The following is a 72089-nucleotide window of genomic DNA, read 5'->3' as shown; positions in this document are numbered from 1 at the left end:
CCAAGTCAAAACAATGTATCCGAAGCAATCATAAAAATCAGCAGAAGTATAAAATCATAAGTCATCATCAATGCATATGTGATACAGTCACAACGGGACCTTTCCACTATCATAAGAACAACTTGAAAAACATTTAACTTAACAATGTAAACCCAAAGTTTAGTGAGTTCTCTTAAATATAACATATATCATCGTGACAACTATATATATCATAACGGGCATGTGGGCTTTCATCGTCATCCCTTTTACATGTAGGCTCACGACACAACACCGATATTGTCATCACCCAAATGAACCGGTAGACTCATGGCACAACACCAATATTGGCATCATCTAGACGGACGTGTAGACTCATGTCACAACACTGGTATTCACATCATCTAAACTGGCATGTAGACTCACAACATGACACTGGTATTGTCATCATCCCAAACATAACATGTAAACATACATGCAACAATCAAAATCCTACTATTCTAGCATACAATCATATCATAGTATCACACGTACAACGTACACACAATGGATCCAATAAAGATATAAGTAATATAGTGATGAAACTCACCCGAATCTGAAGATCTGAAACACACACTTGCACGGGAGTACTCAAAGAATTAGCTAATCATGAAATGCCTAAAATCAAATAGAAGTCATATCTCAAACTATAGCTCGTCTTTAAAGTTTGACCAAAAGTCAAACTTGGTTAAAAGTCAGTTGTCAACTTGGTAAAAGTCAACAGTCAATTTCACCTTGGTCAAAGTCAATGGCCAACGTGACGCGGCCCACTCCTTGGTCGTGTTGTAAACCCTAGAAGACAAAACAATCGTGACTTACGACGTGGCACCTTCATTGTCACGTCGCGCCAAACGAAAAATCAGTTAACTTTCCCTTAATGTCTTAATCCTTTAAGATTAATGTTTATATTTAAAAAAAATACAAAATATAAATATAAACTTAATGGATAAAGTTTATAGCTCTATCCATTTCCATGCATCAAACCCACCTTATCCCAACCCTATATCTATATTAGTATAAAAATATATCCAAGGTCTTGTGTGGAAATAAATGGAGGACAAAAAATGAAGTTTAACATCTAAACTTTAGACTTGGAGTTTACTAACCCCCTCCCACCCCATTCATAGATCTCATGAATGGTCCATCATAATGCATAAAATCCAAGATCTAATCATATAAGCACATAAAGCTCCAAGCTTAAAGACTTACAGAGGTCTGGGAGATGCTCAAATGGTTGGATCTTTCTTGAATCAAGCTTTTATGCACACCAAGGCTCACTCTTCTCCTTCAAAATACACAAACAAAGGCACTAAGCTCAAATATGCTAGATAAGGAGGCTAGGGTTTGCTATGGGAGTTCGATGAAGGTAAAGACTAAGAATGGAGCAAACCTTAAACATTGCATTCCTTAAATAGGGTTCAAGGCTCGAGACCTAGGTTTCTAGATTGTGACGATCTCATGTCGTAACCAACATAAGTTTGTGTTGCTACTTAATGATGTGAATTGTGTCGCGCACATCAATGAGCCGAGCCACGGCCTAGCCAAAACCCCAAATTAAAATTAGCTTAAAGAAGATCAAGAGATAAACCACATACCAGAATCCAATTGTTATAACTCCATCCCCCCACCCCCACTTTAATCAAATTTCATCGTCAAATTTTTCATCAACACACAACTCAGGATAGTACTCATGCATCTTCATCTCAGGCATCCAAGTCCACTATGAACCCTTCTGGTTCTGTCACTTTATCTTGTAAGGATGCGATAAAAGTCAATTGTTACTTAGTATTATTAAATACTAAGTCATAGCATCTTGTATACGGTCCATATCAGCTCTTAACGTACTACTCAAACTGTATACTACATTGTAAAGATAGCCAAACACTTGACCTATTGAGTTTGGGAACTCTGCCAGCCTTAATCTTGTTGTCTTCCTCGAATTCTCTAAATTCTTCATAGCATATCACATAACTTCAACTGCGATATCGTTGGGTTATTTATCACTATCTTTAATACTTCTAAATCCATAAGCACTCATTTTTTCAATATGGTCGGCGGTGGGACGATTTCATAGATTACGCTAAAGTTCTATGATCTCACCAATCAAAAATAAACTTTACACGTACGATACTCCTTCGACGATACTATTATTTTACCAAACATACTCTAAAGGTACGATACCACTCTATAGGTATTAATACAATATTTGCAAAGTTACCTACGTTAACTATCATAAGTCTCTTATCTCCTTGAAAAGTTACATGCCAGTTCTACTACATTAATTATACGTTTAGGATCCTGCACACATAAAATTTCCTTTTCCTAATAAAGGTTAGCAATAGACCTCAAATATTCTCAATTATTAGCATTCTTGGTAGGAAACCTAAAACATGTTATAACATATAACATTTAACACATATTAGCATTTAAGGCATTACTCCTAAAATATGCCAGCGCACTTAATAGCAAGTAAGGTATAAAACCTAAGGCATGCTATAAAATAACTTTATTTGCATATAATATTATTTAAGGCATACCCTAAAATATTAGAATGCTTGTGTCTTTATAATATTAATTTAGGTAGACAACCTAAAATATACTAGACACATCTCTCACCATCATTGCTTAAAATCTAAGTTTAAGTATATAAATAATTACTATTCTTAGTTTATTTAAACTAATGCTCTGATACCAACTGTGACATCCCTTAGTTTTTCATACCTAAAAAAAAACTTTTCTTTACGCTTTAAAATTGTAATATCTTGCTTGCGGAAAATCCCAGTACAACAAAACATTTTTGTGGAACTGTCTCGTTTTATTAAAATATATTTGAGTAAAGACGTTATTTCAAAATATAAAACTTCTAAGGACGTCTTATCAATACATAACATTGTTACAATGTAAAGACCTAAGGGTCCTAAACACTATTGCAAATTAATCACTCGACATCCTAATCAAGTTCCAGTAGCTTTAACCCTATTACTTGTGATTCATATAAATTAAGTGGGTCAGGTTGTGAAACCTGGTGAGACACATAGGGTTTTCAACCCCACAATATTATTATGATAATAATTTATAATTATCAAACCTACAAACCAACTGTTAGCAATATATATATATATATATATATATATATATATATATATATCACTTAACTTAGATATATATAAAACATTACACCCATACATACCCATCCCAAACGATTCTCACAAATCCTAGTCCACAAATATCAACTCACCTGATGAATCGTTTAGAGCAATGGTTTAACTACATAGCTAGGGTCTTCCTTGTCCAGTATAAGTCATAAAGGCACTTGAGCCATGAGAGTATTTGATGAATTATGGTATCCCATATTATCTACATTTGTGGGTTATGAGACCACACTAGCAACACAATTCACAAGACCGTATAGCATGATCAAGTGTTGTCATCTTACTATGGGAGTGTGACATCCCCCCTTTTTCAGAACAAATTAAAACATTTTTCTTTATGCTTTAATACAGAAATTCCCAGTAAAACAAAACATTTTTGAGATAACAAAATTTATTTCATTTATTTAAAACCTTGAGGATGGAATCATTCACATTAAAACATATATCACAATGTAAGTATTAAAAAGTCTTGAAACTACTTATTACAGACACATCTCTTTATTCTACTCAACATATTTACTAGACTTCGACAACCTTACATCCGCTACCTGCGATGTGTAAAATGAGTGGGTCAGGTTTGGGAAAACCTGGTGAGATGCATAAGGTTTTCAAGCCCATAGTAATTTAATGATAATAAATAATATCATTCCTGCAAAAAAAACTTTATCAAATAATATAAAATCTAACCTAAGACCAACTACCCAACCCAACCAATCCTCATAGATCCTAAAGCAATGATTATTTGGAGGAATCAACCAACCTGATGAATCGTTTTAGCAACTATTTGACTACACAACTAAGGGAGTCCATGGCTGGTGTAAGTCATATATAAGGCAACCAATGTTCAAAGATTCGATAAATATGGTATCCCATTTTATCTACGTCTATGGGTTATAAATCCACGCTAGCAATGTAATTCACTAGACCGCATAGTAAAGTGTTGTCATCTACTCTAGTCAATGAACCAGACATACTTGCTAGTTGTCTGATCTAGACCTACCATTTCTGGTCATCCAAGAAAGAGTAGAAACACTCCGCGCTGGTCTCACACGCTCTACCCCAGTCATGAGACTTGTTCGATCTCAAGCTTAATTTGAACTAAGCAACATATACAAACCTTATTCTTAAACCTAAGGCAAGTCTTGTATTTAAGGAAATTGATTTCCAATACGGTTTCTAATCCAATAGTATTATCCTAATTATACAAATAACATATATCATAGATAATACAGGCAATCATTTAATGTCTTATATAAATAGTTATTTTATTTTAGATTATGATCTTGATAATAACTACGCACTCACTTGACAAAAGTGTCTACTAATTGGAGAATCGGGCAGAGCTTCGCCTTACACCTTTTTCCAAAAGACCTAGATGTATATAACGCTAAGTCTTAGTCTAATTTCATGATTATGAACTATTATCCTGAGGGTTTAGATTCCTCAATAGTCCTAAAGTCTACTTCAAGATCTAAATAAGGAATAACTAGGTAGGATCATATTGAAGGTAGGATCCATTTCGTATAAGATCCAAATAAGGAATAACCAGGTAGGATCATATTGAAGGTAGGGTCCATTTGGTATACAGAGTACACTGTTTGGAAATCCCATTTTATACACCTCACAAAATCAAGCCTAGACATCACTCCCGTAAGTAGATCAATTAGTATAACGACTTGGAATCACTGATAAATTTTAATTATAGATTCATAATAACGTCTATGACTATAATTAAAAGTTACATGAAACGTCCCAAAAATTAAGACCAAAAATTTTGATTTTTATATTAATAAAACCATTATCCAAAACAATATCATAAAAACCATAGTCAACTCAGAGTATATCAATAAACATCAAAATACATCATAGTTATATTAAATGCGGAACAATGTGGTGTGTGCAATGCAGTCATCCCGAGCTATTCCCTTTTGAAATCGAGGTACCTGAAACATAAATTGAAAACCGTAAGCACAAAGTTTAGTGAGTTCCACAAGATACCACATATCAAACATACAATGGGCCCTGCCCAGCATCGAGCCCCGCTCAGTATACAGACTTGTCAGTCATCAGGCCCCATCCGGTATACATATAAACATACAAACATATAAACACATAACAAATGCAATAATCACAAGGATAAATAGCATACAGAATGGTCATCGCCCCCCCCCCCTCGACAAACATATAAACACATAACATATGCAAGAGTTACACATACATCTAACATCCTAAACATAACAAACCATAGGTCAGCAGTGGTGTCTTCGACCCACTAACACAATAAGGAAACTCACCTCTAGCTGCTGAAACACTCAAATGAATCTCGGTCTGCTGGTACGGAAATTCCCCGCACTAACATCACTAAATTATATCCAATTAATAATTGGATACCGACCCATAATCAAGAATCTAATCTACTTGACCCATATCCAGGGTAAAAGACCATTTTACCCTTTTTCTTACATGGCCCAAAACCAAACCCCAACCAACTAGTCAAAAGGCCCAAATTCCTAAATAACAACCCGAAGCCCAATATGGCCCAATTGTTAGGGGTGTCAAACCCAACAAATGATAGGGGTATAATAGACTCCAAATACACTGCTTTAATGCACTAAAAAAGTAGTACAAGGCAAGTAGGGTCGAACCACAGAGACACGGGACAAAAGTCTATACCTCTTTGCACAAGGTACTTTGGTCACAAAGGGGGGTTTGTTTGCAAAAGTAAATAACTAAATAACAATCTACTTTAAAAGCATGCACAAAATAAAATAGATTTTTAAACAAATTGTAAAAGTGCTTCTATTTCTAGTTCTCAATGTTGTTGTTCAACTTGATTATGACTTGATGTAATTCATGATTGCTATTCTAAGTTGGTACTGAAAGATATTAACACGCTCTAATACCTCTCGCTTACCAAATTATCTAACCAAAACACGCTCTTTGACTAGACCTAGCTTTACTAATTCAACCTAAACACGCTCTTAGATTGCATTGAAAAACTGCATTAAGTTTTGTACAAGCTTCCCAACAATGTTCATTTCTTCTCATATGCTCGGAAGTGTGAAAACATGTGATATATGTTTTACAATATGAAAACTTATTGCTTGTTACCAATTATTAACTCAATAGAACGATTAGGTGCCCTAAAAGTTAATTAACTGCACAAAAATTCAATTCATGAAAGTGACCAATCAAACACAAATTAAATTCAAGGATTCTAGTTTAAACAAAAACATAATCACTAGAATAGAATCACAAATCGAACATCAAATCATATGCTTCAAGTCAAGCAATCAACATGTTTTGAACAAGAACTAGAAACTAGAGTTTCGTAGCCACACCTGGCTAAGAACAAATCAAACAAGAAAAATGATGGAATTGAAATGTTTAATGCTTACAAAAATGAAATCAAGTGTTTGCAATGATTAAGTCTTCTCAAAAGCTCCAAGAATTCTCCCAAAATTGCCCTAGATCGCCAGAAACTGCTCCAAAAACCGTTCTCCTCTTCAAATGACGTCTTTCTCCTGTTTTAATTAAAGTTCACGTGACTTGCCATAAGGCCATGCGTTTTTAGCATGGCCATGCCTTTTGCCCATGTGTTTTTGGCATGACCATGTGTTTTTGGCAAGACCCATGCTTTTTGCTAAAAATCAAATATGTCTTCATTGTGGCTCCCTCTTCAGTCTAGCTTCACCACGTGTCATGTTGCTCAAATATGAGATGATAAAGGACAAACACGACCCGTGTCAATGTGACAAGAACCGCGTTTCAAACGTAATCCTTTGCTATGATGACAATGCAACAATGACTCGGGTTAATGCTTTCATGTATTCTGCCATGGAATGACCGGTTCATCTTCTCTTCATGTTCCAAAGCTCCATGCTCCAAGCATCCAAGCATCCATGCATCCAAGCTCCACGTTCCATGCTCCATAATGCCTGCAAAATAAATCAAAAATAGTGAAGTACCAGGCATTCTTAATGAAATATGCAATTACCCTAATAATCAACTAAATGCAAGAATTATGAAGTAGAATGTTATAAAAAGACGGAAATAAACATGCAAAACAGGTGCATAAAATGCACCTATCACCAATCTTCTAAATTAGGCCCAAAACTCATCATGGGCCTAAATCCAAGAGAGCCCAATACAATAGAAAAAGCCCAAAATCCGAAGTCTGGTTTCCCAACAAGGACTAACCTTAAAAGTCTAAAGCATGGCCCATTTCCATGAACGTCAAACCCAATAGTCCATCTGTTTAGTACGTGGGGCGTACCCAACTCGTATGCTTAATGTACTGACTGTACTCCTTCCAGGGCAAGTACGTGTAGCATACCAGCTGGGTACGCCCAACGTACTCCCCAAACTACCAATCTACTCCATTAAGTACTTAATCGGTTAAGACAAGATGCTAATGTCACACCCCCAAACCGGAACGGCGGAAACGTTCGGGGGCGGATGACTTCATGTGGTAACGTAACAAATGAATACATAGTAAAGAAAGCAATACAACCATCATATATATAATTGAAAGTTTACATTGTTAATAGGTACATGTTCAAAACCAATTACAATATGATGCCAAAATATGAATTTAAACTGGCGCCGCAGCGTCCCTTCTTCAAAAGCTGTTTGTTACCTGTAATTACTGAATCCATGGGACATACAAGTAGTTTTGAAAGAGTAGATCAGCATTTAAGCTGGTGAGTTTCATAAGTATTAAATGACAACGGTTGTATGGAATGAAATGTTTCGTTTTTGTTTGTTTGTTCCTAGAAAATCCCATATTTTCTACTAGCATAAATGTAGCCTTCTATCAAGACCAATGTTTGTTTCTAGAAAATGTATGTACGTATAAAATTTCCAATACGTCTGCAAAACCCCGTAAATCAATGTGTTTTTAATACTCCATGTGAGTTTTATAACCATGCTATTGACTAGAAATGCCTATACACAACGTTCTTCAGGCGTTGGAATGTTCTGACGTTTGTCACCCCAAATGGTGGACTGTAGCTAACAGTCAAGGCGCGGGTTGTCAAGCCCGTATAGATCTATACACAAACACCATGCTCCCCCTCCAAGGGATTCTGGTATATAATATAGGACTTGAAATGCGTACTCAAACGTACGTGAAGTTGATGTCTCACAAAACTTAGTATAAAACAGATTTACGTGAAAAAAAATGTTCGTTTGTTCTTGTATATGAAAGTAAACTTCTTGAAATAGTGTTTCTAGTATGTAAAAGTTTGTAATGCTCTCGTAAAACTATACCTATTATAGTTTTCTAAAAATGTGTTTCGTTTGCATAGTAATCCCTAGTAAAATGTTCACTTGTTATGAAAAGTGTAATTTTTGATGTAGAAGACAAGTTTGTAAACAAAACATATATATGTATATTTTCGATGTAGAAGACAAGTTTGTAAACAAAACATATATATGTATATTTTCGATGTAGAAGACAAGTTTGTAAACAAAACATATATATGTATATTTTCGATGTAGAAGACAAGTTTGTAAACAAAACATATATATGTATATGGTTATATATATGTATAAATTTTAAAAGATGATTTGGTATGTTTCGTAATTGTTGTTCATATCTTACGTTTTTATTAGAAACTTTGCATGAAATAATCCTTAAGTTTGATACTAAAGACCTTTTTGTACTTATCACTTTTGTAAAAATGGTAATTAAACATATTTAAATGATTGTGTTTTAACTTCCTTAATGTATAAACATTGCTCAAAAATGTTAGAAGGTGTTAATAAATCTATAAACCACTTTTGACAGTTTTACCCTTTACTGTCCCTGTTTTTAGAAAACTCATAGAAAAATCATCGTAAGTCAAAAACTGAATCCGTCACCTCTGAGAGTTTATAAAATGAGTCTACTTTGTTCCCAATTTTTATTATGATTTTTAGTGGTCTCAAACTAGTGTGAAAATGAACATCTTCACATACTGGTCCGAAATCACTTCTGAAATGACAGGCAGTTTTATAAAAATCGCCATAAATTGTAGAAAAATCGTATGAATGCGTGCGAGTAGTCCTTAGAAAGGTATAAACTTGAACTATTTGCATATTGTACAGTTTTGAAAGATATTAAGTTTAAGATGGTCAAAACAGTCCGTGAACAGGACTCAACTTTTCTGTAAATAGCTGTTATTTAAATTTAAGTTATGTTTAGTGTTCTAACTTGTCCCCCCCCCCCTCTTAAAACTTGAAGAAAACATGAAAATATAGGGTTATGAACTCACCTTATGTGAATACTTGAAGAATGGAAGGTTGAAGATGAACTTTTGGTTGTTGGTTTGATGCTTCAAAACAACCACTCTTTTGGCTATGTTGCTGTCACGAAAATTTCACAGCAAAAGAGCAAGAAAAAGGGTAGTTTACTCACTGTTTTGAATCAATAATTTTGAGTATCATAACAAGTAACTTCCAGGGGTATTTGGTGGTAAAAATATCAAGCAAAAGGAAGGTGTAGATGGGTGAAATGGTGGCTGAAACACAAAAGGGACAGCAACCCTTTAGTTCATGGTTTTGATGGCTTTGGAAGGAAGTTCTTGTGCTTGAAAATGAGATGAAGGTTGAGAGTAATTCCCTGGAGTATTGGCTGGTCAAATGAGGGTAAAATGAAGAGTAAATTTCGTGGATATGAAGGAGAAAAGAGTGGAAGAGGATAAGGGGACAAAACCTAGAGTAGCTTGTGATGGGATGTAAGTTTAAGTGATGTGATCTTGTCTAGCCACTTGCTTGGGTGGTTGCTTAGAGATAGGGTTAGTTAACTAACTAACTACTAGTTATTTAGTTAGTTAGGAGTTCTAGTTAAGGAGAGGGAATGTATTAATCTCGAAAACTAGAAAATGGATTAAGAAGCATTCTTAGTAAAATGTCTTAAGTGATTAAGCACTTATTAATTAAGTTGGCACTTATCTCCACCAATTCTCTTATCTTAATTGATTTAGACATCATAAAACTTACATGAAATCACTTTAAGTCATGACCCATAACTAGTCATTCACTAGATAATAATACATATATACAAATACATACATGTATACTTAGTATAAAATAACAATGTAGTTTTTGTGTATTTGAACTTTAATGTTTATGTTTTATTCTTTTTATTCAAAAACACTTAAATACATTTTAATTATACCTTATAATAATTCATTTTATATTTTAATTTATTTAAATATAAAATTTATTGACCAATGTATAATTTCGTGACATTTAACCGGTTAACCATATCGTTAAACACGTTTGTCACTTTGGTTCGTATATTTGTCAAATTTAGATCCTCCACAACTATTAAGCACACGTTTTACATAGAACCTAACTTAACTATCAACTAGATACATGTTGATACAAAAATTAAGTTTGTTGCGTTCAAATGATGTTATATGCTAATTTTCACAAACCGGTGATGGTTTGAAGTCATACATCATAACGAAATTATCATTAGTTACTTTTTTTATATTTCACAAGAACTTATTTAAATAAAAGAGGTTAAATTCCTTCAACAATTCTTGATAAAATACTCATATTGCTTAATAATCAAAACATAGCATCGTACGATCGTTCCTATTTTTACCAATTGTTACAGCTAAACTCTCAGATCTGATTCTAGAAGGTAACTTATTACGTAAAGTGGGCAAATTTACACCCATGTATGGCTTAATGGGACTCAAAGCTCAAAAAGAAGCATAATAAAGATCTTAATACTTTCATGGACCAATATCATCCATAAAGTTTGCATTTTTATGAACAAGGGACCTCAAAGGAGCTAAGATCTAACATCTATGGCTTCTAGAGTAGATCAAAAGCTCAACTTTACCTCAAAAGACTCAAAAATGCATAAATAACACCATAAAATGGATCTAGCACAAAGGATCATCAAGGTGAGAGCTTTTTACCTCAAAAGGGTTGCTAAGGTGAAGATAACACTGGATCTTCAAACACAAGCTATTCCCAAGCACCTTCCAAGTGCTCATCTTCTTCTTCTTTACCATAAAACACCAACAAACTCACTTTCAAAGTCAAATCTCACCAAATACACTTAGGGTTTCGATATTATAGGTTGAGAGAGATGGAGGCTACAAATGGGGAGGGTTTCAAGAGTTAATGAGGCTTAGATAGGTTCAAAACCCTAAAATTTAGGGTTTGCATCTGACCTATGTACACCCAACGTACACGGGTGATGCTTCGCGATCATTTGAGCCTAGTACGCTCAGCGTAATCCCTGTACACCCAATGTACTCGGCTTTGCCCCAATTCCTTGCTAACTTCAAATGACCATAACTCCTTTTGCTTTAATTCTGATTTCGACGACCCTTATATCCACAGAAAGGTAATGAGAAGCTCTACACTTCTATTAACTCCCTCTTGCCATAAAATTTTCCAAACTAAAATCCAAAATTCATAAAAGGCCTGAACTGCCACTTTACCGATATACCCTTGGACTCCAAACACAGATTGAACTCCCTGATTATCTAATCCACATTACCCACACTCAAAGGGGACTAAGTCTCTTTCCCAAATGCCCTAAGCCTTATGATAACCGGTCTCCAGGTCACGACCATGAATTATGAAATGATTCATAATAGGGTGTTACAACTCTTTCTACTTAAATTAGACTTCGTCCTCGAAATCATTCCTTACTACTTCCTCCGCCGATAGACGATCCTGCCCAAACATCCTTATTTCCGATTAAGACCGAAGAATCATCCCATACCGATGACCGACTCCTAAACCTGCCATCCAAACCCCGTCGTGGTAGAAATTGCTTATACCTCCGAAAGGATGAACCTTAACACTCTGCCCTCATCCCAAAAGAAGGAATCCCAGAAGCCCTGCCTGAGAACTGAAATAACTACATTACTCTTGTCAACTGGAAGACCTCATAAAACTACGATAACCACTCAAAGCAGGAACTTCTCGACAACATGTACCCTTCAATATAAACCCCAGTAGATTATTCCCTAGAATTACTGACCATTCATTCATCGCACCCACCCCTAGTCCGTGACTAGGAATACCATTCTACTATGCAGAAGAAAAGCTCAAAATATACCGATAACGAATTACACTGTAACGACCCAAAAATTTCAACCAATTTAAAATTTTCAAAAACAACCCAATACCATTAAAGTTATTACAAAAAGGTTTTCAATACATTTCATTTTAAGTATTCCCAGAATCTCATCACAATATAAACACGAGGAGCGGTACGATCACGCCTTCGCCTTGCCACGGTCTCCTGAAGAACCTGAAAAACATAAAACCACAACTGTAAGCCCGAAAGCTTAGTGAGATATCCCCAAAATACCAACCACATATACCATACACGCATAACATGCCATAACATATCCGATCACAGAACAGCCATGCACTTCGGGTCTACTGTGTGACTGGTCCGCCGCACCGGCCTACAGTCCACCTGGTCCACCATCTAAGTCTAGCCATAAACCTCGAGTCTACAGTGTGATTGGTCCGCCCGCACCGAGCCTTCAATCCACCTGGTCCACTCTCCGAATCTAACCATATACATCGAGTCTGCAGTGTGATTGGTCCGACCACACCGGGCCTTCAATCCACCTGGTCCACTCTCTGAGTCTACAGTATGACTGGTCCACCCGCACCGGGCCTTCAGTCGGCCTGGTCCACTCTCCGAGCCTCGGCACGTCTGGTCCGCCCTCTTGGGGCCTACAGCCTATCCGGACCACTCGTTGGGCCTTCGGAACAACCGGTCCGCCCTGGGTATCTTGGCCTACAGCACAAAGCAGGACCCGCCTCAACCCAACTCCAGTCCAAACAACCATGTGCACATATACATACAATCATATAGCAATTCACAGTCAACAAGCAGATCAAACAGATCACATAACATATCATCATCCTAACCAGGATACCGACCTAGCAGGTCACTAGCATAGCATCACCCTATCTCTCAGGATACCGATCTCAACCAGATCTCTAACATATACCATCCTAGCTCTCAGGATGCAAACATATCAAAGCAATAACATAACAACAACTACTCGGATCTTAATCCGATACGGGCCGGCCTTGGTGCCTTAGACCCTGTTGATATAGTGAGGATAACTCACCTCGATACTGCCGACTAAACAGATAACCCAAGCAGCTCCGACCACTGATACGATCTCCACCACTGGACAACCACCAAGGCACTGAACTCAAAACAATAATCAACAATTACCAAAATGCCCCTAGAAACCACTGGTCAACCCTTGGTCAAAGACAAGGTCAAAGTCAACCCCTGACCGACTCTACTCGCCGAGTCAACCCGATGACTCGCCGAGTCCCCATACTCAGAACTTCCCTCAATCCGCGACCTAACTCGCCGAGTCACCCCGAGACTCGTCGAGTCCAACAACTATGAGTCCACTCGCCCACAACTCACAGAGTCATCCCTTGACTCACCGATTCTCGAATCAACCAGAAAATATTGGGACTCTTCGACAAGACTCGCCGAGTCCAAGAACAGACTCGCCGAGTATAAGGCTATCTTCAACCTACTCGCCGAGTTGTTCATTCAACTCGCCGAGTTCCAGGCCATCTTCATCCAACTCGCCGAGTTGTTCTTCCAACTCGTCGAGTTCCATCCTATCTTCAAGCAACTCGTCGAGTTCACCCATGTGACTCGCCGAGTACCACCGGTCTGAATCCATACAGAAGCATTCCAGGCCATGCAATTGATCCAAAACATAGATCTAGCCTCCTACAACCCATCCATCACGTAAAGTGGCAAACTTTACGTGAATCCAAAGAGATCTAGGCCTTATACACTTTAGGGCTAGGGTTTGGGACATGATAGCTTCACTACACACTCAAACACAGGGACTTTCAGCCATTCCAACCCTTCTCCATTCCAGATCTGAGGTAGCAACCTCAGATCTAACCTCTAAACTCCAAAACACCAAAAGATAAGCTCCCCACAAACCCCATAATGATGAATCCAAAGAGTAACAGCCCAAGGACGAGATATTACCTCAAAAGAACGCCCCAACTGCAATGGAACTCGAATCCAAGCAAAGCCCCTTGCTCCAAGCCTCCTACCCTTCAAGATTTCCTCAACAATTGCTTCTCCAAGCTCCCAAATGCAACTTGATCCACTCACATACGAAGGTTAGGGTTTCTGGACTTGAGGATGAGTAAAGAGGCTGGGGGAATGGATGTTATGTTCTTTATATAGGGCTCAACCCCGAGAATTAGGGTTTTCTCCACTCAGCGCCTACTCGCCGAGTCCATCTTACTGACTCGCCGAGTCGGCCACTTGACACGCGACCAAGTCGCGAATCTACTCGCCGAGCCACTCTTTCCCAATTTACGCTTTTAGCCCTTCAACTCTACTCTTGATATTCCGAGATGTTATAATTCTCCCCCACTTACATTAGGCTTCGTCCTCGAAGCCTACGACAACTCAATTCCAAAATACTCCCACGACGCGCCACCTGGCCCTAACCGGACCAGGTTCCTCAAGGCATAACCATCGAAACTCGAACTCATTTCCTCGTTCCTTGCGGTGTCCTGACCACCATCTCAAACCGGGCACCGGCTGTACCCTCTTATAATCACACTCAACAATCGAGAATTACCCAAGATGCATCACTGCACCAAATCAGAACCATCACTCGACCCATATGAGCTAGAAAACCATGAACCATCGGATCCCCGATCCGAATCCCACTCTACCCATTCCATGCTGAAGGAAAGACCCATTCTTCAATCTCAGAGCGACTCCCACTAGTTCTCTTCTTGCAATCACATACACCTGCTGAACTAGCTCTAGCACCCTCAGGTTGGGAAAACCCGATACACTGATGATATCCTCAAACATCCCCCAGGATGAACCACTAATACATACCCAATTCCCTGATCAAAATCACACTGAGAGCCCAAGACTCTCTCTCTGCATCCCTTCCGAGCCTCTTGGCTCTACACCTGCGGAATTCCCTCCGCGACCTCAGCAGACATCCCAAACTGGATGTGCTTCTATTCCACTGCCGCAAACACGCTGCTCAATAACCATACTCGAATTACTCTAATCATAACTTTGCTCTGCCGCTTTCACTTCCGTGAACTTGCACTCCCTATCGGAGTTACACACCTCTCTCTTTTCCTTTACCAAGGAATCCACTTGGCCACACTGCCACTCCGACAAGTGCCACGGTGCTTGCCCAACGCTACACCACCCTTTTATAGCGTATCCGCTATCCATCCAACACACATACTCTGACTCTAATCGCAGGGACTCTCAAGCCCGTGCACTATCTCAACTACTCAAGATCAATACCCGGGGCCAGACCTTCTAATGATAACACATCGCAACAAACTCAATCCATATCCTCGAACCGATCCAACAATACCTGCAGAGTCTTCAGCATGACTGGACCGCCTCTCCAGGCCTTCAGCCAATCTGGACCACTCTCAGAACCTTCAGCCAATCTGGACCGCTCTCAGTGCCTTCAGTTTGGCTGGACCGTTCTCCGAGCCTTCGGCCTGACTGGTACGCCTACCGGCCTTCAGTCTATCCGGACCGCTCAACTAACATCCATCATTCCGAGCTATCTTTCTTGTAACAGCTCGGAATTTCAAATGTTGATATAATTATGATTTGGGGGTGTTTTAAGAGGGGACTCGGCGAGTTGGATCCTAGACTCGCCGAGTAGGATCGCAGACCGGGTCGCGGGTTCGCGACTGGACTCGACGAGTCCAGATATGGACTCGGCGAGTCTGCGCTGTTTGGCAAAAACCCTAACCGTTCAGGTTTGGGACGTATAAGAGGCACTTATTGGCCGTCATTGTTCTTTTTAGCCTTCTGAGAAGAACCCTAAATCGATTGGGTGCATCTGGAGCAAAGTTTAAGGGCTATTGTTGATCTTGGAAGGGTTGTGGTGCAAGGAAGAGAAGGGCTTGGCTAAAGGAACAGCAAGGGAGTCACGTTCTGAGGATTTGGGGACACAGAGGGCACATTATTCAGGTAAGAATTCGAATTATGCTCTGCTATGTTGATGTGTCATGGAATTAGGGTTTATGGAACCCCATTGTGATTAGATTAAGTGTTACCCTAGTCCCCCAAACGACTATAACCCTGTATTAGGACCTTAGAGGTCCAGAAGGTCCCATGCTTGTGTATTTCGGGACAACACTTATCTCAGGAACCAGTTTGATCGACTGCATGGCATGGACTCGACGAGTCTGATGAACAGACTCGGCGAGTAGTTTGAAGAATAACTGGGACTCGTCGAGTTGTTCTTCAGACTCGGCGAGTTGAGTCGGGGTGGCCCCGCGATTCTTCCAGGAGGAACTCGTCGAGAAAAAGGGGATACTCGACGTGTAGAAAAGGAATCTTAAGGAATCGGTGAGTCAAGGGCGAGTGGACTCAGAGTCGTTGAACTCGGCGAGTCTTGGGGTGACTCGGCGAGTTAGGTCGCGGGTTAAGTGAAGTTCTAAGTATGGGGACTCGGCGAGTCATAGGATTGACTCGGCGAGTAGGGTCAGTCAGGGGTTGACTTTGACTTTGTCTTTGACCAAGGATTGACCAGTGGTTCCAGGGGTATTTTGGTAATTGTTGTTATTGTTTGAGTTCAGTGCATTGGTGAATATCCAGAGGTGGAGATCGTATCAGTGATCGGAGCAGCTTGAGCTATCTGTTCAGTCGGCAGTTTCGAGGTGAGTTATCCTCACTATATCGCTAGGGTTTATGGCACCAATGCCAACCCTTTTATCGGATGGAAATCCGGGTAGTTGTCAGTTGTTATATGTTATGGGCCGGAAGGCAATATATGTTATGGGCAGGAAGGCATTACTATGTGGACCGGAAGGTCATGGCCTGGAAAGGCGTATGTATGCATTTAGTATGTTGACTGATTCATAGAGTAATATTATGATAGTGACCGGCTAGACCAGTATCTTGTTAGAGTAATGCTATGATATGTGATCTGTGATCGATTGTTGTCTATGAACTGTTATATGATTGTTTGTTATGTTATATGTGCATTTTATGCTTATGGGCCGGAAGGCAATATGTTATGGGCCGGAAGGCGATATGTTATGGGCCGGAAGGCGATTATGTTGTGTGACGGACCGGAAGGTCGGCGTGGGTAGGACCGGAAGGTTTACCCAGCAGGGACGGAAGTCCCCTGAGACATATGGACCGGAAGGTCAGGGCCTGGAAAGGCGTATATGTGGTTGGTATTCTGGGGGTATCTCACTAAGCTTTCGGGCTTACAGTTGTGGTTTTATGTTTCAGGTTCTCAAGAGTCTGTGGCAAGGCAAAGGCATGATCGTACCGTTCCTCGCGTTGATGTTTTATGAATTGAACCTGGGAAATTACTCTGTTTAATAATGTATTGAAAACCTTTTTGCAACAATGTTAATAAAATGGGTGATTTTGAAAAGTTTTAATTGTTTTGAAATTTTGGATGTTACAAGTTGGTATCAGAGCCTTGGTTTGAGTGAATTGGGGAAACATTCGTGTGACTCCAGTCTCAAATCGAGGAGGATTTTAAAAAAGAAAAAAAAATTATTAAAACGAGAAATTAAAATGGTTTTCAAAGTTAGTAAAAGGAGGACGCGGAGGTACGATCAGCCGGAGTCAGTAAGTAACCCCAAGATACCATACATGATATTTGTTTATTTGAGCTTGATAGAACAGCATGCTAGAGTTAGGCTAGGGATCTTCAGGAATTCATGATAATGTTGCCTGATATGTGATGCCTGTAGCCTAGGGTCCCTTATGGGATGTTCTCAGTGTTCCTCTAGTGGTGAGGGTTGATAGTTGTTATGCATGTTCCCTAGGGTATTGTGGTAGTACTTCATACAAATATGGGTAGGTGTGGAAGGTAGTATGGGCCCGTACTACTGAAAGCACAGGACCCATACGCGTATCTGGGAAACCATGGTCTCTAGGGTAGGGTTGCGAGAGTTGGATCCCAGGATTTTGGGAAGTGTCTGAGATTGGTAGGGTGTCTTCATTATGGAGATCTCGAGGCATGACGATAGTGGATCCGGATCAGGATCGGGAGCTGGAGAGCGAGTTCCGGGTGGATCGGTGCCGTCGGAGGTTATCGATCGGACGAGCACGAGCGAGCGGGATGCGAGGATTCGCGAGATCCTGCGTGATGAGGTTGCTGTATTGTTGCGGGTTGAGTCGCCAGAATTGTTTGGGTCGATCAAGACCGCCATGATTGGGTATTTCGATGAGCGATATGCGGCTCTCGCAGAGACAGCTGCCACGGCGACTACAACGGCTGTAGCAGCGGCAAGGGGAGGAGCCAGTCGGGGTCTTTAGTATCGAGACTTTTATTATGCGAAGCCTTCCACCTTCGATAGGGTTCAGGACCCGATTGTTGTTATGAGATGGTTATCAGACGTGGAGGGGTATTTCTCCACGAGTTTATGCCCTGCTGATCAGAGGGTGAGGTGTGCTCTGAACCTGTTGAGGCTAGGAGCGAAGGATTGATGGAGATTGACTACGAGGTCAATTTTTCGACGCGCAGAGGGCGGCGGTTTCAGGGGATCAGTTCAGAGGGATGTTTAGTACTCGCTATGTTCCGCGAGATGAGAGAGAGAGATTTGCTCGGGAGTTCCTTGAGCTGAAGCAGAATTCGGAGTCGGTGACTGAGATCACCAGGATGTTTATTGAGAGGGCGATGTTTTGCCCTGCGTTCGCTTCGAAGCAGGCTCAAATGTCCTGATATCTGAGTATGCTCAAGGGGGAAATCAGCCAGTTCGTGTCTGCGCAGAGGTGCGAGACCTTGTTGGTGTTACAGGAGGCCGCCATGCGGCGTGAGTTAAGGGTTGAGTTACAGTTGCGTGAGCGGAGGCAGGCCCCGATGCAGTTGCAGTTGGCGCCGAAACGGTCCAGGACCGTAGATGTTGGAATGGGGGGATCGGAGCGGCCACACTTGTGGGAAGTGTGGGAGGAATGGCACCGGAGCTTGTTGGTCCGGTGGTGCATGCCGCAAGTGCGGAAAGGAGGGGCACGGTGCACGGGATTGTCGGCAGTCAGTGCCAATTCGGGATTTGAGAATTTGTTATCAGTGTCGGCAGATTGGCCATTTGAGGGTCAACTGTCCACAGCTTTCTGCAGGACCGGTGCAGGCTCTAGCACCGGCCACCTCGAGGAGTTCAGGAGGAGGACAGAATGGAGCGGAGCCCCAAGGGCTCAGGGTCGTGCTTATCGACTTGCGGCAGAGGGAGACGGAGCAGTACCGGAGGCAGCTGCGGGTATGAGGCTATCTTGATGTCTTGATTGCCTTGCGTTGATCGTGGCGTATTGTTCGTGCTGGTATCTTGTGTGGATTTCGATGCTGTATTCGTTGTTTCGCGGGTTGGGCATGGTTATGGATTGGTGCTTCAGGTTTCGCTTTGGCATTCGTTGTTCCCTGATGGGTTGGTATGGTTATAGTTTGGTGTTTTGGTGCCGGTAGTCTTGTGCAGTTTTTGATGTGGTATTCATCCTTTGGCAGGTTGTGGGTTTGGTTACGGGTTATTGTTGGGGATTCCGTTGGTTATCGTTCGTGAGGGTCGTTAGTGGAGATGCGGCACTGGGCTGAATGTCGGGTAGCATCTGCAGTCGTAGAGTGGATAATTGAAAGACCGGATTCTTTTGAGTGGATTGATCAGGGAGGAGATGTGTTTTGCTGAGGGTCGCTTATGCTGGTGGGAAGCAGTCAATGTGTAAATGTTCTGTTTGTGCAGGATTGTTCTGAAAGGTCATTAATGACGATCGGTGGCAGTTAGTCAGTGCTTTAGTGGGGGAGAATTGGAGAATTCTCCGGGAGATCGATGAGTATGTGAGGGTGCTTAGCTGTTGGGATTCAGCAGTGTTTGTCAGCTCAGAGTATAGGCCGACGAGAGCGAGTGTCGGGTATGCGGGGCGGGATGCAGACCTAGGGCATTTAATTGTGGAGGCCTGAGAGAAGGCCGGGATCAAGCTTGAGTAAGTAATCGGGGTTATGCGATCAGAGTATCGGTATGTTTAAGGTACGTGATGAGTTGTACTGCATTAATCCCACGGGATTATGTTGTGCATGCTTCTAGAGCTGGAACCGGAAGGTTCCCAGAGTTAGAACCTGAGGGTTCGCAGAGTTTGGGTGTACAGACCCACAGAGATATAGCCTCGAGTGGCTAGTATGTGTTATGAGAGAGTCGGTCCAGTCATGCTGGAGACTCTGTTGGTATTGATGGATCAGTTTGAGATTGCGGATCGTGTATGTTGCAGTGTGATTTCATTGGAAGGTCTGGCCCCGGGTTAGTGATCTTGTTTAGCTGAGGCAGTGATTTTGATAAGTGGAGAGAGTGCATGGGATTGAGAGCCCTGCACTGAGAACCAGAGTATGTGAATAGCGGTTACGCAAAAAGGGTGGTGTCGCTTGGGGCAAGCACCGTGGCGCCGATTGGAGTGGCATTATGGCCAAGAGGGTCCCTTGGAAGGAAAAGGGAAAGGCGTGTAACTCCGAAGGGGAGTGCAAGTTCACAAGAATGAAAGCTGCAGAGCAGAGTTATGGTTAGAGTATTTCGAGTATGGCTTTGAGCATCGTGTTCGCGGCAGCGAAGTAGGAACCCATCCGAGTTGGAGATGTCTGTTGAGGCTCAGAAGGGATGCAGGGGGAGAGAGAATCTTAAATTCTCCGTGTGATTCTGATCAGAGTGTAGGATGGATGTAATGGTTCATCTTGGGAGATGTTCGAGGATATCATCAGTGTATCGGGTCTTCCAACCTGCGAGTGTTGGGACTAGTTCAGTAGGTGTATGTGATGGCAAGAGGAGAACTTGTGAGAGTTGCTCTGAGAGTGAGAATGGATCTCTTAGTCGGTCCGGGATGGACAAAGTGGGCTTTGGATCGGGGATCCGGTGGTTCATGGTTTCCTAACCCTTATGGGTCGAGTGATCGTGGAGATTGAGAGCAGAGTTGCATCTTGGGTAATTCTCGGTTACAGAGAGCGATGGACAGTACAGAGATTGGACTTCAGTCGACAGAGCAGATTCAGCAGATGAGACAGAGGTTATTGACCGCCCAGAGCCGACAGGAAAAGTTATGCAGACAGCCACCGATCCGAGCTGGAGTTTCAGGTCGGCGACTTCGTACTCCTGAAGGCCTCTCTGTGGAGAGGAGTGATTCGATTCAAGAAGAGGGGCAAGTTGGGCCCCGGTACAGTGGGCCATTTCGGGTGATTGCAAGGATAGGCCGGGTAGCCTGTCGATTTGAGTTGCCAGCGGAGTGGGGGCAAATCCACGACACTTTTCATGTGTCGCAACTGAGGAAGTGTATAGCCGATGAGTCGGCAGTGGTTCCATTAGAGGGTATTCAGGTGGATGCGAGCCTGAATTATGCGGAGAGACCAGTGGTCATCAGAAATCGGAAGATCGAGGCTATGAGGTATAAGGAGGTACCTCTAGTGTTAGTTCGGTGGCAGCACCGGAGGGGATCGGAAATGAACGGTGAGCTGGAACGTGAGATGCGGGAGCAGCATCCGGAGCTATTTTCAGAGTGAGACTTCGAAGGCGAAGTCTAGTTCTAGTGGGGGAGAGTTGTAACAGCCCGGAATTTCAAATGTTGATATAATTATGATTTGGGGGTGTTTTAAGAGGGGAATCGGCGAGTTGGAGCCTAGACTCGCCGAGTAGGATCGCAGACCGGGTCGCGGGTTCGCGACTGGACTCAACGAGTCCAGATATGGACTCGGCGAGTCTGCGCTGTTTGGCAAAAACCCTAACCGTTCAGGTTTGGGACGTATAAGAGGCACTTATTGGCCGTCATTGTTCTTTTTAGCCTTCTGAGAAGAACCCTAAATCGATTGGGTGCATCTGGAGCAAAGTTTAAGGGCTACTGTTGATCTTGGAAGGGTTGTGGTGCAAGGAAGAGAAGGGCTTGGCTAAAGGAACAGCAAGGGAGTCACGTTCTGAGGATTTGGGGACACAGAGGGCACATTATTCAGGTAAGAATTCGAATTATGCTCTGCTATGTTGATGTGTCATGGAATTAGGGTTTATGGAACCCCATTGTGATTAGATTAAGTGTTACCCTAGTCCCCCAAACGACTATAACCCTGTATTAGGACCTTAGAGGTCCAGAAGGTCCCATGCTTGTGTATTTCGGGACAACACTTATCTCAGGAACCAGTTTGATCGACTGCATGGCATGGACTCGACGAGTCTGATGAACAGACTCGGCGAGTAGTTTGAAGAATAACTGGGACTCGTCGAGTTGTTCTTCAGACTCGGCGAGTTGAGTCGGGGTGGCCCCGCGATTCTTCCAGGAGGAACTCGTCGAGAAAAAGGGGATACTCGACGTGTAGAAAAGGAATCTTAAGGAATCGGTGAGTCAAGGGCGAGTGGACTCAGAGTCGTTGAACTCGGCGAGTCTTGGGGTGACTCGGCGAGTTAGGTCGCGGGTTAAGTGAAGTTCTAAGTATGGGGACTCGGCGAGTCATAGGATTGACTCGGCGAGTAGGGTCAGTCAGGGGTTGACTTTGACTTTGTCTTTGACCAAGGATTGACCAGTGGTTCCAGGGGTATTTTGGTAATTGTTGTTATTGTTTGAGTTCAGTGCATTGGTGAATATCCAGAGGTGGAGATCGTATCAGTGATCGGAGCAGCTTGAGCTATCTGTTCAGTCGGCAGTTTCGAGGTGAGTTATCCTCACTATATCGTTAGGGTTTATGGAACCAATGCCAACCCTTTTATCGGATGGAAATCCGGGTAGTTGTCAGTTGTTATATGTTATGGGCCGGAAGGCAATATATGTTATGGGCAGGAAGGCATTACTATGTGGACCGGAAGGTCATGGCCTGGAAAGGCGTATGTATGCATTTAGTATGTTGACTGATTCATAGAGTAATGTTATGATAGTGACCGGCTAGACCAGTATCTTGTTAGAGTAATGCTATGATATGTGATCTGTGATCGATTGTTGTCTATGAACTGTTATATTATTGTTTGTTATGTTATATGTGCATTTTATGCTTATGGGCTGGAAGGCAATATGTTATGGGCCGGAAGGCGATATGTTATGGGCCGGAAGGCGATTATGTTGTGTGACGGACCGGAAGGTCGGCGTGGGTAGGACCGGAAGGTTTACCCAGCAGGGACGGAAGTCCCCTGAGACATATGGACCGGAAGGTCAGGGCCTGGAAAGGCGTATATGTGGTTGGTATTCTGGGGGTATCTCACTAAGCTTTCGGGCTTACAGTTGTGGTTTTATGTTTCAGGTTCTCAAGAGTCTGTGGCAAGGCAAAGGCGTGATCGTACCGTTCCTCGCGTTGATGTTTTATGAATTGAACCTGGGAAATTACTCTGTTTAATAATGTATTGAAAACCTTTTTGCAACAATGTTAATAAAATGGGTGATTTTGAAAAGTTTTAATTGTTTTGAAATTTTGGATGTTACATTTCTGGGACATCCTCCCATGCATACCGTTCTAGCCCTCTAGGGGTTCCGAACTTTATCTCCATCACACATAATCGATCCCGGCCTGATCCCCAGGCCCTCCACAATCAAATGCCCTAGGTCTGTATTCTGCCCCGCATGCCCGACACTTGCTCCTACCAGCCTACACTCTAGACTGACGGAATACTGCTGAATCCCAACAGCTAAGCACCCTCAAATACTCATCGATCTCCCGGAGAATTTTCCAATTCTCCCCCACTTGCAGCACTGATTAACAACCACCGGTCGCCATCACCGACCTCCCAGAACAACTCTGCACAAAACCAACACTTACACGCGGACTGATTTAGACAGGCATAACAACCTTAACAAGATCCCACATCAACACTGATTAACCCGCTCGAAAGAAATTCAACCTGTATCTAACCACTCCTCAGAAAGCAGATGCTACCCGGCCTTCAAACCAATGCCAGGTTTCCACTAATAACCCTCATGGATGATAACCAACGAAATTCCCAAAACAATAACCCATAACTAACCCAAAACCCTCAAAAACGACGAATACCGCATCGAAAACCACACAAAGATACCAACACATAAACAATATACCACAATAATCACAAGATAACAAGATATCAAGGAAGAAACATACCCGCAGCTGCATCCGGCACTGCTCTGACCTCCTCTGCTGAAAGCTGGAAAGCACGAACCTGAGCCCTTGGGGGCTCCGCTCCACCCTGACCTCCACCTGTGATCCTCAAAGTGGCCGGTGTTGGAGCCTGCACCGGTCCTGCAGCAAGCTGTGGATAGTTGACCCTCAAATGTCTAACCTGATGACAATGATAACAAATCCTCAAATCCCGAATCGGCGCTGGCTGCCGACAATCCCTCGCATAGTGCCCCTCCTTTCTGCACTTGCGACATGCACCACCGGACCTACAAACTCCGGTGTGACCCCTCCCACACTTCCCATAAGTGTGGCTACTCAGATCCCCTACTCTAACATCAACGGTCTTGGACCGTTTCGGCGCCGGCTGCGACTGCACCGGAGCCTGCCTCAGCTCACGCAACTGCAACTCAATCTCTAACTCATGCCGCCTAGCGGCCTCCTGCAACTCCAACAAGGTCTCGCACCTCTGCGTAGACACAAACTGTCTGATGTCCCTCTTGAGCATGCTCATATATCGAGACATCTGAGCCTGCTCAGAAGCGAACTCTGGGCAGAACATCGCCCTCTCAGTGAACATCCTGGTGATCTCAGTCACCGACTCCGAATCCTGCTTCAGCTCAAGGAACTCCTGAGCCAATCTCTCCCTCTCAACTTGCGGAACATAACGAGTGCTGAACATCTCCCTGAACTGATCCCATGAAACCGCAGCCCTCTGCGCATCCGAATATGACCCCGTGGTCAATCTCCACCAATCCTTCACCCCGAGCCTCAACAGGTTCAGAGCACACCTCACCCTCTGATCAGCAGGGCATGAACACGTGAAGAAACTGATGGGTTTTAAGTAAAACAAATAAACTAGAAAAACAATTCCTAAGTTCACATGCAACCTACTTTGGATCTATGTTTTATCTATTGAACATACAACTTTGAATTGCATAACAAGAACCCTAGAGGAGAGAGGCTATAATCGAAATTTACAACCTAGGGTTTAGTAATTACATACCTTTCAATTGTTATAGTAAACAATTGATAATTCCCTTCATCTTGATCTTGATCTTCTTGGAAGCTTAGCACCACAAGTGTAATGCCTCTAATGGAATCACACCCAAACTAGCAAGAAGGAAAGTAGAGGAGAGAGGGGAGAGGGAGTATGCAAAATTTCGGCCCTTAGGGTTTCTTCAAAAGAAAGAGTGACCAAAACATGAACCAGGAGGCTCCTTATATAGCTGAGGGATCTAGGGTTTAGGGGAAACCCTAGTTATCCTTTGCTTAGGGCCTAAGCAAACCCAAGGGCCTTATCCAAGCCCCTATGGACGAAATTATTAGGGTTTCCCCTAAAGATTTCGTCCACCCTTATTCAAGGGGGTTCTAGAGCCTTCCACTCAACTATTAGATAATTGCAAACTAGTCCCTGCACCTTATAATCAATTCTTTTAACCCCAAAATTAATTCTAATTAATTTCTGGCTAACAATTAATTAAACAAAATGATTTCTTATTAATATATTAATCTTTTAACATATTAATAAATTCATTTATATTAATTTATTAATCTTATAATAAATTAATATCTCTCCTTTCATAATTTCCTTGTCTGGTTGCTAGGTTTGAGGGCAACCCAAAAGGACTGTGCTGCTATCAATTCAAGTACATACCAATTATAGTTATGGGCTTAGACACCTAATCCAACAGTCTCCCACTTGGATAAGTTTGTAACTATAATTGCTAGTATGCCTTCTAAATTTGACCAGCAAATTGTAGCTTCCAAAAAGCTGTTGCCGAACTCTGACCCAATCAGTTACGTGTCCTAAGATAAGTGATCATATAATCCTTCGTTCTGCTAGATATCCCTAGACAAAAGACATGGAATGCAATCAACCTCTTTGTCCAGAATTTATGTTTCCCGATTCCTGATTTGTGATGATGTAGGACTTCTAATTGAACACATCAATTTAGTCCTGGCTGGGCCCAGCACACAAGTCAACACCAAATCATCGAGGGGCCCATAGATATCGCTTTTCCCGTTAGGGCAAAAGGAACGAATAAACATTGACTCATATGCTTGTATCTTTTACTCATCAAACAATACATGATAATACGTTTTATAACACCAAGTTACTGATGCGTTTTCGTATCACCAATGCATAGCCGACTTGCAAATCACAACTCATATATCTCTGTTTCAAGATTATAAGATATTATCGTCTCAGTATTACTCGTGATGAATTCCATGAAGTAATACTCTGAGCGAGGGTTTATCCAATACTCAAATCTCAATTTCTGAGTACTCATGAACGTTGCAGCAAATACATTGCCATGTCTATCCTTAGACAATCTACAATCCAGTTCATGACAGTCTTGATTCACTACTTACTTCCAAAAGTACGAGCGACTGTGGAGTTTGAATAATCTTATTATTCGGGAAGTAAAACATGCAAAAATGAAAAACAATAATAAACAATTGACAAAAGGTAGAACCCAAACTTATAAATAATACTTTATTATTTAATCACCAAAAGTCAATTACATTTACTTTGTTACAAGTTTCAGAAAATTAATCTAACTACTAAAACTAATATCATCTTTCAATCCTATGCTCCGAGCATGCTGAATATGCTAAGCCCTACTCAGACCCTTTGTGAGGGGATCTGTTGGGTTATCTTCAGATGACACCCTCTTCACTGTAAGATGGCCTTCTTCTACTCTATGTCTGATGAAATGGTACTTTCTGTCGATATGTCTAGTTTTACCATGATCTCTCGGTTCCTTTGTCAAGGCAACCGCTCCTTCATTATCGCAGAACAGTTCCATAGGCTCCTGGATGGTTGGAACAACTCCGAGATCCCCGATGAAGTTCCTCAACCAAGCTGCTTCTTTCAATGCTTCACTTGTTGCTATGTACTCTGATTCACAAGTAGAATCAGCCACCGTATCTTGCTTGGAACTCTTCCAAGTAACTGCTCCTCCATTTAATAAGAATACCCAGCCTGACTGAGAATGGAAGTTATCTCTATCCGTCTGAAAGCTGGCATCACTGTAACCATCTACTCTCAAAGTATCATTGCCACCAAGTACAAGGACCCAGTCCTTTGTTCTTCGCAAATACTTGAGTATATTCTTCACGGCTATCCAATGAGCTCTACCTGGGTTTCCCTGATAGCGACTGACCATGCTCAAAGCAAATGCCACATCAGGGCGAGTACTGTCATAGCGTACATGATCGATCCGACAGCGGAAGCATAAGGTACACGACTCATGTCATCTATTTCCTCATCTGTACTCGGGCATTGAGTCTTACTCAATTTGGTATTGCTCTGGATAGGTAGCTCTCCCTTCTTGGAATTTTCCATACTAAACCTCTTTAGTACCTTATCCAAGTACGTGCTCTGACTAAGTCCAATTAGTCTCTTCTTTCTATCTCTCAATATTCTAATCCCAAGAATATAGGCGGCTTCTCCTAGGTCTTTCATGGCAAAACACTTTCCAAGCCAAGACTTAACTTCATTCAAGGTTGGAACGTCGTTGCCAATGAGTAATATGTCATCGATATATAACACCAGAAAAGTTACTATACTCCCACTAGCCTTGATATACACACAAAACTCATCTTCACTTCTAGAGAAACCAAACTCTTTGACTTTCTCATGGAAGCAAAGATTCCAGCTGCGAGATGCTTGTTTCAATCCATAAATGGATTTCTCAAGCTTGCATACTCTATTGGGAAACTTTGCGTCAACAAAACCCTCTGGCTGACTCATGTAAACATCCTCAGCCAACTTCCCGTTAAGGAAGGCAATCTTGACATCCATCTGCCAGATTTCATAGTCATGAAAGGCAGCTATGACGAGCAATATCCTAATAGATTTAATCTTAGCCACCGGCGAAAAAGTCTCATCATAGTCAATCCCTGGGGTTTGAGTGAAACCTTTTGCAACCAGTCGAGCCTTTAACGTATGCACATTCCCATCCATGTCTGTCTTCTTCTTGAAGATCCATTTGCACCCAACTGTCTTCCGACCTGGTGCACTATCAACCAAATTCCAAACTTGGTTGTCATACATGGACTTAATCTCGCTTTCCATTGCCTCTTTCCACTTGGAAGCCTCTGGGCCTGCCATTGCTTCCTTATAAGTGACTGGTTCATCTAAGTTTACCAGTGTCTAGTCACTTATGAATGTGTCACCATCTGAAGTAATATGAAAACCATACAACTCAGGTGGCACACTCACCCTAGTGGATCTTCGAAGAGGTAATGATTTATCAACCGGTTCAACAGGAACTGTTTCCTCTGGTTGAGTGCTAGTGTCATATAAGGTTCCTTCATTGGTTGACTCTTGAATCTCTTCAAGGTCAATGGTACTCCTACTGTCCTCTTTGAATATGAGCTCTCTTTCCAGAAAGACTCCTCTTCGAGCTACAAACACCACGTTTTCACTAGGTCTGTAGAACAAATATCCAAAAGACTGCTTTGGGTAACCAATGAAAACACATTTCTCACTTCTAGCTGCTAGCTTGTCGTGAGTCTCTCGTCTTACGAAAGCTTCACAACCCCAGACTTTAATATGTGCCAACGAGGGAACTTTCCCTGTCCACATTTCGTGAGGTGTTTTGGCAACCTTCTTTGTAGGGACAACATTGAGGATGTGGGCGGTTGTCTCTAAGGTATACCCCCAGAAGTGAATAGGAAGCGAGGCACGACTCATCATAGAACGAACCATGTCTAAAAAGGTTCGATTACGCCTCTCAGCTACACTATTTAACTGTGGTGTCCTAGGAGGAGTCAATTGTGAGACTATCCCACATTCTTTCAGATAGTCGTTGAACTCGGTACTAAGATACTCCCCGCCTCTATCGGATCTAAGTATTTTGATCTTTCTGCCCAATTGATTTTCGACTTCATGCTTAAACTCTTTGAACTTTTCAAAGGTTTCTGACTTATGTTTGATCAAGTAGATGTAACCATATCTGCTATAATCGTCAGTGAAAGTCACATAGAATCGATTAGCATCCCTTGTGGTTGATCTGAAGGGCCCACACACATCTGTGTGTATGAGATCCAACAGACCTTCACCTCTTTCACAAGACCCTGTGAATGGTGATTTTGTCATCTTTCCCAAAAGACAAGATTCACACATATCATCTGATTTTAGGTCAAATGATTCCAACACTCCATCCTTTTGGAGTTGGGCTATGCGTTTCTTGTTAATGTTTCCAAGACGACAATGCCACAAGCATGCCTTGTCTACACTATTAGACAAGTCAATATTAAGTACACTATTTCCTAAGTTATCAACACAAGTCACTGTTTCATACACACCATCACAAGGTAAAGCTTCAAACACAAAAATACCATTCTTATAAACAGAAATTGAACCATTCAAATCATTAAAAGAATATTTAAAACCTTGTCTGAACAATGCATGAAATGAAATAATGTTTCTCGTCATCTCAGACGAATAACAACAATTTATTAAATCTAATCTAACATCATTACTGAGCAAAAGTTGATAAACTCCGATCTTGGTAACTGGTGAAGACTTTCTGTTCCCCATGATCAAGTTTATTCTCCCATGCTCTATCTCTTCACTTTCCCTTAGCCCCTGCAAATCAGAACAGATATGAAATCCACATCCTGTATCAAGGACCCATGAACGAGAAGATAATGAGTTATTAGCAGAAATAGTGTAAATACCTGCCGAGGATGGCTTCACTTTGCCATCCTTGATATCTTGCAGATATTGTGGGCAAGATCTCTTCCAATGCCCCTTTTGATTGCAGTAAAAGCAAATGGCCTCTTTTGGATCAGAAACATGGGGAGTGGAACCATTGGGCTTAGCCTTCGGCCCATTACTAGATGACACAACTTGAGCCTTGCTCTTCCAGTTTTGCTTGGGAGGACCTTTCCTCTTCTTCCCCTTTCCCTGTCCAATGGCCAAGACAGGGGCACTTGCAGGTGTGGAGGGTATACTTTTACCCTTCATCCCTGCCCCAGCTGTCTGCAACAAGTTGTGCAATTGGGCCAAAGTCTGCTCAGTGTTGTTCAAATGGTAAGTTAAGATAAACTGACCATAACAATCAGGCAACGAGTTCAAGACCATGTCAATGGCCAATTCCTCATCGAAGTGAATGTTGAGCTTGACCAAACGCTCTATGTAGCGTTGCATTCTTTGCACATGAGATACAACCGATTCCCCTTCTTTCATCTTGCAAGCCATGAGTGACTTGACTACCTCAAACTTTTCTTGACGAGCTCGCTTATGGTACTTTTCCATAAGGTCCTTGTTCATCTCAAAAGTCCAGTAGTCCTCATAGTACCTCTGCAATTATGGGGACATGGTTGCAACCATGATGCATGCCACTTTGGTAGCATCATCATAGTGTTTCTTGTAGGCAACATACTCTTCGGGAGTGGCTTTTGACTCATCAAGTTCTTTGAGCTCCTTTTCAAGAACATACTCTTTGTCCTCGAATCTAAGCGCCATCTTGATGTTACGCATCCAATCGTTTAGTTGGAGCCATCCATAACGACTTTGGAGCAGATGTTTAGTAGAGAGAAGTTGTGGCTGGAAGATGATGAAGCAAAAGTGTTTCCAGGAGTAGACATCTGAAAAGAAAGATAGTTTTAGTTAGATTCCAAGACACCTCAATATAATAACCCAAAGATATCATATTAAGGTTAGGATCCAACTATGACGATATACAACTTAGAAATGGGATTCCGAGATCCAAGTTCAAATCTCATAAAGGTAGGTGAATGATGATTCACCAATTCCACCATTAGACAAAATAAACGAAGTGAAATTCCTAATTCTTTTGAGATACATTAAAACTATTTAATGGCATGTTTTAATCTCGGATTATGCTCTACTATTTGTGACTGGGATACCGAGGATCACAAACTAGATGTGAATAACCATGCAAATGTGCTTGGTAGCCTTATTGTCTTTATCATTAACTATTGATGTGCCGGTAAACCACACACGATCCATCAAAATGATAATTATAAGATACCCATTACTACTCTTTATTAGTGTCTTTTAGTGTGCCGGTTAACCACACACGCTCCACTAACGACCAATAAAGCATAATGTGCAATTTCATGGATTAGCATACTTTTCACATTTTTCCTAAAGTAACTAGAGTTGGGATTTTGAAAAATAGTGTTCTAGTACTTTCTTTAATAGCATTATACTTTTAATGGGAAGTAGTTGTCCTATCAAATCCGTTCTGCTAACGACCCTCCACTAGTCAAGGAAGCGGTGGGTGAGAGTGGACACCCATTCAACTACCATTTTATAGGCAGTTTCCTTATACCCCCCTTATAGACTAGCTTCGTGAATGAGGCATACTAGCGATTTGACTGACCATATTCTTATACATATATAATATTTAACTTTTAATTATAATATATATATAAGGTGTGTTTTAAAAACATTTTAAAACTTTAAGGGTTTATATAAATTTTTTCGAAATTTAAACTATTAAATTTTAAATTTAAATAAACCAATTAATTAGATTTAATATTTCTCTATTAATTAACTTTTAATTAATTTATTAAATCTTGTAAGGATTATCTAATTAAATTAAACAATTAATTTAATCCTAATCCATATCCCTTCTAGATTTCGAAAATATGGGGATAGGATAATTTCCTTATTTTTCTCAATTATCCAATAAGGCAACTATTATCCAAAACAAAGAAACCCTAATCTTTATAGCATATTTCGAAATTTTCAAGGGAGGAGGCTAGGGTTTTCAAAACCGTAACCCTAATTTCGATTAGGGTTCTTTGGAGGCTAGGGTTTTCAAAAACCCTTTGATCCACAACCCTAAAAATCGAAAAAAATGGCCTTTAGGGTTTAATAGCTATAAACCCTAATTTGCAATTCAACCATTATAACAATTCAATTTAAAACAAACAATGGCTCTGATACCACTGATGGGTTTTAAGTAAAACAAATAAACTAGAAAAACAATTCCTAAGTTCACATGCAACCTACTTTGGATCTATGTTTTATCTATTGAACATACAACTTTGAATTGCATAACAAGAACCCTAGAGGAGAGAGGCTATAATCGAAATTTACAACCTAGGGTTTAGTAATTACATACATTTCAATTGTTATAGTAAACAATTGATAATTCCCTTGATCTTGATCTTGATCTTCTTGGAAGCTTAGCACCACAAGTGTAATGCCTCTAATGGAATCACACCCAAACTAGCAAGAAGGAAAGTAGAGGAGAGAGGGGAGAGGGAGTATGCAAAATTTCGGCCCTTAGGGTTTCTTCAAAAGAAAGAGTGACCAAAACATGAACCAGGAGGCTCCTTATATAGCTGAGGGATTTAGGGTTTAGGGGAAACCCTAGTTATCCTTTGCTTAGGGCCTAAGCAAACCCAAGGGCCTTATCCAAGCCCCTATGGACGAAATTATTAGGGTTTCCCCTAAAGATTTCGTCCACCCTTATCCAAGGGGGTTCTAGAGCCTTCCACTCAACTATTAGATAATTGCAAACTAGTCCCTGCACCTTATAATCAATTCTTTTAACCCCAAAATTAATTCTAATTAATTTATGGCTAACAATTAATTAAACAAAATGATTTCTTATTAATATATTAATCTTTTAACATATTAATAAATTCATTTATATTAATTTATTAATCTTATAGTAAATTAATATCTCTCCTTTTATAATTTCCTTGTCTGGTTGCTAGGTTTGAGGGCAACCCAAAAGGACTGTGCTGCTATCAATTCAAGTACATACCAATTATAGTTATGGGCTTAGACACCTAATCCAACAGAAACACCCCTCCACATCAGATAACCATCTCATAGCAACAATCGGGTCCTGAACTCCATCAAAGGTGGGAGGCTTCGTATTATCAAAGTCCTGATACTGAAAGCCCCGACTAACTCCTCCCCCTGCCGCTGCTACAGCCGTTGTAGCCGCCGCGGAAGCCGTCTCTGTGAGAGCTGCATAGCGCTCATCAAAATACTCAATCATGGCGGTCTTGATCGACCCAAACAGCTCCGGCAACTCAGCCCGGAACAACTCAGCAATCTCATCACGCAGGATCTCACGAATCCTCGCATCCAAGTCGCACGTGCTCATCTGACCGATAACCTCGGGTGGTACCGACCCGCTCGGAACTCCCTCTCCTTCTCCCGATCCTGATCCGGATCCACTCTCATCATGCCTCAGAATCTCCATACTGAAAAACACCACACAAAATCTCAGACTCTTCCCACTATCCTGGGATCCAACTCTCTCAACCCAACCCTAGAGGTCATGGTTTCCCTGATACGCGTATGGGTCCTGTGCTTTCAGTAGTACAGGCCCACACTACCTTCCACACCTACCCATATTTGTATGAAGTACTACCACCACACCCTAGAGAAACATGCATAACAACTCTCAACCCTCACCACTAGAGGAACACTGAAAATCTCTCATAAGGAAACCCTAGGCTACAAGCATCACAAATCAGGCAACATTATCATGAAATCCTGAAGATCCCTAGCCTAACACTAGCATGCTGTTCTATCAAAGCTCAAAACAAATATCATGCATGGTATTTTGGGGTTACTTACTGGCTCCGGCTGATCGTACCTCCGCGTCCTCCTTTACTCATTTTGAAAACCATTTTAAACTCTCTTTTGAAAACTCTCCTCGATTTGAGACTGGAGTCACACGAGTGTTTCTCCAATTCACTCAAACCAAGGCTCTGATACCAACTTGTAACGACCCAAAAATTTCAACCAATTTAAAATTTTCAAACACAAACCAATACCATTAAAGTTATTACAAAAAGGTTTTCAATACATTTCATTTTAAGTATTCCCAGAATCTCATCACAATATAAACACGAGGAGCGGTACGATCACGCCTTCGCCTTGCCACGGTCTCCTGAAGAACCTGAAAAACATAAAACCACAACTGTAAGCCCGAAAGCTTAATGAGATATCCCCAAAATACCAACCACATATACCATACACGCATAACATGCCATAACATATCCGATCACAGAACAGCCATGCACTTCGGGTCTACTGTGTGACTGGTCCGCCGCACCGGCCTACAGTCCACCTGGTCCACCCTCTGAGTCTAGCCATAAACCTCGAGTCTACAGTGTGATTGGTCCGCCCGCACCGGGCTTTCAATCCACCTGGTCCACTCTCCGAATCTAACCACATACATCGAGTCTGCAGTGTGATTGGTCCGCCCGCACCGGGCCTTCAATCCACTTGGTCCACTCTCTGAGTCTACAGAATGACTGGTCCGCCCGCACCGGGCCTTCAGTCGGCCTGGTCCACTCTCCGAGCCTCGACACGTCTGGTCCGCCCTCTTGGGGCCTACAGCCTATCCGGACCGCTCACTGGGCCTTCGGAACAACCGGTCCGCCCTGGGTATCTTGGCCTACAGCACAAAGCAGGACCCGCCTCAACCCAACTCCAGTCCAAACAACCATGTGCACATATACATATAATCATATAACAATTCACAGTCAAAAAGCAAATCAAACAGATCACATAACATATCATCATCCTAACCAGGATACCGACCTAACAGGTCACTATCATAGCATCTCCCTATCTCTCAAGATACCGATCTCAATCAGGTCTCTAACATATACCATCCTAGCTCTCAGGATGCAAACATATCAAAGCAGTAACATAACAACAACTACCCGGATCTCAATCCGATAAGGGCCGGCCTTGGTGCCTTAGACCCTGTTGATATAGTGAGGATAACTCACCTCGAAACTGCCGGCTGAAAGGATAAGATCCCGCTGCTCCAAACTCCGACACGAACTCCTCCACTGAACACCAAAACACTCAACTCAATAAATACCCTTAATTACCAAAATACCCCCGGAAGACAATTGGTCAACCCTTGGACAAGGTCAAAGTCAACCCCTGACTGACTCTACTCGCCGAGTCCCCAAGCTCAGGACTTCCCTCAATCCGCGACCTAACTCGCCGAGTCACCCCGAGACTCGCCGAGTCCAACAACTCTGAGTCCACTCCAACACCACTCACCGAGTCATCCCTTGACTCACCGATTCTCGACTCGACCAGAAAATATTGGGACTCTTCGACAAGACTCGCCGAGTCCAAGAACAGACTCGCCAAGTCTAAGGCTATCTTCAACCTACTCGACGAGTTGTTCATACAACTCGCCGAGTTCCAGGCCATCTTCATCCAACTCGCCGAGTTGTTCTTCCAACTCGTCGAGTTCCAGCTCATCTTCAAGCAACTCGTCGAGTCCACCCATGTGACTCGCCGAGTACCACCGGTCTGAATCCATACAGAAGCACTTCAGGCCATGCAATTGATCCAAAACATAGATCTAGCCTCCTGCAACCCATCCATCACGTAAAGTGGCAAACTTTACGTGAATCCAAAGAGATCTAGGCCTTCAACACTTTGGGGCTAGGGGTTGGGACATGATAGCTTCACTACACACTCAAACACAGGGACTTTCAGGCATTCCAACCCTTCTCCATTCCAGATCTGAGGTAGCAACCTCAGATCTAACCTCTAAACTCCAAAACACCAAAAGATAAGCTCCCCACAAACCCCATAATGATGAATCCAAAGAGTAACAGCCCAAGGACGAGATATTACCTCAAAAGAACGCCCCAACTGCAATGGAACTCGAATCCAAGCAAAGCCCCTTGCTCCAAGCCTCCTACCCTTCAAGATTTCCTCAATAATTGCTTCTCCAAGCTCCCAAATGCAACTTGATCCACTCACATACGAAGGTTAGGGTTTCTGGACTTGAGGATGAGTAAAGAGGCTGGGGGAATGGATGTTATGTTCTTTATATAGGGCTCAACCCCGAGAATTAGGGTTTTCTCCACTCAGCGCCTACTCGCCGAGTCCATCTTACTGACTCGCCGAGTCGGCCACTTAACACGCGACCAAGTCGCGACTCTACTCGCCGAGTCCACCCATGGACTCGCCGAGTTCCCCTTCCAATTTTACTCTTTTAGCCCTTCAACTATACTCTTTGCTATTCCGAGATGTTACATATATATATATATATATATATATATATATATATATATGACATAACGTTATATTATATCTATTATTGAACTCAGTAAGCATCACCGGCTCACCGCTTACCCTCTTAATGTTTAACAATTGCAGGAGATAAACATCCAGTATAGTTATATACTGATAGAAGATTTTTGAATAGTTTGAAACTATTGTATTTTGTACTCTCGTATGTATAAAACTATAGCATCCTTGGAAGTTATGTGATATATAACACTTTGTAATAGTCGGTTTGTATCTAGTTGTTTGTAATCACTTTATCAATATAAAATGTTGTTTTTATGAATATACATGTAGCATGTTTCGGAGTAACAATTGTCAAGTATAAAAGTTAGGACTTTCAGAAATACAAAAGTCTAGTAAGGGGTTCTTTCATAATATCTAATACTTGTAATATCTTGTTATATATTAAATTATATTAATTAATTATAAATATAAAGTTTGTTTTTTGTTCATCAAATTCATATAAAAATTTAAATACATATTGGAATTTTAAAAAACGATAACGTATTTTATAAAAGTTTATAAGTATTATAAATATAATCGTATATATTTAATATTATTGTAATGAAAAAAAATATAAATTATATATTTATTAAAACCAAATTAGTATAAGGGGTGTGTTTGACGATCTATTTAAGTTGGAAGAATGAATATATTAAGAATATATATTTTGGGGTAAAAACTATGATACAAAATGGAGTATGGTTGAGATGAAACACTATTTATTCAATTTTTTAGTTATTTTTTTGAGGAAAAAATGAAAGTGAGTTGGAGATGGTCTTTAGTCGCTTATATTTTAATTGTATTTAATATGCCACTAACTTTTTATGTCCTAATGTCATCATTAGATTGCATTTTAACCGGATAAACTGACATTGAATCTTACATGTAGCCAACTACGACATAATTTGTTCATTTAAGGGGTGTTTGAGTTTGTTTTTTAAAACAATTTATGCTTTTAGTAAAAGTGTCTATTAATTTATTTGGTGTCAAAACAAAGTTTTAAAAAAATATTTTGTTTAGTTTACTCAATACCAAAACATAATAAGGAGTAAGTTGTTTTTTAATGTATGATAAATTATGCTTATATGTGTAATTATGAAATTTTTTAAAAAACTATTTAAATAAGTCAATAAAATAAAGAAGAAGTAACTTATCAAAAACTTTTTATATAAATCAATAACTACTTATAAAATATTTATATCCAAACATTTAAAACCGTCTTAACAAGACAACAAACTCAAACACTCTCTAGTTTATGTGACATTAAAATTGTATAAACTATGCCAGTATGTCACTATGGTATCTTATATGATAAATTTACCTATGACATTGCCCTTAAATAAATAGTTTGCCTTCTGCTCGTTTGCTAACATCTTAAAATGGCGGCGAACTTGTAGGATAGCACTTTGAGTTTTTAAACTAAATAGTGTAAGTCAAGACAAAAGTGGTCCTATGGTCTAGTGGTTAGGACATTGGACTCTGAATCCAGTAACCCGAGTTCAAATCTCGGTAGGACCTGTTTTTTGTGTATATTTTCTGAATGGTGAATTGTTCCTCTTTTTTGAAACTAACGAAAAAAGGTATATATTTTGTACGTAAAAGGTTTCATTAGCAATCTTCTAAATCCACTCGAGTGGAAAAACCATTTTTTTTTTTTGGGTTCATATCGATGAGAAATATTTACAACGCAAGTGTTGCTAAATCAAATTCCAGTTACTTAATATATAAAAACCTTACTATTCACTCATCAACATGAATATTTAGATTATGCCAAAAGTTATTTTTATGATAAGTTTAAAAACAAATGATGTCGTTTAGAAAATATTAAATGTTGAAAATACATATGTCTTTTGGGTTTATCAAACTGCCCAGCAGCCCACTCTTGGCCCGATCTAGAGTGAGCGGTAATCTAACTTGTAACATGTTATGTTGATTTGTGAAAATATCCTAATAAGGGTTTTACATATATTCCATTGCTTTAAATAATACAAAAGTATAGTTTATTTACATAAAGGACCCTATACTATAAAGTGTATATATAAAAGCCTACACTGTACAAATATATTATTAACATTAACCATTCTATATTATCATTTATGGAGGTATATTATAGATATAATTTCTTCTCATTTCAAAAAAATCATATATATTTCTTCTCATTTTATATGTGGTTCGAAAATACACCTATCTCTTGGGTTTATTACTAGTTCCCAATAACTTCTCACCACAAGATAACCTTTAGTCAAACTCTTGATTTTGTTTTTTCCTAAAATCCCAAACAATATTAACATACACAAATAACACGTGACGTTTAAACTAGCACCATCCAAAGTCTACAACATCACTAGAATGTTATGTCTTCCAAAAATAGAAGATCATTAGTATATATTCATAATTATAACATAGTGATTTCACCACCAGCTTCAAAACACAGTCGTATTGCATGTAAAGGTTAGCAATACAATATGGAGTTATTAGTGTTTAGTGACCTAACAATTTAATTTTATGCAAAAACATGCATCTCTTCTAAGAATTTCACTTGTTAACTTCGTTAATCTCCCATCTAGGATGTCAAACACCCATATCAACACTTATTTTCATCAATCTCCCGAGACTTTCATTGTCGCCTTTGTTCATCGTGTCAAAGTCATCATATGATGGGCTTCATTCATATTCAACATATGGTAATACAATTTCTCGCCTACTAACTTATTCAACAAAGGATCCTAAACTGTTTTCCATTTAAGATGCATATTCGTCTTCACCAAGATCTAAAGACACCCTAATATATATATATATATATATATATATATATATATATATATATATATATATATATATATATATATATATATATATAATTTGTCAAACCTCGTGTCAAAAATATGCTTTGTAACCGTGCATATAAAACAAACTAAACTAATATTTTATGAAATAATTGATTTATTTAATGTTATTATTTAAAATATGAATATCTTATGATATTTCGTATTGGTATGTGACTGGTTAAATTTAGTCTATAATTTGGAATCTCATAATGACAACCTTCTTTAGTTAATAATATGGATAACGTAGCATCGTGTAAAATACATAATCCCGTATATATATATACAACAATGAAAAGAACATGCCAAAAATATGGAAAAGTAGTTTATGTAGCATTTTGTAATTCCGGTATATATTAGCCGGTATACTATAAACATTATGTATATTAATCATCAAATCTTCCAGAAATGAAGTATATTCTTAAAATGATTAAAATGTTTATATAAAAAAAAGAAACAAAACATAAATGTTTATAGACGAATACATTCACAATTACCAACACCGTCTGTATACCTGAGAAGGAATCATCAACCCTCACTCCCTCAGTCAAAGTTTAATCTGTTTCTTCCTTCACAATTAGGGTATTAGTGTAGCGGGGTGTATCGTATGTGAGTGAAAATTGGTGTATTAATTTGTTAGCTGTACTTTTCTTTTCTATAATAATCTTTATATTCCCTTTTCCCTTTTATTGTGTTCTACCTATTTTTAACAAAGTTCAACCCATCACAGACACTGTCCTGTTTTACACCTCCGGTGACTAAACATCCACCATTATCATCTCCTCCACCTTCAACCACTACCTGCTCTTTTTCTAATAAGTTACCATTCTCTTTTACTTCGAGGGAAGCCAACAAAAAGAACCCATTAAGGGAAAATGACCAGTCTTCACACAACACAACCAATTAACAATGGTCAACAAACATGATAATCAATCCTCGACAGAAGTTTCAAAATCACCTCGTCAGCTACAAAGAAAGTTGGACAGCCCTGTTAAACCGGAAGAACATCCAGACCTTGATCCCATGAAAAATTCAAGCAAAAGGAGAAACACGGCTGCAGTATCTCTTGATGGTTTACTAACACCCAAGAACGAAGATCCTGATCATACATTGATGATGCAAACGGACATTCACATACCTGAGAAGAGGACACCTGTAGATGATCCGTTGTGGAGAGGGAATGTTGTGGGAAAGGAGGTGAAAGAGCTACTGGAGGCTGTTGAGCACCACTACCCCAACACATTTCAACGGGTCCAAATTCGGGTGAAACCATTTTGGTCAGCCATTTTGGAAGGTTTTCATGCCACCATCAAAAGATTTATGGGAACATCTGTGGATGCACTAACGGTGGATCAGATAGCAAGCCTTCAGGAAGATCTTAAAGAATTGGAGGAGTTTAAATTCGATCTCTCATGGGCCCTCAAGAGGCTGGACATGGTTAATAGGCTCAAGTTTGGAAACGAGCCTTTGCATAAAGAGTTGATGGCTTTAGAAGATTCGTTGGAGCCTTTGAAGGCAACTGTTGATATGCGATGGAAACAGTTGATGGAAGCTCATGATATGTACAAGAGGGCAGTTTCAGAGTATGAAAATGGTATAGATGCTCGAAACAAGAAAACACAGGAGATGGAACAGATGTTTGGAGCTGACTTTGATCGTGTATTAAAGGGTCATCTTGGTTTTGGTCTGCTTCCAGGCTACTAATACGCATTTTTTTTTCACTATGCTTGCAGTAATTCTCAAGCTTGGTTTAATTATGAAGAACCACCTATATTAATTAGTATATATGTGAATATTTTGACTACTTTTTTGTGATGAAATCCAAAATGGAAATATCATCCTACAACTAGTGAGGTAGATGATGAGAAAATGGCATAAATATTTAATTCTATACACATCTTGGTTGGTAAACAATTTGAATATATCTCTACTAATTAACCAATCTTGTATTTTCTTATCAAAAGATGATGAAGTGCAGAAGGTGTCTGAATTTACTTCTTGAAAAAATATGATGTTGATAAAACTCCAAGAAGGTTATATACCTTGGATTTACATTAATTGTGTATTATATATATAGACCTCCATTAATCCTTTAAAAATCTTTAATCGACTGGGAAATAAAGATCTTTCGGCTTTGGGATGTCTTGTTGATACCCTAACTGTAGATGTTCATAATGACTGCTTAGTAACATCTTGGGAAAATGACTTATAAGGGTAATGATGTTTTAAAAATGTTCAAAAAATATCATTAAAGTTTTGTACGTTTAAAAAAGACCATTTAACTAAAGCTTATGTATAAAAAACACCAAAGAAGTAAACGATTTGTTCAAATATCACCCATTGGTAACCGGCAGGTATAGGTTAATGTCTTACATTTTTACCTGTTAAAAAAAATTAAGGAAAAAATGTGAGATGGATGTAAACGTGGATTAAGGGTCTCCAGGTGGAATAAGGGTTTTGTAAATTGGCTTTCACTAAGACGTCTGTAAGGTTCGATCGATCAAGTTTCCTCGCCATTTTGTGAAATCGATTCCTTGCTAAAGCCGACTGCTATGTTCTTCTCTGTTCTTGAAATCGATTTCTATCCTCTCCATTTTCGTCCAACAACCACCTAATCTCTCCCCAAGCTTTAGGAAATGGCAGCTGCTCAGTTGAAATTGACTTGTTTTCTTCCTTCGTTTGACGGTCTGAGATAGAAACCACCTAATCGATTGTGGTGTCTTCTCCGTTTAGAAGTTCGACAATCAGGTCAACCTTCAGTCTGGTCGTCAAATTTGCTACTACCGTTGCTCCCAATTACACTTCATTGAAACCATTGGGTGACAGAGTGTTGGTAAAAATAAAGGTTGTAGAGCAGAAAAGTGCAGGTGGTATATTACTCCCATCCACTGCATAAACGAAGCCTCAAGGTGGTGAGGTTGTTGCAGTTGGAGAAGGCAGGACAATTGACCACAAACATAACTCAACTTATTTGTAACTACACATGAAGTGAAAATAGAAGCTCCATTCATTTTTGTATGAAGGCTGTTATGGTTGATTCAAGATAATGGAAATGAAATATTAAAAAAAACTATGTTCAAATATTCAATTTTGAAGTTATGTTTAATTTGAAATTAATTACTACAAGTTATTTAATAATGTTAGAATGAAATATACCTACCACTATATCATTATCTACATTAAATAAACAACAATTTTTATAATTTTATGCTTTATGGCCATTTTACCCCTATATACAGTTATTTTTGTTTAAATTGATTGATTTTAACAGTTTAACAGTCAATTAAGGTGCATAAAGACGAATCTACTCTTGTGTTAGGCTAATCATACATACATATTTTTACGACCAAATTGCCCCTATATACAATATGTTATTATATGTAAATTGATAAGAAGTTACAGAATGCAATTTTTTTGTTCATATTTAAGTTTCTGAATAAAATGGGACAGTGTATGCAGTTTTTATGTTCAAAATGAAAGCAAAGTTTTTTTTGGTTAAAGTTAATAAAAAACACATATTTTTTGATCATTAAAAGTGTGTGACTAAAATACCCCTATGACCAAGGTTAAAATTTTCCAACATTGTTGTTATACCCTTGACAAAAATGATAGTTCATATAAGGCAAAAATGATAGTTTTGTCCCTTAATAAACATGATGGTGTAACCCTTCATAGTTTTGTACCTTGGACTTTAATTGTGAGTGAAATCAGTCATTCCATTCCAGTTGCACACCAAGGAAAAGGTCTTACCTTTCTTACATAAAGATTGGTTCCAAACTACAAGTTTCCAAAATAAATACTTATACCCATTCCATTTCAAAAATATTACTTTATTACATCATATTAAGATTAACACATAAGTAAATTTCCATGCCCCTGTTGACGGTTCATAGACAATTTATGGATCATTTTGTCCATTTTGTTATTATTCAAAATACATTGCTATTTCTGGCCATGTCCCTCCATTATTATAGCTTGATGATAGTTTATGGACCATTTTACCCCTACTGTTACATGAACAATATAACTAAAGATTTATACTTTTGCATCCCTTTATACCATTATACTATCAAAGCTCTAAAGTCTAATCTACCCTCTAATATGGTCTCACTATCATCTTCTGGAGTGTTGCGATTTTTTTCCAAACACCAATTCAGAAATTAAACCTAAAAGAACATATTAACAGAAATTGAAGAAGAAGAGAATAGAAAGTAATGATGCAAATCGTTTAACTGTTCTAATGTTAAACTGGAAGTTCTCTGTCGAATACGAATTAAGGAGTTAAAATCGTCTTTTGCCAAGAGTCGTTAAATTCATTCAAAAGCAGAAAGACTAGAACGATTGGAATTACAATTGGAAACGCTTTGAGAATTGAGTTGAGTTGCGACCCAGGTAACTATGTACAAGACCCCAAGAAGAAGACGATGCAGGAGAAGACAAGTAGGATAAGAAGAAATAAGTCGTTCCCTTTCTTTTCTTTGTAGCCCTAAATGCCATGTCATCCCCACTTCACCATGTCATTACTCTTAGACCAAGTCAGCAAATTTTTAATCCAAGTCATCAATTACCCATAAAAACCGGTTACATTAGGTGGAATTTAAACAAAATGTATATTTCATTGGTGTTTTTTATACAAATACTTTAGTTAGATGGTATTTTTTTAACAGGAAAAACTTCAATGGTCTTTTTTGAACGTTTTTGAAACTTTCTTACCCTTATAAGTCATTTTCCCTAACATCTTTCATAATTAATTTTGTCAGTATTAAATGTTTTACAGAAAACTACTATTCAAAAAGTGATACCATAGTCTCAAATCACCTCCACTACAACCCACTACCAACTCACTATCCTTTGAAAATAGTTACCACTTCATTTTTTTTTGACATTATTAGATTAAATTTTAAAAATAATTCAAATAAAAACACACATTAAACTAAACCACATTACATTAATTTTAAAACACACATATTAAAACCTTAACATATTTAAAAAAACATAAAAAAAATTTAAAAATCCTAAATTACTTAAAAAAAATCATAAATTATTTATTTATCCTAAATTACTTAAAAAAAAACATAAAACATACCAACTAAAACATAAATATTATAACCTACTTTTCATATTTATCGCGGACTTGTTGTTGGATTTTAAGAAATGTCGCGAGATTTTTCGGGTTGAGATCGGGTATAGGTTTTGTGTTTATGATTTGAAGATCGGTAAGAGCCATTTTTTGGCGACGAGATTCCTCTATTGATTTGTATTTTCTTTCTAGAAAACTTAAAGTTTTATCAATGGATTCCACAAGCCCGTCGTCGCTAGTTGCGGTTGCTTTTCCGCTTGAAGACGCCGCCCGTTTTGCTTTGTCTCTTCCCGGTGGTCGACGAAGTTGGACTTCCGGTGGACCCTCTCCATCGGCAACCTCGACGTCGTCATTGAGGTCTAACCCAAAACATCGACGTCATCTTATATGTAACACTCTAAATTTTCAAATATTTTTTTTTTCATTTTTAAACCACATAAAACACATTCTCACATTTATCAAAAACCACAAAATGTATAAGTTGTTCAAAACACAAGACAACAAAATGTTTGATAATATCCCATAATCTTCAAAAAATACATAATCTCCAGCTGGTGTGTACAATCAAGCCGGCGGCTTCCCGCAATCCATTTGTGTGCAACTAAAGATTGCATCTTGATGTATTTTTAAAACCCTGTTGAGTGTATATAAGGAGGAGCACCCCGATGAATGCTTGTGTACTCTTTTTATCTTTAGTTAAAGGGTTTTGTCCCATTGGGTTTACCTTGACAAAGTTATTTTTAACGAGACACAAAATATAATCCATTCTCACTAAGGATTCATGAAATTAAGGGGAGTATCCACTTGAATTCTTTAACCATTGTGTACTCTTTTGTCATTCGTTTATAGTTTTTCTTCCACTAGGTTTTCTTTTAACAAGGTTTTAATGAGGCACTACATGTATGGTTATTTCCTTCACTCAAGACATCTAGATCATAGTCTTTTATCCCCCGACCAAAGTTTTTGTCCCAAAAGGTTTCCGTCAGTAAGGTTTTTAACAAGGAGAATGTTTGATGTATTATCTGAAGATACAAGACAAAGAAGTACAAGTATAATTCAATGTAAATCTAATCACCCAAAGGGGGTGTTGTAACTCATAGAATAATGATAGGTTTCTTACATTTAACTTTTTCATAAGTAGAAGTTATGTACATAACTTTTACAAGTTACAACATTTGGCTTACAGAACCTTTACCCTATATATAATGGCTTCTTATGTACTTGTAAACACTGTTTCACTTGAAACACTAGAGAAACTAGAGAGAAAACATATGTAAGCACATATTTGATCAATGAGAATGTTGGTATGAATCATTGAGTTGAGCTAATTCGGCAAACAACAAGAGAGATACTAAAAAATAAGCAAAAAAGATAACTTCAAAGCCCGAGATATTAAAAATTAAGCAAAAAAGATTTGAACAAAGCCCTTTAACCGAGAGTAAACTCCTTTGACAACTCAGTAACTCTTTTTCATTGTTTCAAATAAATTTTTATATATGATATATGACAAAGTTGGGGCCTGAAGTCGTTACGAGGTCGGAGACGGTCACCTAATATTAAGAATCGAAAATTGAATTGATTTGGCACTGCTCTCGATTCAATTTGGTCCGAGTGGGCCAATTACTCATGCTAGATAAGATGCAATTACTAATCTAGCCAAATTCCCTAATGACTTTTCTATTTTTAGCCAAAATTTAAGACTTAGCCCAAAATAGCCATCAAGACCGTGTACTCTTTCGCCTAAATCGTCTACGATTTCGGGTTATATATTTAAGTAATTTTTTTTTCATTTTTGCAAAACAAAACCGTATACCGTAAAATGGTCTACGATATCCTCTTAATGGTCTATTGTTTTGCCCAAAAAGTTACGGTGTACAAGTATTTGATGCACGTTTTGTATATTGAACGCATGTACAACGTAAGTTTCTTAGGAACCTATGGTTTTATTTTATTTTATTTTTGTTTTTTCCAAAAAACAAACGTATCGACTAATTTCAAACTAAACAAGAAAAAAAATCAAGATTTGGAGACACATGGTTGTTCTTTGAAGGCTCCATCGAGATAATATCAAACTTCAAACACACACAAAATGAGCAAAACTAAAAATTACAACTTTATATATTTTGGGGTGACGGGCCCTGAAAGAGTAGACAACCCATCAAACAATATTCCAATGCCCCCAAAGAGTAGTCAACCGGCTGTTGACTAGGGGTGTTCAAAAATATCCGTATCCAAAATTCCGATCCGAAATCTGAATCCGAATTATCCAAAAAATCGGATATCCGAAATATTGGATATCCGATTTTTCGGAATCGGAATTGGATAAAGTTTTTCAGATTTTTCAGATAATTCAGATATCTGATATCCGAAATTTTTGATTTTAATTTATACATTCTTTGTTATTTTAAGGGCTTTTGACTTAAAAGTCCCTAAGTTTTCAAAATTTATTCGGTTTTGTTGAGAGAAAAACTTAGAAACACACTTGAACAAACGTTAGAACAAGTATATTGCGGAATAGTTAATCTCGAAGGATCTAAAAGCTCCACAATAATATTTAGAGTTAGAGGTTAGATAGTTAGTTGCGGAAAAGTAAAGAAAAGTAAACGACAGCAATTGTTATATCAAGTATACATTTAAGCTGATTCTTAACGAGGAATGCATTTAAACCAAGTTAATAAATGAGATCATACTTAGTGATTAAGTGACAGAAGACTTGCTCCGATGAGAGGTTGTGATCGATTATGAGAGTAAGAAGAGTGAGTAAAAAAGATAGAAAAGATAACTTGAGAGATTTCAATTCAGAATAAGATGCATATTGATTGATTAATCTGATATTGTATACAAGAGAATGAGCTCTATTTTATAGAGACTCATGAACTACACTAGACTACGACTCTAAGAGTAGCCATGCAAGGCATACTGGACAATAGAGTGTATTATAAAAAGACAAAGTAAAGTAATCTAGTAAAACTGCGATAGAAAGAGACTGCGGTTGCGATTGCTGATGAAGACACTTGACCGCGGTGGCATATTGGCTGCGGTAGCTGAAGTTCAAGAGGGTCACTTTTTATTATTCAACAAGTTTAGTCCTCACTACGAATTTTGGTGCGTTAATGCCCAACATTTGGGCTCTTTTTGTCAAAAACGTCATTTAGCATGTTTGGAGCCGGTCATCCGGTGACATCCACCCTGTTAAAGAAATACCCTTATAAAAAAGGGAATCCCAACGACTTTCGTCCTCCCTCCCTCATTTACGTAGCCCTAATCAGAGCATCTTCACGCACCAATGGTTGCATCCTCTTCAAACTCAGCAACTTCACGCAGAACGAAGCTTGTTAAATGCTATTGTGGTGATGAATGCTACGTAGCAGTGTTAAGAACACCAGATAACCCTGGTAGAAAATTTTGGGGATAGCCTAATTTCAAGGTATTTTGTAATTTTTGTGTTAAATTGAAATGATTACTATTAGCATGGTTTTAGGGTTTTGATTACACGTTTTTCTCCCTTTTATTTTCTAGGAGTCTTCAAGGTGTCGTTTTTTCAAGTGGGTGGATGAATGTGGGAACAAATCTATCCAACAAGAAGATGAATTGATGGGTTCGATGGAGATTGTTGTTGAATTGATGGGTTTGATGAAAATTGTTGCAGGGTTGTTAATGTTTAATGCAATAATGCTTGTAATTGTTGTCCTAAAAATGTAATTTTGGTATTGCACTTTTGAAATGTGGTTGGTAATGTAATGCAATTGTGTTTTGAAATGGAATCACTGTAATTTAGACAATGATAATGTAATGCTAATCCTTTTGTAGTCTTTCTAATTTGGTATGTGCAAAGTTGTAAACGGTAACCCAATTTAGGCATTGAATAATATCAATAGAGGGAAGTTTAGGCATTGAATAATGTCATGACATAAGGCAATTCAGCTGATATCATTCATACGAAATTAAGATGTTTTAATCCATACCAATGTATGATGCTATAAAACATAAAAAAACAAATGTCAGATGTTATAATCCACACCTAAGATGCAATTAACCAAACCTATTGTAAGATGCTATAATCGAATAATAGTACCATAAACCATATTTCATAGAAAAGGGGTGTGCATTACATAATGTTTCATATACTGTTTCATGTAGCAATCATCCAATTGTGCCAAAAAGCCTATCAAACAAGTCTATCAAGGCAACACATATGACAATTGGATGTTTGCTGCAAAAACCAGGAATAATAAAAGATATACAGAAAGAAGGCATCATATGCCAGTGGTTAACATCCTACTTCACCCTTTTTCATAATCACTACCCAACTAATCCAACTTGAAAAGTTTGGTAGCACTAGAACCACTACCATCTTTGTCATACACAGTCTTCTTCAACTTTAGCTTCAATATCCTCTCAGAAGGTTTCCTTTTCTTATGCACAGGTTTGGTAGACAGGTTTGGCAAGTTATTGATTCTATCATCCACTCCCTCAACAACAGCTTCAATCCCTGCTTCCACTTGTACCTCATCCACTACATGATTATCAGTTGCAACCACTCACTCATCATCACCTTCACTCCATGCTTCCTCCCCTGCATCAACTCCTCCATCATCAACAAACACCTCAACATCATCTGGATGCCCTTCTTGAAATTCTAATTCCTGTTAAGGCAATATATGACATGTAATTACAATATGGGACAAATAGAATAAAATTGAATTTAAGTAGAATAAATAGGAGATTAATTATCAGTTCAACAGGTGACATGTCATCTAATGGCATTGTTATCCCTTTACTCCCTTTAATTTCACCAATGTTGTATCCTAACTCTAGTAGCATGGCTACATCTTCTTCATTCAGTTGGATTTTCTTAGGTATAACATTATCCACATTACCTTTAAGAAACTCAGGTTCTTTCTCTTGAATGTCTCTAAGAATTTCATTTATACCATCCTCAACATCATCAAGAATTTCACTCAGCTTTCGTGACTTAGATTTTCCCTCAACAACTTCATCTATAACTTGATTGACCATACCCTCATCAACCTCTTGTTGTCCATTTTCCTGGTTTTTCCCTTCACCAACAAGTTTTTGTCCCTCAATTTGAACTTGTCCCTTATCCACACGTTTTTTCCCCTTACCTCCACCCTTTATACTATTTATTTTTCTCCTTTGAGCAGTTGGTTGATTTGGCTCATTATTGGTTTATGTACTCCTCCTTCTAGTATTTCTCCTAGAACCAAATGCTTGATTGGGATCCACATTTTGATTGATTGGAGTTTCAGTTGTTGCACTTTCATGTTCCTCTTGATTTTTTCTTGGGCTACCAATTTTTTTGGCTGCATGTGGAACTCTTGGCTTTGTTTCACTTGTGCAACTTTGTTTGTTATGTCCAAATTCAAAGCAATTACCACACCTCACAGTTCTGGATACTTTAACTCTTGCAGTAGCAAACTTGGTCTCTTTTTCACTTGAATGCCTTCTCCTTTTGGTGGCAGGTCTTCATGGCATTCTTCTAGCTATTAGTGGCAAAGGCTTTTGGAAGGGAGTTTGTTCCCATAAATTGCTCCTATTGACAGGCATTATGTTACTTTGGTAACATTCAATAAACTTGACTTTTGAGAAACATTCATTAACATCCATCAGTTGTCTTATGGATATAGTTAATGACAACATTTGCATGAACACAAGGGATTCCAGAAAGATCCCAAAGCCTACATGTGCAAGTCCTGGCCTCCAAGTCTACCTTTAAACTTTCATAATTAAACCTAGCTTCGAACACTGAACCTTGGCTATGAATAACCATCCAAAACCTGAAATTGGCACCTAAATTTAAAAACATTAACATAAGAGCATTGATTTATAAAATACAAATGTAATTGGCTAAATAATACATACCTCATATACTTCCCAAAAAGGTTCATTTTTTTCAACATATTTGGGCACACATTGGACTTCCATTTGTTACACTTATCAGTCATGTGAACAAATTCTTATCTCCTCAAGCATTGTTATCAAAGGCTTTTTCCTAGCTCTATTATGATGGAGTTAAAGCAATATGAGATTCCATTCCCAGCTGCTTCACATGCAAACCCTAGAGTAAAGAAAGCTCTGCACCAAGTTCTAGGCTGTTTCGACATCAAATACTCATATGTACCAGGACTAAGCTTCTTTATTTCACCCATATGTTTCTTGAAGTCTCCTTCTACACAACTCATTGTTGAAGCCCATAAAAGTCTTTTGAATTCTAATCCGGTGTAAGCCTTCTTGAAGTTTGCATAAATGTGTCTAGCATATTGTATGTGCTCCACATGTGGCAAAATGTCTTTCACAGCTTCCAATAAGCCCTGAAACATATAAGTACATTGAATATTAATAGAAAACATTTCAATTATATAGTATATTAATACAAAACATAGCAACTAAAAGTACCTTATGTTGATTGATATGATAACCAACCCTCTACCACCATCCAACATTAGATCATCACGTATAAGCTCCAAAAACCAAGTCCAATTAGGTTTATTCTCCACATCTACAATAACCCAAGCTATTGGATAGACTTGGTTGTTTGCATCCCTTCAAATTGTTGTCAACAGTTCACCTTTCACCTCACCTTTCAAGAAGCATCCATCCAAACCAATCACTTTTCTACAACCACTTTTCCATCCACTACCTAAAGCCTTAAAACAAATATAAAATCTATGGAAATATCTCTTTCCATCAGGGTTGTTGATGACACTAACCTTGCAAGTAGACCCTGGGTTTGATCTTAAAAGCTCATAGGAGTAGTCCCATATTCTTGCATAATGCTTAATTAACTTTCCTTCAATTAACTCTTTTACCCATTTTTTTGCCCTCCTACATTGGCCAATAGACACATCACATCTAAATGTCCGTTTAATATCACTTATCATCTCCCTAAGCTTAATCTTTGGCTTGTTTGCAATCTTAGTCATGTAATGTCTCCCAACCCATTCAGGAAACACAATTGAACCAAACGTGAATGACCTAGAGCATTTGTGGATCATAGTCATAGTTTTGATTTGTAATAACCTTTCCTTGTACATCCAAGCAACATACAATCTTAAAGGGCATTGGTTGTCTTCATTTATTTTCCCACATTTTGCAATAATTGTAATAGTATCACACTTGGCGAAATAAAATTGATACCCATGGGACACAACATAGTTTGCAATACAAAATTTAAGTTGCTCAGCGGATTTAAATATATCGCCAAGTTTTGGTTCCATCTTGTCCCATTTGATGTTGGGATCATGAACCCTATACTTAGGTTGTACTTCTTGCTCATCATCTTTATCGCTTTCCCAATCATTTTCATGATATACTCGTGCTCTCATTTCATCAGACATACATGCATTACGAAGATTAGCATCATTAAGTAATACATTCAAGAACTTATCCTTACACTTATCTAGTGTTCTCACGAACTCATCCTTTGGTTCATGGTCCATGTAAATACCATGTAGTTCAAAGTCCATCTCGTTCAACCTAGCAAAAGGTTCGTTCAAAGCAACAAATTGATCGTTCCATTCTTCCTCTGATGAAGCCATCCTTCACTCCTACATAAAATCAAGGTTACATAACGTCATTTTAACTAAGAGCTCAAAGGAAAAAAAATGAAATTTAGTCCAAAATCGTAAATACCTAATCTGTGATGATCGTCTTCTTTACTTGACTTACACTATCAACACTGATTATTGTTTTCTTCTTTACTCGAGCTTCTGATAACAATCAAACCCTAAAAAACTTTGAAAATGCAGAGAAATATGGGCGACAATGATGATTTTTGTGGAGAAATGGAGAAAACGCACGTTTTGGTGTAAAGGTGATGTGTATTTGTGTTCTCGATGTCTAACGGACAAGATGTAAATGAGAGGCGTGTCATCGGATGTTACTAGATGAACTGCTAAATGGCGTTTTTGACAAAAAAGATCCCAAATGTTGGGCATTAACGCACCAAAATTCGTCGCGGGGACGAAACCGAACAAATTTAAAAAACTTAGGGACTTTTAAGTCAAAAGCCCTTATTTTAATCACATGTGTCTTATAATATGAATATTAGTAACTAAAACATGTTCATAATACCCTTAATTAAATACCTATATTACCTCATATGTTTTTCTAGTTTAAAAATATGTATTTCTAATATAAAAATTTCATATGCTTTTCAAATTTGAACAAAAATTCAAAATTTTCAAATATCCGTTTTGGTATCCGAATCCGTATCCAAAATTTCAGATATCTAAAATTTAAGATGCGGAATCGGATATCAAAAATCAACTATCCGAAAATTCGGATATCTGAATTTTCGAATATCCGGTTATGAACACCCTTATCGTTGACCATAGTTAATGCGGCGTTGACGGTAGACCACTTAATTATTTACGTTTTAAAAGCTAGTTTGAGATAAATGCTAATTTTTTTTTAACTAAAAACTGATAAGTTAAAGATTTTGGCTAGTTTAGTAATTAAACGTGTGATCGTCAATCAAAAATGTAAAAATACTAAAATGTTTTTTTTTTTTTTTTTTTCTATCCATTTTAGCTGCAGAGATTTCAATTGCAATACATTCATAGTAGAGGGGTTAAAGTGATAGTGTAATCAAATTATTTAATAGTGGCGTTCTATCTGGTCCTATCATCTGTCGAGTTTGAGAGAGAGAGAGAGGGTGAGGAGGCCGTAGATGAAAGAGAGTAAGGGGAGGGCGGTGGTGGTCGGAGGGAGCATAGCAGGAGTATGCTCCGCGCACGCGCTGTTATCGGCAGGGTGGGAAGTTATGGTGCTGGAGAAAACCACCGCTCCTCCTACCGGAAGTCCAACGGGCGCCGGGCTAGGCCTCGATCCGTTGGCTCGAAGAATAATCAATTCATGGCTTCCACAGCAACAATCCGATAATCTTCTCAACAATCATACCTTACCACTCACAATCGATCAGGTATGTATATATTCATCCCGAATTTGTTTCTAATCCAAGCTTGATTACAAGTTAAAGAACAAATGCTAATCTGGCCCTGGAAGTTTTTACTTTTTAGTTAGTCTAAATTGCTTCTAAACAATTGGTTGTTGCACACATGAGTTACCATTGAAGTGAAATATACCAGTATCAGTATGTAACTTCAAAATCAACATCAATAGTTGATTTTGGGGGAAAAAGTTGGTAACTTCTACCTCTTTGATACTATTTTATTACAGAACCAAGCTACCGATGTAGAGAAAAAAATCAGTCGCGTGTTGACAAGAGATGAGAGCTTCAATTTCAGGGCTGCGTACTGGTCTGATCTTCATGGTCTCTTATACAAGGCACTCCCTCGAGATATATTCCTCTGGGGCCATTTGTTTCTATCATTCCATGTATCTGATGACAAAAAATCTGTTAAAGTTCAATGTAAACACCTTCAAACAGGAAAAATGATTGAGATTGTTGGGGATTTGCTAGTTGCAGCAGATGGTTGTATGTCTTCAATTCGCCAGACATTCCTTCCTGACCTCAAATTGAGGTTTGTAATCCAAGATGAATTTGAAGTATCTTAACATGTTTCTTCTGAATATTTTCCATTTGTTTATTAATGTAAAGTTAACAATGATGTTAGGTACTCTGGTTACTGTGCTTGGAGAGGGGTTTTGGATCTTTCAGATGATGAAAAATCAGAAATTTTAGTTGACTTGAAAAAAGTTTACCCAGATTTGGGGAAGTGCCTATATTTTGACTTGGGTAATGGAACTCATAGCGTGTTTTATGAGCTTCTGAACAAAAGGATCAACTGGATTTGGTATGTTAATCAACCAGAGCCACAACTTAAGGTGATTAATATTTTATCCAGTTTTTGATCTTTAATGAATAGCTTCACCATATTTTCCCCTATCTAATTTGCATTCCAATAAATTCTTAGGGGAATTCTGTAACTATGAAAGTAAGCAACAACATGATCAAGAAAATGCAAGATGAAGCACAAAAAGTATGGGTACCTGAACTCACAAGAATCATAAAAGAAACCAAACAACCATTTTTAAACGTCATATACGATTGCAACCCTTTAAAACAAATCGTGTGGGGCCCAGTGGTGCTTATTGGAGACGCAGCCCACCCAACAACACCACATGGTTTGAGAAGCACAAACATGTCTATCTTAGATGCATCAGTTTTAGGTCAATGTCTTATGAAATCAGGAGTTGAAAACTTAGTGGCTGGATTACGAGAATATCAGTCGATTAGGGTTCCAGTTACTTCAAAACAAGTCTTACATTCACGAAGATTGGGTCGGATTAAACAGGGTCTGGTTTTGGATAATGGGAAGGCTTTTGATCCGAAAAATGCTACTTTAGAAGAATTAGGTGTTCTTCAACAGAAAAATATGCCGGGGTTTGATGATGTGCCTTTGGGTTTGAGTACTACAATTGATGCAAGTAAATATAGCTCGAAGTTGTAGACGTGTTGTAATTAAATAGGTTGTTAGTTATGATCATGTATAGTTAACAATGTTGTATAATTCATTTTGACCATTAATATTTCACTATACATACAAATAAGAGAAAAAGACAACCACAAATTTCAAAACTATTTCATGCTACGAAATTTGTTTGTTTGTTTTTGTGTGGTTTCCACTAAAAATAGTGTACTTATACTGTGAAGTTGTTCTTCACTGGAATAGGTTCATCTTATTGCAAAAATCATTGCTTTTCAAAAAAAAAAATTGCCATCCTTTTTTTTTTTTTTGTTGATATCTTCAATAATCTTTGCTGCACCAAAAAGTAGTTTTATAGTATAAAAATGAGTGTTAGATTGTGAAAGATTTTAAAAGGAAAAAAAATTGGTGTAATTTTTTTTAAATCTAAAAAAAAAATGCTTAAATTGGGTCTTAATGGAAAGTAGTGAGATTAGATTTTTAGATTGGGCCTTAAGGGGAAATCGGTGGTCATCTTCACTCTTGAGGAAAAAGTAAAAAAGATGGATATTTTGTGAAAGCATTTCCAAATGTATCTAATTTTGTCATTTTCTCAAATAATAATTTTGAATAATTCATTTTGACCATCAAATTTTGTTAGTGGGATTTTCTTGTAAAAGAACGAAATCAGAATAAATATACTTTCAGTATACATACAAATAAGCCCCACAAGAAGTAATTTGTGCCACCTAAGGTACAAAACTACAAATACTGACCCATCAACAATATTTAGCTAACAACATTTCTTATTCAATTTTAACCTATATCTGTAATTATTTTTCAGGCCTTTTCAGAACATACTACTTTAGTTTTGCAAAATTTTCCCTGATAAATTAGAATTTTCTATTGATGTGATCTTTCATAGAAATCTTCACAAATCATTTTTTTTCATCTATAAAAGATAATTGGATTTAAACCAGGATACAATTACATCCATTTTGAGGGGTTATAATCTATAAATTTTCTATTAGATAGAGATCATTTTTGTAACCTCTTTTTTTTTTTTTTTTTTTTTTTTTTTTTTTTTTTTTACATACGGACGGTTTCTAAAATTAATATACACAAATACTTTTATATAAATTATATGGACAGTTTTTATAATTTATTTCTATATAATGCAAACATACAAATTTTCAAATCCAAAGAATATAATATTCATTTTTATGTATAATTTAAATTTAAATTGTTGTAATATTTTAGAGCAGATATATTTCTCAAAATCCAACTGTATCAGTTAAAAACATTAAAAAAGCAAAAATTAAATATTTATTACATTGCTTCGATGATGCTACACCAATCATCAGCTGCCACGTAATACAGGCGACGTGTGAGTCAACACCTGCCCCCTTTTACCCCTTCTATCATTTGGTTTCACAGGAGATTTATTTCTTGTTTCCACCTTCCTCCTCCCAATTTTCTTCACAATCTTCAGCCTTTTCGTTGTGAATCTGATTTAGGATCAGATACTGTTAACAAAAGAGGAAACAACCATGGCGGAGAAATATAATATGAAGAATCCATCGGTGAAAAGAATTTTACAGGAGTTGAAAGAGATGCAATCAAACCCATCTGACGATTTCATGAGCCTTCCCCTTGAGGTAATCCAATTGAAATTTCATGTATCTTCGTTCTAATATGTCTCAGTTTTCCATTTTGCTGCGGCGTAACTGTAACAAGGTTCTCACCCTTTCGTGATTAGGTGCAGTTAGGGTTTCTATAGATTAAATTGAATTTTGTGCGATGTTAGCTGAACTATGCTCTTTTCTTAATTCCATGGCGTGTTTCGTTCGATTTAACATCATATTTAACATCATTTGAATTGTGATCTGATGAAAAATGAAACAAATTTCAAAATTGTCATCTATTACAAACGGATTCTTCGATTTCAATAATTTACTCGATTTGTTTCAATCGAATCAAAAGCTAGGTTTTCGTTGAGTTAAACAGCTTTAAATTTTTCGAAGTTTTCATGTTTTGAATGCGAGTAGTCTCAAAACTGACCCAGGCTATGATACCTTGTAGACAATCTATTGCGTTGCTATTTCAAAATGTGAATTATCAGTTTATCACCTAACCAACATTGGACTTCCATTTTCAACATAAACCTCATAATTGTTTATGAACTTCATGAAGTGGTGTTCTAATTACGCTCTATATGTTTTTTACACAGGAGAATATCTTTGAATGGCAATTTGCAATTAGGGGACCAAATGATACAGAATTTGAAGGAGGAATTTATCATGGTCGAATTCAATTGCCTTCAGAGTACCCATTCAAACCACCATCTTTTATGTTATTAACGGTAATCATCATTTTCTTAGTTTCAATTCCAACTTTAAACCAATATTATCTTCCAAATTTACTTGCATATCAAATCACCTATAAGTAATTCAATTGTGTAAAGTATAAACTTGTTGTCATTGTTAATTTCAGCCAAATGGACGTTTTGAAACTCAGACAAAGATCTGCTTAAGCATATCAAATCATCATCCTGAACATTGGCAACCATCATGGAGTGGTAAGTATCTGATTTTGACTTTTTTTTAGGTCAAACAAGTTGTTGACTAAACCAAAACTAATAATCTCTTGAATTGCAGTTAGAACTGCTTTAACAGCACTAATTGCATTCATGCCCACTAGTCCAAATGGTGCTTTGGGATCATTAGATTACAAGAAAGAAGAAAGACGTGTTCTTGCTGTTAAATCTCGTGAATCTTCCCCAACTTTTGGTTCTCCAGATCGTCAAAAGCTCATTGATGAGGTCTTACTAAATGACCATTTTACCCTTACATTCCAATATTAAACAAATTTTACCATAATTTTCAATTTTGTGAATATGCAGATTCATGAGTACATGATCAGTAAGGCACCACCAGTCCCTCACCCCAACTCACCGGAATCTGCAGAACCACCATCTGCCGCCGCCACTGAACAATCCGGTGAAGCTCCGGTGACTCCACCAAATGCTAATACAGAGATAACTGAACCCGAAGAACAACAACCTGAAGCTCCCTTAAACAACAACACAGAAGCCGACGTCCCAAGGGTACCAGAGCAGGCGGCTCTGGTTGCTCCTCCTCCAGTACCGGCTGTGGTGGTGCAGCAGCAGCAGCACCACCACCAATCAACAGTTCAGAAACCGGCGGATGACCGCCTGTTCACATGGGCGGCAGTCGGACTCGCCCTTGCTATTGCTGTTCTTCTGTTGAAGAAGTTCATGAAAGCTAGTGGACATGGTGCAGTGTTCATGGGTCAATCTTGAAATGTGAATATCTTTCAGACATCAGAAATTGAGAATTAATGTCTGGATTTACGAATTTTCTTTATATATCTATATATATTTTCTGTCATTTGTGCTACATTTTTGTAATTCTGTTTTCACATTGTGCCACAAATTTGTATATAATAACCTATAAAATTAATCCTATATAACTCTTGTGTAAGTGTAACTATCGCATATTTTGCTTTTGTATTTTGATTTCGTTCAATAAGTAATAATTATATCTTCTAATAAAACGTAAAATCATTCCAACAAAAGAAAATTGTCTAAATATCAACAAATGTTTTATGGATTACATTCTCATCTTTATTTATTCTTCAAACCAACACTAATCTGTAACACAAACCTCAATGGGATTAATCGGCCCAATGGGCTTCAAGTTAACAAAAGCAAACATCATGATTCATGAATACTAATTCAGCCATTCAGGAATGATATCGGTTTTATTGGTATCTGTAACTGATAAATGCATTGATCAACGGTGTTCATGGACCAAATCAAGAACAGTGAGACAATTACTAGTCATCTTTGTAACCTTATCATCATAAGTAGCAAATGGAGAAGTTTTACTTTTACCCGAATACTCGTCTCTACAATCTCCTATATTGGAAAAAACAGCATTAAGCATTGATTTCATTCGATCAACATCTTTAGACAACAATGCTTTCATTGCTTGTTGGAGATTGCTAGACGCATTATCGTAGCTATCTTTACAACTTTTCAAGATCCTGTCTTCATCTTTCGGGTTCACTACTGTGTTTGAAAGTCTTTGAGCGTGAATTGACCCGAGTTTGATTAACCATGCGATAGATTTCATTGTTTTCTCCAACACGTCGGAATTCCCGTCTAGGAATGGGTAGGCGTCGGAATCGGAATCGGAATTGGATTCCGGTGTCTCTCGATATGGTATTGATACCATTCCGGATGATCGGGATTGGTATTCCGAGTGTGATCGTATTTGTGGCTCTGAGATGGAATGGAATGACAATTGCATTGCTCGAGCCCATGTTTCGAGTCTTGGAATGAGCATTGGGGGATTTTTCGAACTTGTGTATGGATTGGTTTTCTTGGAAGGTTTGGAATGTGAAACGTGGATGGAATGGAATAACAAAATGGAAAAGAAGGTGATGGAAATGAAAGTGTTATTTGATTTCATTGTGAAAGTGTTTTGAGTTTTAACCTAAATAAACTGATATATGTAAGTATGGAATGCACAAAAGTAGTTAAATGTGAGTGAATGGCCTCGATTCAAGGAAATCAGACCATGGTCAACTGTATCAATACCTTACCAAATTACGATCTAAATCGATATAATGTTGTACGTTGAGAAAATGATGAAAGCAACAAATTGATAATTTTTTTATTTGATTAACGAAATGACTTATTTAACCTTTTAGGAAATGTGAACAAAGGAAAATTGTGTGTTTAGGATGACTTTAAAAGGGGAGACCTATATAAGTAATGACAACCACTTAGGACAGGGCTATATATGTAAAACTGCAGGGATAGGTTGAGGCTATACCCCAGCCAAAGGCGTGTTGTAAGTTCTGCAACTCAAGTAGTACAACGGACTATACGTAGCCCCTCTCGTTACCATACTCTGTATCACACGTGCAGGGATGGAACCATTCATGCAAACCAAATTTATGGATTTTTTTTTCTTTTAAATTATATTGATTTAGAGTAATAATAATAGTTATATATATATATAGCTATATAAATTAGTTTTTTTAAAGAAAACAATTTCTTTTTATTTTTTGAAAAATAACAATTTTCTCCGTATTTTTCTCATTCTAGACTACTGGTTATATTCTTTATATTCAAAAATTTTTTAAAACAACCACTCGTTTTTTTTTTTTTTTTTTTTTTTTTTTTTTTGGAATTTTAAATGCCCCATTCCAGACTAGATCTTAAATTTCAGAGTTATATTTTGATTTTTTTTTTCATTTTTTTAAAGAAATATCCTTTAATTATGTTTGAAATCTTAATTTTGAAATGTTTAATGTCATCGTTTTTTAATAAAATGTCTGATTTTATATATTAATATAGTATATAGTTAAAATATATCGGCTGAATTTGAATATGAGGCAGCGTCGGTGGTTGGATGTGGTGAATGATTATGATTGTGATATCATTTACTATCCGAGGAAGGCTAATGTGGTGGACGATGTTATTAGCCTCAAGGCAGTGGCCGCTCCGATCAGAGATATTTGTCTGAGGATGACAGTGATTACTCCGCTTTTGGAGCAGATTCAAGAGGCACAGATTGAGGCTATGAATGACGAGCACCGAAAGAGTGAGCGCACAGTGGGTCAGGTGGGTTCCTTTGATTATGATAGCCGAGGGTTATTGACTCTCCATCGGAGAGTATGGGTTTCGTACTGGGGTCGTGTGCGTCAGATTCTGATGGAGGCCCACAAATCCTGGGGTGACGAAGATGTATAAAGATCTCCGTCCTGATTATTGGTGGCCCAGCATGAAGCGAGATGTAGCTTGGTATGTGCAGAGGTGATTGACTTACAGGAAAGTCAAGGCCAAACATCAACAACCTCATGGCAAGATGCAACCGTTGGATTTTCCCTTTTGGAAATGGGAGGAGATCGCCATGGATTACATTACGAAGTTGCCTCGGACTGCGCGCAAAGCAAGTTCGATTTGGGTCATTATGGATCGATTTACCAAGAGCGCGCATTTTATTCCGATTCAAGAGAGCATCTCCGCAGAGAAGTTGGCTGAGGTATACATCAGGGAAATCGTAGCACGGCATGGGGTGCCAATATTTGTGGTTTCTGACAGGGACGCCCGTTTTACTTCCAAATTTTTGAAGAGGTTCCACGACGAGTTGGGTACTCGTCTGCATTTTAGCACGAATGGTCAGAGCGAGCAGACCATCCACACATTGGAGGGCATGCTACAAGCATGTGTTTTGGATTTCGGTGGCAGCTGGGATACGTATCTTTCGTTAGCGGAATTTTCGTATAACAATAGCTATCATGCCATCATCGATCAACCTCCTTTTGAGATGCTCTATGGGAGGAAGTGCAGGACCCCGATATGCTGGGATGAGGCCGGTCAGCGATTTATGGGGAGTACCGAGGTGGTACTCATGATTACTGAGTTGATTCAGCAGGTTCGGAGTAGACTTCAAATAGATCAGAGTCGGCAGAAAAGTTATACCGAAAAGCGCCAATCAAACTTGGAGTTTCAGGTTGGGATATGGTTCACCTGAAGGTGTCACATTGGAAAAGTGTCATTCGATTCAGGAAGTGGGGCAAGTTGGGCCCCAGGTATATCAGTCCTTTCAGGATTATAGCCTGGGTTGGCAGGGTAGCGTATCAATTGGAACTTTCGGAGGAGCTCAGTCAGATTCACAACACTTTTCATGTATCGCAGCTGTGGAAAAGTTTGACTGATGATTCCGCAGTGGTTCCATTGGAGGACATTCAGGTGGACGACTGCCTGAACTGCATTGAGATACCTGTAGCGATCCTCAACAGGAAGACGAAAACCTTGTGGAACAAGGTTTTTGAGTTGGTTAAGGTGCAGTGGCAACACCAAAAGGTCTCAGAATGGACGTGGGAGACGAAGGACGAGATGAGGGAGCATTACCTAAAGTTATTTCCCGCAGCGGACTTCGAGGACGAAGTCTGATTCAAGTGGAGGAGAATTGTAGCACCCGAGTCGCCAGGTATGAAGTTTTTGACTTAGTCTATTTTAATTCAAGATTAAGGTGATAGAGGATTTATGAATACGTTGGGCGTACATTAGGTACGCACGGCGTGCTCGTTGCATGCGCGCCATTGGGGGATCCCTGGCGTATGCTAGGTGTAATCGAGCGAAGGGAAAACCCTAACTTTTAGGGTTTCAACCCTATTTAAAGTCCTTAAGCCCCTCAAGATCTTTACCCTTTCAACCTCCATTGTCCTTTTAGTGCAAATCTCGAACCCTAGCTTGCTTGAGTGCATCTTTGAGCTTACCTTGGTTATTTTTATCTTTGTTGGTTTTGAAGAAGAAGTAAGTTTGGAAAGAAGAAAAGGAGAAGAAGGAGCTTGTAGATCCAGAAGTTTGGCACCATTTCTAGCCCATTGAAGGTATAAATTTTGAATCTTGACCATTGTAAGCTTAGATCTAGGGTTAGGGTAAAATATGGCATCTTTTGGCCCTTAACGTGGTTTCTTGGAGTATGAGCAACTCCATGCCATTTGGGCTGTCCTTTTAGACTCTTGGAAGTGTTTTGAGTCATAAAAATCAGATCTTGGTGGTTAAGACTCCACCATGAAAGTGCTAGTAACCATCTAAGCGAGATAATGGACTTAATTCATGGTTTGAGCCCCATCCGTGCATACAAAAGCATAAAGTTTGCAACTTTATGGCTTAAGACGTCATTATGAACTTGCATCTACGTTTTGGACATTAGGACTTTGTAACATCCCAAAATTCATAACCAAGAATTCCATTTATAATTAAGTAATTATAAAAACAGTAGTATGAAACATCAACAGTGCCAACTCATTTCATAATCAAAAACTAGTATTTCAAATAACCCAACACATGTCATAGAAAAGTAATATCAAAGTACAACTCCCAAAGATCTCATAATGCGGAAATCATAGTGTGATGCACTATGATCATGTCAGCTCCTTTCCTTTTGAAGAAGTACCTGAAACAAAAACTGAAAACCGTAAGCACGAATCTTAGTGAGTTCCCCCCATCATACCACATAATAACATACTGCCAGGCATATCTGGGTGCTCGGCCTACCCTGTCAGGCATATCTGGGTGCCCGACCTACCCTGTCAAGCATATATGGGGTGCTCGACCTACCCTCCGGTGTATTTTCAACCGGTTACGAGGTCTATTTCACCCCTACGACTACCAAATAATAACATAGCATAAACATACTATCAGGCATATATGGGTGCTCGACCTACCCTCCGGTGTATTCCAATCGGTTACGGGGTCTATTTCACTCTTACCACTACCACATAATAACATAGAATACAAGCACATAGATCTCAACAGATAGTGGCATACCAGATAATTATCACAAAGACAATTATCTCTACTATGAACAACTACTAGTGGGCCGACATTGGTGCCTTTGACCCACTTATACAAGGAAGGTAACTCACCTCGAATACTGGAAAGTAGTTGAAAAATCCTTGGCTCCGAATATCAACCCAACTCAAACTCCTAAACATAAAAGATTTCCTTTAAGTACCCTTTCATACTCATAACCCCCTAAGGGTCAACTTTGGTCAAAGTCAAAGTCAAAGTCAACATCCAGGTCAAAGTCAAAATTTTGAGTTGACTCAACTCGCCAAGTTACTCTTCAACTCGTCGAGTTTCCATAAATCACATAATCATGGTATAACGATCCAACCTGTTAAGTTTTTCCTACAACTCATTGATGTGTGTGAACTCAACTAATTTTAAACCTACTTTTAATTATAAAATTAACACACAAAGGCAGTGGACCTATCAATTGTGGTGTAGCTAAATAAGTAGGGTATTGAACTCGGGGAGCAGAAAATTTAAACTAATAACTAATGTTATCTAAAAACAAGTAATAAAAGGAAAGATTTTCTCTAGTTTTGCAAGACTAGAAAACTGAAATAAACTAACTAACACGCAATTTAACTAACTAGCAGCTAAAACAAGTTATTACTACTAAATTCAATAATTAAGAGGACTTCTGTTTAGGTTTGACTCATTTGATCCCATGGACGATTTTATAGTAAATGTTTCGGATTAATTATTCATTGGTTACCGATTGAGGTGATTCGGTTCACATTCGTTATTACTAATCCTTAGAAAACAGATTAATTCAAGCAATTACCAGTTGTCTAAATTAATGAATTTCCTAGATATTGATTCGGGTTAAGTAAGAATTGTAGTAGTTAATTAAGTTGGTCATTCAATTAACCTCTTGCTGATGGTTCGTCATACAAGCTCACACATTAACTTACCTATCTTCTAGTTAATTCTAGTTTCACGTTCGTTATTCCTAGACATACAACTATGTGGTCACATAAATCCTATGAAATTAATAACTAAGAGATGTTCATACAACTTAATTACTGATTTATTAACAGAAGAATAGTTATTATTAACATATAAGATTTTTTAACAAGCTTAGCAAAACATAATCACCAATTAAAATTAATCCTAACCATAAAATCAATCCATGTTCACAAAATCATCTACCCTAAACAGAAGAATAAGGATTTAGTTCATAATTGCAGTTAAAACAAACTTAAAAACGAAATTAAAGAGTTTAAACATGGTTCAAATCAAAAGATTAATAAGAATAAACTAAAATTGCCTTAATTCTCTTCAAGGTTGAATGTAGGGTTGATTCCTCTGCTTCTCACGACCTATCAGCACCTTCAATCATAATTTGGCATCCTAGGGTTCCAGAGAAGTCCCTAATTTTGATCTCCAAGTCCCTATTTATAGTATTCTGGAAACAAAGGTTACTCGTCGAGTCCCTCATTAAAAATCCGTGTGTGGCAAGGACTTATAGAGCTTCGTGAATCTTCGACATGACTCATCGAGTAGCCGTCCCTACTCGCCGAGTCCTTCTTGTTTTTGACATTTTTCTTCCTTGTTTTACTTCTCGAACTTCCAATCGCTTATCCTGCTTCCTTTAGCTTCCGAGCATATATTTTGGACTGAAAATATAATTTGAACAATATTAAGTATCTTTTGTCCATAAATTGATATAAAATCAATAATAGTTAATAAGATAACGAATGATTTTTATGACTAAATAAGCCCATATGACTCATCGAGTCCCTCTTTTTCCAACAAAGTCGGGACACTTCCTGAACAACTCGTCGAGTTCTCTTATGAACTCGTTGAGTTCTTCAGTCTGTCAACCTTCTTAATGCATTAAGTCCCTATTCTTCAAACCAAGGCCCTATCTTCTGGATCCAAGCTGGAAATACGTCTAGAAGGGTAAAGTTTCCAACTTTACCCATTAAGGACCTCTCCCCAACACATAAAACTCAAATCCTAACCCAAAAGGGTTTATATCTAACTCCAAAAGCCATCAAAACTTCAAGATAGACCATGAGGTCATAGATCTGGACTCAAGGGACAAACTGGTCACGTAAGGTTCCCATATTGCTCGCATGCATGACCCTATGGAGCTTAAAAATTCGCAATGATTTTCTGAAGGTTGCATGGGACTTCCATGGCCATAAAGTTGGAACCTTTATGCCATGAAGTCCCCTCATGACCCTAAATCTGAAGGGTTTGCCCAAAAGGGACATCCAAATCCCAGCAACCAATATACTTGGACCAAAACATGAAAGAAAGCATCCTAAAACTATATCTAAGCATGCCATGGACGAGGTTGAAGCTTTATACCTCAGATGAATTAGAAATGAAGCCCAACTTCTGGATCTACTCTCCTCCCACACGTTCTTGCTCCTCCTTCAAGCTTCTTCTTCTTCTTCAAACTCACCACGAATGCACAAGATTAGCTTATAATCACCAAAAATGGCTTAGGGTTTCGAGATTAGGGTTTTGGATAGTGGAGGCTGGAGATGAAGCCAACACCTTGGGGTTAAGGTGCTTAAATAGGATGCAAAACCCCAAAATTAGGGTTTCATTTCTACCAGCCTACTCGTCGAGTTGAGGTCTCCCAACTCGTCGAGTAGGTTCCCAAAACATGCGGTCCAATTCATCTCTACTCTACGAGTTTGGGGCCTCCAACTCGTCGAGTTTCTATTTAAAAGGGAATAGTTATAGGTTAAATACATACCAGGAACCTGGCGTTACAATTCTCCCCCACTTGTCACCGACTTCATCCTCGAAGTCTGTTGCGGCTGGAAATAGCTCTGGGTAGTGCTCCATCATCTCATATTCTAGCTCTTATGTGCATTCTGAGCCCTTGTGGTGCTGCCATTGCACCTCTACCAACTCTACCCTCTTGTTCCTCAGACCCTTCGTCTTCTTGTCGAGAATGGCTACCGGTCTCTCGATGTTGTTCAGACTGTCATCTACCTGAATATCCTTTAAAGTAACCATCACGGTATCATCGACTATGCACTTCCATAGCAGCGAAACATGAAAAGTGTTATGTATCTATTTAAGATCTTCCGGAAGATCCAACCGATACGCCACCTTGCCCACCCGGGCTATAAACCTAAAAGGTTCAATATACCTGGGGCCCAACTTGCCCCGTTTTCTAAAGCGGAAGACACCTTTCTAAGGTGACACCTTCATAAGGACCATATCCCCCACTTGAAATTCCAAGTCCGATCGACGTCCGACGGCGTAGCTTTTCTGCCGACTCTGGGCCGTCTGGAGTCTACTCCGGACCTGCTGGATCTTCTCCGTCATCTTGAGTACCACTTTGGTACTTCCCATGACCCTCTGTCCCACCTCACCCCAAAATATTGGGTTCCTGTACTTCCTCCCATATATCATCTCAAAGGGAGGCCAGTGAATAATGGAAGGTAGGTATCCCAACTACCACCGAAGTCTAAAACGCATGCCCGCAATATATCCTCCAAAGTCTGAATGGTCCGCTCACTCTGACCATCCGTCTGTGGGTGGAAGGCCATACTGAAGTGCATACTGGAGCCTACATCGTCATAAAACTTCTTCCAGAATCTGGAAGTGAACCGCACGTCCCTGTCAGAAATCACTGCAACCGGCACCCCATGTCGAGCTACTAACTCCCTGATGTAGACGTTTTCCAGCCTCTTAGCCGAAATACTCTCTTGGATTGGTATGAAATGTTCACTCTTGGTCTATCGATCCTTGATGACCCAGATAGAATCTACCCCACGTGCGGACCTGGGAAGCTTTGTGATGAAATCCATAGTGATGTCGTCCTATTTTCGCACGCGAATCTCCAATGACTGTGTCTTGCCGTGAGGCCGCTGATGCTCGGTCTTGACTTTCCTGCAAATCAAGCACCACTCCACATACCAAGCTATGTCTCGCTTCATGCAGGGCCACCAATAGTCAGGGAGAAGATTCAGATACATCTTCGTCGCCCCGGGATGAATGGAGAATATGGACTTGTGAGCCTCCTCCATCAGAACCTGGCGCACACCACCCCAGTAAGGAACCTAGACCCTACTATGCAGGGCCAACAATCCACGACTATTATAGTCGAATGACGCCACCTGCCCTATGATCCACTCACACTTTTGGCGCTCCTCCTTCATACCCTCGACCTGAGCCTCCTGATTCCGCTCCAGCAGTGGAGTAGTCACTGTCATCCTAAGGCATATATATCGAATCCGAGCCATGACCGCCTTGCGGCTAAGAGCATTGACCACCACATTAGCCTTCCCCGGGTAATAAAGGATCTCATAGTCATAATCCTTCACCACAACCAACCAACGTCGCTACCTCATGTTTAGATTCGGCTGATCCATCAAGTACCTCAGGCTCATGTGGTCCGTGTAGATAATACAGCGGACCCCATAGAGGTAGTGTCGCCAAATCTTGAGGGAAAAAACAACTGCCCCCAACTCCAGGTCGTGTGTTGGGTAATTCGCCTCGTGAGGCTTCAGCTGTCTTGAGGTGTAAGCGATGATGTGCCCTATCTGCATAAACACTGCCCCTAAACTTGTTATTAACGCGTCACAATATACTATGAAATCCTCAACGCCCTCTGGCAGGGTCAATATTGACGCCTCATACAACTTCTTCCTCAAAAGTTTTGAAAGTCGCCTACTGCTCAGGCCCCCAGCGGAATGTCACCGACTTCTTGGTCAGTTAGGTCAGTGGAACAACAATCTTGGAGAAATCATGGATGAATCTCCGATAATAACCCTCCAGACCAAGAAAACTCCAAATCTCGGATAGAGACCTCGGAACCTCCCATCTCATCACGACCTCTACCTTGGCCGGATCAACCAGTATACCATTCTGGTTGACGAGGTGCCCCAAAAACTGCACCCCGCGCAACCAAAACTTGCACTTGGAGAACTTTATGAAAAGTCTCCCCCTCCTTAACGTCTCCAAAACCTCCCTCAGGCGCTCCTCGTGCTGCCTCTACGTCTTGGAGTAAACCAAGATGTCATCAATGAAGTCTATCAAAGACTTATCCAGCATCAGTCTGCATACGCGGTTCATTAGATCCATGAACACAATAGGAGCATTGGTGAGCCCAAATGGCGTCACCACGAACTTGTAATGGCCATATCGAGTCCGAAAGGCTGTCTTCTGTGCATCCTCGTCTCTGACTCTCATCTGATGGTAGCCTGATCGCAGATCAATCTTGGAAAACCAAGATGCTCCATGAAGATGGTCAAGAGATCGTCAATCTGGGGGAGTAGGTAACGGTTCTTCACTGTTACCTTATTCAACTCCCAGTAATCTATACACATCCGATGTAACCCGTCCTTCTTCTTCACAAACAGGTTCGGGGCTCCCCATAATGAACTGCTCAACCTGATAAATCCCTTCTCTAACAGCTCCTGTAGCTGTGTAGACAACTCCTACATCTCAGGAGGAGCCAACCAATACGGTGCCTTGGCTATCGGAGCCGCACCGGAAACTAGGTCAATCCTGAACTCCACCTGTCTCTCTGGGGGTACCCCGGGCAAATCCTCCTGGAACACGTCTGGATACTCACGTACAACTGGCACATCATCCACGGTCGCCTTACCCTTCTCCTGGGTATCCATAACGTATGCGATAAAACTTGTGCATCCCTGATGAATGTAGCGTTTGGCTCTCGCTGCAGAAGACATAACTGGTCCACGTTGCGGTCTCTCACCCTAAATCACCAGCTCTCCCTTACTTAGGGTCTAAAACCGAACCAATTGCTGCTCACAGTAGATCACCACCCCATTAGGGATCAACCAATCCATGCCTATGATGACCTTGTTCCCTCGCAGAGGAATAGGAACCAAATCCATGAGATAGCTCTCGCCATACATCCTCAGAACACAATCTCTATAAACCTCTGATGCCTGGACGGATCGATCGTTCGCAATCTTGACCTCCAAAGGACAATCCAACATACTCGTAGTCTCGACAAACCTCTTGCTAAGTTCAAGAGATACGAATTATTGGGTAGCCCCCGAGTCGAATAATACCAACACTGGGGTACCGTTCACATGGAACGATCCTAAAACAAAATACATGGAATATAAATATCAAAACTGACATATAATGAAAGTTAGGGAGATGAAACATACCTGACACCACATCTGGTGCAACATGCGCCTACTCGGCGGTCAGTTAGAAAGCTCGGCTCCTCCCCACGGGAGCATCTGACTTGCCATGGAGGCCATCTATGATCCGCAGGGTAACTGGAGCTGGCGCCGCCACTGGCGCTCCTGATACCAATCTCAGGCATTTGGCCTTTTTATGGCCTCGCTGATTGCAATGGAAGAAAATCAGGTTTGATGTCTAAATGGTGGGGGTAAGGGCAGTATAATCCTTTCTAAAGTGCCCAGTCTTGCCGCACTTGTAACAACCCGATCCCCCAACTCTGCAAACTCCCCCGTGTGGCATGCCGCAAATCCCACAGCAGCTCCGGCCATGCTGGCCCTTCGACCTCGAGTTGAATCCCTTGGGTTTCTTCACTGAAACCCCAGTCGTCTGCCTAGCCTCCGCCTTCATCTTGCGAGTGTGCTCTATATCAATTTCCTCTCTCTTGCCCTGGCTATCATATCATACAAAGTCGGGCACGCTGAATAACTGACATATTTCTGAATCTCAGCTCTCAACATATCATGGTACTGGGTTTTCTTCATCTCCTCATCACCCGCGTACCGGGGCACCAACAAGGCCCTCTCCCTAAACTTGGCGGTAATCTCCGCCATCGTCTCAATAGTCTGTCTCATATCCAAAAACTCCCTGGCCAGCTGCTGAATCTCCACAGCTGGCGTAAACTCCACCCGAAACCTGGACACAAAATCTGACCAGGTCATGGCCTCAATGGTTGGGGCTCCCAACGTATCACTAACCACCTTCCACTAGTCTCTCGCTCACTCCCTCAGACAAACAGCAACAAATCTGACCTTCGACCCATTAGGGCAGAAGCTCGTCATCTGTGCAGACTCAATGTTTGCGATTCATCGTCTCGCCACAATGAGATCTTTCACCCCGCAGAAGTGTGGTGCTCCGTATCCCCTAAAATCCTTGAAGGAGAGTGTACGAGTCCCTGACTGGCCAAGTGCCATGTCACTCTTGAATTCCTTAAGGCGATCCTCCATCAGCTCAATGATACCCTTCTTGATCGACCTGAAAATCACCGGGGTCACCTCAAGGATGCCTCTCGTAATCACATATGCAATGAACTCGCGCAATCCACCATCAACTGGCTCGAAACCCATACCCGAACCTGACCTTGACCCGAAACCTCCTGCTCCATGACGTGTCATCACCATTTTGAAACAAAAAAAATCTTCAGGGTCATACATAACATCGAGAGGTCTCACACTCTGCCAACCTTGGTTCCCCGCAACTCTGCAAAAGTCAAGTACGGATCATCTGTTTTCAGTAGTACGGGCCCATACCACCTTCCGCATATATCCATACTTTCCCCTTGGTTTTCCTTGGCTTACCAAAGCCGCTTCTTATCTATGTATACGATTCGCAATCAAATAATTTCTGATACTAATCTCATTCTAGGCTTGGCCTAGGGTAATCTCTAACCCACTCTCGGCTATCAGCCACATAAAAAGTCCCTGCTATATCTCCCTAACTAACTCTCGAATACTATTACATATTACTAAGACCAGATAATTCTTCGAATGATAGGTCTTACCCTACAACGGTTGGAGTCAGACAAGAGCTGCAAAATAGGGCTAGACCTGACCTTATGAAATTATTTAGTCCTCGTAATATGTAACTTAATGTATTTGTTTACTAGTTAAGTAAAGATAACTAGGACTCCTAAAAGCACAAAGCACGCAACATTCGAGCATTGAGTAACCAAAACCAAGCATATCCTAATCAGGCCATCATATCACTGACTAATCAGTACTAGCATGCTGTTCGATAAGCACATACAGTAGACATACAAGGAATCTTTACTAGATCCTTAGCCATAATCTAACATGCAGTTCAATAAGCACATACAGTAGGCACACAAGGCATCCTTCCTAGATCCTTAACCCTAATCTAGCATGCAGTTCACATATTCATACTTCATATCATAACATAACATATATGGGTATCTTGGGGAAAACTTACTTGAGCCCGACCGATTGCACGCATCATACTCATTGTTCTTTGTAAAACCCTTAATTTTAATTTTGGAAAAATTATTTTTCTTGTAAAAATTTCTCAAACCCTCGATTTGAGTCCAGACACCCCGGAAGTGTGTCCGAATCCCTAAAACCAAGGCTCTGATACCAACTTGTAACTTCCCAAGCTTTATAACCAAAATTCCATTTTTAATTAAGTAATTATAAAAACAGTAGTATGAAACATCAACAATACCAACTCATTTCATAATCAAAAACCTGTATTTCAAATAACCCAACACGTGTCATAGAAAAGTGATATCATAGTACAACTCCCAAAGATCCCATAATGTGGAAATCATAGTGTGATGCGTTGTGATCATGTCAGCTCCTTTCCTTTTGAAGAATAAGTACTTGAAACCAAAACTGAAAACCTTAAGCATGAAGCTTAGTGAGTTCCCACCATCATACCAAATAATCACATACTGCCACACATATCTGGGTGCCCGACCTACTCTGTTAGACATATATGGGTGCCCGACCTACCCTGTCAAGCTTATCTAGGTGCTCGACTTACCCTCCGATGTATTTCAACCGGTTACGGGGTCTATTTCACCCCTACCACTACCACATAATAACATAGCATAAACATATTGTCAAACATATCTGGGTGCCCGACCTACCCTCCGGTGTATTCCAACCGGTTACGGGGTCTATTTCACTCCTACCCTACCACATAATAACATAGCATACAAGCACACATATATCAACAAATAGTGGCATACCAAATAAATATCACAAAGACAATTATCTCTACTATGAACAACTACTAGTGGGCCGATATTGGTGCCTTCGACCCACTTATATAAGGAAGGTAACTTACCTCGAATACTGGAAAGTAGATGAAAAATCCTTGGCTCCGAATATCGACCCAACTCAAACTCCTAAACATAAA

At 39.4% G+C, this 72089-nt stretch overlaps 3 protein-coding genes and 1 non-coding gene across 4 annotated transcripts; 3 read left to right on the top strand and 1 right to left on the bottom strand.

Annotated features, from left to right (window-relative positions):
* Positions 1–37772: 37772 nt before the first annotated feature.
* On the top strand, positions 37773–37844 carry TRNAQ-CUG (transfer RNA glutamine (anticodon CUG)). The gene has a single exon. It is a non-coding gene; the product is annotated as a tRNA-Gln (tRNA).
* A 15026-nt stretch (positions 37845–52870) lies between these two features.
* LOC145088077 (FAD/NAD(P)-binding oxidoreductase family protein) lies at positions 52871–54798 on the top strand. The gene is made up of 4 exons (XM_079026282.1): positions 52871–53175; positions 53433–53737; positions 53831–54041; positions 54131–54798. Exons 1-4 carry the CDS (start codon positions 52924–52926, stop codon positions 54665–54667), a joined length of 1305 nt encoding a protein of 434 aa, XP_078882408.1. The 5' UTR covers positions 52871–52923; the 3' UTR covers positions 54668–54798.
* Positions 54799–56059: 1261 nt separating this feature from the next.
* LOC145088070 (ubiquitin-conjugating enzyme E2 32-like) lies at positions 56060–58125 on the top strand. The gene is made up of 5 exons (XM_079026278.1): positions 56060–56280; positions 56853–56984; positions 57116–57200; positions 57280–57443; positions 57525–58125. The coding sequence occupies exons 1-5, from the start codon at positions 56173–56175 to the stop codon at positions 57942–57944; spliced, it is 909 nt and encodes a 302-aa protein (XP_078882404.1). The 5' UTR covers positions 56060–56172; the 3' UTR covers positions 57945–58125.
* A 312-nt stretch (positions 58126–58437) lies between these two features.
* LOC145054814 (uncharacterized) lies at positions 58438–58881 on the bottom strand. The gene has a single exon (XM_079003075.1). It carries the CDS (start codon positions 58879–58881, stop codon positions 58438–58440), a length of 444 nt encoding a protein of 147 aa, XP_078859201.1.
* Positions 58882–72089: the final 13208 nt, after the last annotated feature.

This window comes from Lactuca serriola, chromosome 1 (assembly GCF_051521515.1).
Source record: "Lactuca serriola cultivar US96UC23 chromosome 1, Lser_US96UC23_V15, whole genome shotgun sequence".
Classification (NCBI taxonomy): Eukaryota; Viridiplantae; Streptophyta; class Magnoliopsida; order Asterales; family Asteraceae; genus Lactuca; species Lactuca serriola.
Note: the sequence above shows the minus strand (reverse complement) of the source record. Positions and strands in the feature narration are given on the sequence as shown.

Coding starts and splice junctions, on each gene's coding strand:
- LOC145088077 (XM_079026282.1), top strand. CDS start 52,924: ATGAAAGAGAGTAAGGGGAGGGCGGTGGTGGTCGGAGGGAGCATAGCA. Junction 53,176..53,432: donor TACCACTCACAATCGATCAG/GTATGTATATAT, acceptor ATTTTATTACAG/AACCAAGCTACCGATGTAGA. Junction 53,738..53,830: donor CTTCCTGACCTCAAATTGAG/GTTTGTAATCCA, acceptor CAATGATGTTAG/GTACTCTGGTTACTGTGCTT.
- LOC145088070 (XM_079026278.1), top strand. CDS start 56,173: ATGGCGGAGAAATATAATATGAAGAATCCATCGGTGAAAAGAATTTTA. Junction 56,281..56,852: donor TCATGAGCCTTCCCCTTGAG/GTAATCCAATTG, acceptor TTTTTTACACAG/GAGAATATCTTTGAATGGCA. Junction 57,444..57,524: donor GTCAAAAGCTCATTGATGAG/GTCTTACTAAAT, acceptor GTGAATATGCAG/ATTCATGAGTACATGATCAG.
- LOC145054814 (XM_079003075.1), bottom strand. CDS start 58,881: ATGGTATCAATACCATATCGAGAGACACCGGAATCCAATTCCGATTCC.